The sequence below is a fragment of the Lethenteron reissneri genome, chromosome 41, assembly GCF_015708825.2.
Source record: "Lethenteron reissneri isolate LAM-NWPU_2019-01 chromosome 41, ASM1570882v1, whole genome shotgun sequence".
NCBI classification, from domain to species: domain Eukaryota; kingdom Metazoa; phylum Chordata; class Hyperoartia; order Petromyzontiformes; family Petromyzontidae; genus Lethenteron; species Lethenteron reissneri.
The window spans coordinates 6,501,101-6,553,623 of record NC_083819.1 but is presented as its reverse complement, the minus strand read 5'-3'; the positions used below and the strand labels follow the sequence as shown (position 1 = coordinate 6,553,623).

General features: G+C 52.4%; 2 protein-coding genes across 2 annotated transcripts; both read left to right on the top strand.

The window, feature by feature from the left end:
* The first annotated feature begins 259 nt into the window (after positions 1-259).
* LOC133352643 (NTPase KAP family P-loop domain-containing protein 1-like) lies at positions 260-15,472 on the top strand. Its single transcript, XM_061568412.1, has 5 exons — positions 260-541; positions 4,789-4,873; positions 10,426-10,554; positions 11,131-12,860; positions 14,453-15,472. Exons 2-5 carry the CDS (start codon positions 4,837-4,839, stop codon positions 14,783-14,785), a joined length of 2,229 nt encoding a protein of 742 aa, XP_061424396.1. The 5' UTR covers positions 260-541; positions 4,789-4,836; the 3' UTR covers positions 14,786-15,472.
* A 5,780-nt stretch (positions 15,473-21,252) lies between these two features.
* LOC133352544 (uncharacterized) lies at positions 21,253-29,797 on the top strand. The gene is made up of 5 exons (XM_061568255.1): positions 21,253-22,290; positions 24,264-24,522; positions 27,573-27,606; positions 29,243-29,636; positions 29,739-29,797. Exons 1-5 carry the CDS (start codon positions 22,257-22,259, stop codon positions 29,795-29,797), a joined length of 780 nt encoding a protein of 259 aa, XP_061424239.1. The 5' UTR covers positions 21,253-22,256.
* The last annotated feature ends 22,726 nt before the right edge of the window (positions 29,798-52,523 follow it).

The following is a 52,523-nucleotide window of genomic DNA, read 5'->3' as shown; positions in this document are numbered from 1 at the left end:
CTCTCACCTCTGCTGCTAAGGCCTTTGGGATGCGCGTTCACATCACTTTGGCCGCAACAGCCTGCAACAAGAAGCCTCCCCGCGAATAGGTGGGAGGGGATGGGTGGGGAATAGAGAGGGGCGTGGAAACTTTACCTGTGGTGTTGTATTGTGTGTGTGTGGGGTGGGGAGGAGCCACGTGGGCTGTGTAAGTGTAAATACTAAAGCACCTCGCTTCGCCTGCTCCCCGGACACGCGATTCGGTTCGCTGCCGAAGCGTTTGCGACGGTGGAGTGGAGGAGGAGGAGAGGGGGTAGACTTTGGTTAGCGAAGGCCGTCTTCCTACGTACGGTCGGCCTTCACTATTAAACGCCACGACGCGTTCGCGTGCGGCACGCGCGCGGTGTGTCAATACGTCGCACGGGGTTTGCGTCTCATAAACAAACAAGAAGCTTAAAGTTGTCGACAAAGAAGAAGAAGACGAAGAGACCGAGCGGATCAGTTCGTCGTGCCTCGAGGTGGATTGCCGTGTTCGAGCCGTCACACCGCCGTCTACCCGCGGGTGAGCCTCGCTGCTGCTCACCTCTGCACAGTCACGCGATGCAGGCTCGCGATGCAGATTCGCACGGCATTGCGTGGCCTCTCGCCGCGTGGCCTCTCGCCGCGTGGCCTCTCGCCGCGTGGCCTCTCGCCGCGTGGCCTCTCGCCGCGTGGCCTCTCGCCGCGTGGCCTCTCGCCGCGTGGCCTCTCGCCGCGTGGCCTCTCGCCGCGTGGCCTCTCGCCGCGTGGCCTCTCGCCGCGTGGCCTCTCGCCGCGTGGCCTCTCGCCGCGTGGCCTCTCGCCGCGTGGCCTCTCGCCGCGTGGCCTCTCGCGGGCCTCGCGCGTGGCCGGCCTCTCGCCGCGTGGCCTCTCGCCGCGTGGCCTCTCGCCGCGTGGCCTCTCGCCGCGTGGCCTCTCGCCGCGTGGCCTCTCGCCGCGTGGCCTCTCGCCGCGTGGCCTCTCGCCGCGTGGCCTCTCGCCGCGTGGCCTCTCGCCGCGTGGCCTCTCGCCGCGTGGCCTCTCGCCGCGTGGCCTCTCGCCGCGTGGCCTCTCGCCGCGTGGCCTCTCGCCGCGTGGCCTCTCGCCGCGTGGCCTCTCGCCGCGTGGCCTCTCGCCGCGTGGCCTCTCGCCGCGTGGCCTCTCGCCGCGTGGCCTCTCGCCGCGTGGCCTCTCGCCGCGTGGCCTCTCGCCGCGTGGCCTCTCGCCGCGTGGCCTCTCGCCGCGTGGCCTCTCGCCGCGTGGCCTCTCGCCGCGTGGCCTCTCGCCGCGTGGCCTCTCGCCGCGTGGCCTCTCGCCGCGTGGCCTCTCGTTACGACGAATGATGGTACCCGGGAAATCGCCACCGTTGGGGGAGAACGCGTGGATTGGAGAACGCGCGCGGGGCGATTGACATTTAAGTCAAACTTTTCGATTGAAAGCTTTCGTGACTGCAGGGATTCATCTTCTTGGTTCTTTCGGTAAAGTCACGGAGAAGGAAAATAATAAAAATAAAACATAATAAAATACAATTCTCACGACGACAGCGTCTGTCTGACGTTGTCTTTCCGACAGACTTGTTCTTCACCTGAGGACGGCTGCTTGCGTTGTGGCCGAAACGTCGTGAGAATTGTATTTAATAATGTTTTATTTTTATTATTTTATTATTTCCCTTCTACCTGACTTTACCGAAAGAACAAAGAAGAAGGTTAAGTCAAACTGTGAAGGAAAGCGAGTTGGTTGGGACAGAACGCGTCTCTCTTTAATTACAGAAACGATGATGGTGGTGATGATGATGGTGGTGGTGGTGATGATGATGGTGGTGGTGATGATGATGATGGTGGTGGGGTGATGATGATGGTGATGATGATGGTGGTGGTGATGGTGGTGGCGGTGGTGATGGTGATGATGATGATGGTGGTGATGATGATGATGGTGGTGATGATGGTGGTGGTGATGATGATGGTGGTGGTGATGAAGGTGGTGGTGGTGATGATGATGGTGGTGATGATGATAGTGGTTGTGATCAAGGGCCCGATAGCTCGTCAAGAATAATAACGGAGTAGCAGTCAAGGAATGGAATGCGCATCGCGCAGGAGAGCACATCTGCCGAGGAGACGGAGCGATGGAATCAGCTCGGTGTGCGTGGCGATCGGCTCGGGCAGGCCTTCATCCAGCAGTGGACTGATTATGGCTGATCATGATGATGATGATGTAATCACGTTATGACCACGTCTGCACAGCATGGCCCATGTCGCCCGGACAGCTGATTGAACAGCTGAGACGATGAACACGTGACGAGTTCTATCTCGTGCGACTGGAACGCTCAGAGTCGTCTGTAATCAAATACTTTCCATGTACGATGAGAGATCGACCCGCTTCATCGGTCCTGCTAATTCCACTGCTGGATTAAGATGTCTCCACGCCTTGTCGTTAGAAGGGGCTGTTTAACCATACTTCACCACGCAGGTCGGTACGCGTTGGTTAAGAGCGGCGTTGTTAGCTAGCAACACCGCCTGGTATTGTATTACGGCCTGGTGTTAAATGACATGTACGTTACTGTAGATTCTGTATAATACATACGCTATATTGTAGGCATATTACAAATATTAATCAGGATATGTATACTAGAGGAATCCTATAAAGCTCTCTTTTTTTTCTTACAGATGTCCAGTGCATTAAGTTTCCCCGTTTCGCATCGTGTATTGTCGTGAGTGAGCGCCGATCGAAGGGCTTGCGAGATCTGACGACATCGACGGGCGCGTTCGGGTTGTGTGGCCCCCGTGATCCGATGTGCCATGGGCAGCGTTCAGGGCAATGCTCCTTACTCAGAGCACATCAAGACTGGCTACAGAGAGATGGGGAGTGGGCGATAATAGCACTGGTCAACACACTTTTTCTGGCACAAGGTATTCCAACGGTTTTAAGGTAATTTTGGGGTGCCGATTCCAAATCTGGCATCAGTTTTTGTCTATCACATCAGGTTTTTGAGATATCAAATATTGCATTTTCAATAAAAATTGCAGAAGATAAATATTAAATGAATGTGGATCTCTACATAAAATGATATTATAAACACACTATCCTAAAAATACAGCACCATATTTTAACACTAAAGCAGTCACTGACTCGAAACAACTTGCAATCATAAGTGACAGAGTTAATTTCGGGTAAAATCAATGAAAATGGGGTATGCCGATAGCATAAAAATAATGTGATAGAGCAAATCTGAGATCAGATTTGGAATCAGCACCCTGAAATTAGTCTAAAACAGGTGCGAAAATCCAGGTCAGAAAAAAATGCTTTTTTGTTGACCAGTGTAGTTGGAGGATGCCGAGTTTGTTTACAATGCATCTCGGCTCTTGATTTTTGTTGTTGTTTGTATAGATTTCGAAACTTGTTTGGGTCGTCTTGTTGTTTTGGTTGCTGACCCCTGGGCTGACAATAAACAATTAATTATAATATGATGTACAATAGAGTACTACGTAACAAATGAAACATTGGAATCTCCTATAACCTGTTGTCGAAACGTTTCGACGGACTTAAATACACGTGTGAACTATGAAAAAGGGCCATTGCCCAAAACGTCGCCTATTATTATATTGTTCTTCTATATCCAAAACAAGACAAATATCTCCCGTGTAGCCTGAACAGATTGTTGGGGCAAGTGCTGTTAGCGAGCACCTATAAAGGCCAGCACGGCACACAAGGGGGGTGGGTGGCCAGCGCCACGCCCGGCCGCCTTTGTCTCCCGAGTGGCAATGTTTACACACCACGTACTAATTTGAGGCTGAGGTGACCTAGGGGAGGGCCCAAAAACCGGCTCAAATAATCGCCACCGGTGTTGTGCCGTGAGCGGGAATCGAACCCGGGTTGTCGGATTAGTAGCGCAGCGCGCTAACCGCTACACCACCGCTCCCCACTTGTAAGGCCACGCACCCGCTTGTTATTGGTTGTGCACCATCACTGCTAACACGGGTAGCAACAACAGTGCCACCAAATTCTCTGTTCTTTAGACGCGCGTCTGCACACAAGCGTGCGTACAGTACCTATAAATAACACGGGGTAATTTATTCTTTGATTAAAGAATGTGCGTAAATTACCCACCCAATAACGATCTCGGGGCGGATGACTCGGTCGCTATTAATAGACGCGCGGCGTTTCCAGGTGCGCGCATGCGTGACACAACAGGTTGGTGGAATTCCGTGTGCCGCGTGGAATCAACTTCCCGAGTGTGAGCTGCATTGGTTCCTCTGTTGCTGGCGGCTTCCTGAATGCAAACCTCTCGGCACCACTCACCACATATGACAAAGATCCTCCCACCATAGCCTTAACGGGTTGTTGGGGCAAGTGCTTTTGGCGACCACGTAATGAAGTCAGATGATCGTCCGTGGTCTTGGCCATGAGCGGGAATCGAACTCAGGTCGCCGGGGGTTTGTAGCTCTGTGCGCTAACCACAGCACCACCGCTCCCCCCGTATTCCGCTCGTGATGGACACTCAAGTCACGGCACGTTGGAGTTGGATTCCGCGAGCTGTCAGACCTGGTGCGGTCACAACCACGTGGAATCGGATGGTGATCATGATGATTATGACGACGTACGATTCTCATGATGACTGATGACGATGAAAATGATAAAAATAAACCTAATGACAAGGACATTGATGACGATGACTAGAACGATAACAATGGAGTTGGTGACTGATGATGATGATTACAATGATGATGATAGTGAATAATGATTGCGTCTGACAATGGTGTTCACTGATGCTGGCGATGTTGACGTTGTGGTTAGGGGATCGCGTCTGTCACCGCTCCAATGTTGGAGCGCACGGAGTAGGCAATGTCACGAGCCATGAGCTGCCACGACGCGCACAGCGGTGATTACCCCCCAACCCTTGTCTACCCATACCCTTGCCTACCCCCACCCCTTGCCTACCCCTACCCTTGCCTACCCCCACCCCTTGCCTACCCCTACCCCTTGCCTACCCCCTGCCTACCCCTACCCCTTGCCTACCCCTACCCCCTGCCTACCCCTTGCCTACCCCTTGCCTACCCCTACCCCTTGCCTACCCCTACCCCTTGCCTACCCCTTGCCTACCCCTTGCCTACCCCTACCCCTTGCCTACCCCTTGCCTACCCTACCCCTTGCCTACCCCCTGCCTACCCCTACCCCTTGCCTACCCCTACCCCCTGCCTACCCCTCCCCCTTGCCTACCCCCACTCCTTGCCTACCCCCACCCCTTGCCTACCCCTTGCCTACCCCTTGCCTACCCCTACCCCTTGCCTATCCCTACCCCTTGTCTACCCCTTGCCTACCCCTTGCCTACCCCTACCCCTTGCCTACCCCTACCCCTTGCCTACCCCTACCCCTTGCCTACCCCTACCCCTTGCCTACCCCTACCCCTTGCCTACCCCTACCTCTTGCCTACCCACACCCCTTACCTACCCACACCCCTTGCCTACCCCTTGCCTACCCCTTGCCTACCCCTACCCCTTGCCTACCCCTACCCCTTGCCTACCCCCACCCCTTGCCTACCCCTTGCCTACCCCTACCCCTTGCCTACCCCTACCCCTTGCCTACCCCTACCCCTTGCCTACCCCCACCCCTTGCCTACCCCTTGCCTACCCCTACCCCTTGCCTACCCACACCCCTTACCTACCCCTACCTCTTGCCTACCCCTTGCCTACCCCTACCCCTTGCGTACCCCTGCCCCTTGCCTACCCCTTGCCTACCCCTACCCCTTGCCTACCCCTACCCCTTGCCTACACCTTACCTACCCACACCCCTTGCCTACCCCTTGCCTACCCCTACCCCTTGCCTACCCCTACCCCTTGCCTACCTCTACCCCTTGTCTATCCCTACCCTTTGTCTACCCCTACCCCTTGCCTACCCCTACCCCTTGCCTACCTCTACCCCTTGTCTACCCCTACCCCTTGCCTACCCCTACCCCTTGCCTACCTCTACCCCTTGTCTATCCCTACCCCTTGTCTACCCCTACCCCTTGCGTACCCCTACCCCTTGCCTACCCCTACCCCTTGCCTACCTCTACCCCTTGTCTATCCCTACCCCTTGCCTACCCCTACCCCTTGCCTACCCCTACCTCTTGCCTACCCCTACCCCTTGCCTACCCCTTGCCTACCCCTTGCCTACCCCCACCCCTTGCCTACCCCTTGCCTACCCCTTGCCTACCCCTTGCCTACCCCTTGCCTACCCACACCCATTACCTACCCCCACCTCTTGCCTACCCCTTGCCTACCCCTATCCCTTGCCTACCCCTACCTCTTGCCTACCCCTACCCCTTGCCTACCCACACCCCTTACCTACCCCCACCTCTTGCCTACCCCTACCCCCTGCCTACCCCTACCCCTTGCCTACCCCCACTCCTTGCCTACCCCCACCCCTTGCCTACCCCTTGCCTACCCCTTGCCTACCCCTACCCCTTGCCTATCCCTACCCCTTGTCTACCCTTGCCTACCCCTACCCCTTGCCTACCCCTACCCCTTGCCTACCCCTACCCCTTGCCTACCCCTACCCCTTGCCTACCCCTACCTCTTGCCTACCCACACCCCTTACCTACCCACACCCCTTGCCTACCCCTTGCCTACCCCTTGCCTACCCCTACCCCTTGCCTACCCCTACCCCTTGCCTACCCCCACCCCTTGCCTACCCCTTGCCTACCCCTACCCCTTGCCTACCCCTACCCCTTGCCTACCCCCACCCCTTGCCTACCCCTTGCCTACCCCTACCCCTTGCCTACCCACAACCCTTACCTACCCCTACCTCTTGCCTACCCCTTGCCTACCCCTACCCCTTGCGTACCCCTGCCCCTTGCCTACCCCTTACCTACCCCTACCCCTTGCCTACCCCTGCCCCTTGCCTACCCCTTGCCTACCCCTACCCCTTGCCTACCCCTTACCTACCCACACCCCTTGCCTACCCCTTGCCTACCCCTACCCCTTGCCTACCCCTACCCCTTGCCTACCTCTACCCCTTGTCTATCCCTACCCCTTGTCTACCCCTACCCCTTGCCTACCCCTACCCCTTGCCTACCCCTACCCCTTGTCTACCCCTACCCCTTGCCTACCCCTACCCCTTGCCTACCCCTACCCCTTGCCTACCTCTACCCCTTGTCTATCCCTACCTTTTGTCTACCCCTACCCCTTGCGTACCCCTACCCCTTGCCTACCCCTACCCCTTGCCTACCTCTACCCCTTGTCTATCCCTACCCCTTGTCTACCCCTACCCCTTGCCTACCCTACCCCTTGCGTACCCCTACCCCTTGCCTACCCCTTGCCTACCCCTACCCCTTGCCTACCCCCACCCCTTGCCTACCCCTTGCCTACCCCTTGCCTACCCCTTGCCTACCCACACCCCTTACCTACCCCCACCTCTTGCCTACCCCTTGCCTACCCCTATCCCTTGCCTACCCCTACCTCTTGCCTACCCCTACCCCTTGCCTACCCACACCCCTTACCTACCCCCACCTCTTGCCTACCCCTTGCCTACCCCTACCCCTTGCCTACCCCTACCTCTTGCCTACCCCTACCCCTTGCCTACCCACACCCCTTACCAACTCCCACCTCTTGCCTACCCCTTGCCTACCCCTACCCTTTGCCTACCCCTACCCCTTGCCTACCCCTTGCCTACCCCTACCTCTTGCCTACCCCTACCCCTTGCCTACCCACACCCCTTACCTACCCACACCCCTTGCCTACCCCTTGCCTACCCCTACCCCTTGCCTACCCCTACCCCCTGCCTACCCCTTGCCTACCCCTACCTCTTGCCTACCCCTACCCCTTGCCTACCCACACCCCTTACCTACCCACACCCCTTGCCTACCCCTTGCCTACCCCTATCCCTTGCCTACCCCCTCCCCTTGCCTACCCCTTGCCTACCCCTACCTCTTGCCTACCCCTACCCCTTGCCTACCCACACCCCTTACCTACCCACACCCCTTGCCTACCCCTTGCCTACCCCTATCCCTTGCCTACCCCCACCCCTTGCCTACCCCTTGCCTACCCCTACCCCTGGCCTACCCCTTGCCTACCCCTACCCCTTGCCTACCTCTACCCCTTGTCTACCCCTACCCCTTGCCTACCCCTACCCCTTGCCTACCCCTACCCCTTGCCTACCTCTACCCCTTGTCTATCCCTACCCCTGGCCTACCCCTTGCCTACCCCTACCCCTTGCGTACCCCTACCCCTTGCCTACCCCTACCCCTTGCCTACCTCTACCTCTTGTCTATCCCTACCCCTTGCCTACCCCTACCCCTTGCCTACCCCTACCCCTTGCGTACCCCTACCCCTTGCCTACCCCTACCCCTTGCCTACCCCTTGCCTACCCCTACCCCTTGCCTACCCCCACCCCTTGCCTACCCCTTGCCTACCCCTTGCCTACCCCTTGCCTACCCACACCCCTTACCTACCCCCACCTCTTGCCTACCCCTTGCCTACCCCTATCCCTTGCCTACCCCTACCTCTTGCCTACCTCTACCCCTTGCCTACCCACACCCCTTACCTACCCCCACCTCTTGCCTACCCCTTGCCTACCCCTACCCCTTGCCTACCCCTACCTCTTGCCTACCCCTACCCCTTGCCTACCCACACCCCTTACCTACCCCCACCTCTTGCCTACCCCTTGCCTACCCCTACCCCTTGCCTACCCCTACCCCTTGCCTACCCCTTGCCTACCCCTACCTCTTGCTTACCCCTACCCCTTGTCTACCCACACCCCTTACCTACCCACACCCTTTGCCTACCCCTACCTCTTGCCTACCCCTACCCCTTGCCTACCCACACCCCTTACCTACCCCCACCTCTTGCCTACCCCTTGCCTACCCCTACCCCTTGCCTACCCCTACCCCTTGCCTACCCCTTGCCTACCCCTACCTCTTGCTTACCCCTACCCCTTGCCTACCCACACCCCTTACCTACCCACACCCTTTGCCTACCCCTTGCCTACCCCTACCCCTTGCCTACCCCTTGCCTACCCCTTGCCTACCCCTTGCCTACCCCTACCTCTTGCCTACCCCTACCCCTTGCCTACCCCTTGCCTACCCCCACCCCTTACCTACCCACACCCCTTGCCTACCCCTTGCCTACCCCTATCCCTTGCCTACCCCCACCCCTTGCCTACCCCTTGCCTACCCCTACCCCTTGCCTACCCCTTGCCTACCCCTACCTCTTGCCTACCCCTACCCCTTGCCTACCCACACCCCTTACCTACCCACACCCCTTGCCTACCCCTTGCCTACCCCTATCCCTTGCCTACCCCCACCCCTTGCCTACCCCTTGCCTACCCCTACCCCTGGCCTACCCCTTGCCTACCCCTACCCCTTGCCTACCTCTACCCCTTGTCTACCCCTACCCCTTGCCTACCCCTACCCCTTGCCTACCCCTTGCCTACCCCTACCTCTTGCCTACCCCTACCCCTTGCCTACCCACACCCCTTACCTACCCACACCCCTTGCCTACCCCTATCCCTTGCCTACCCCCACCCCGTGCCTACCCCTTGCCTACCCCTACCCCTGGCCTACCCCTTGCCTACCCCTACCCCTTGCCTACCTCTACCCCTTGTCTATCCCTACCCCTGGCCTACCCCTTGCCTACCCCTACCCCTTGCGTACCCCTACCCCTTGCCTACCCCTACCCCTTGCCTACCTCTACCTCTTGTCTATCCCTACCCCTTGTCTACCCCTACCCCTTGCCTACCCCTACCCCTTGCGTACCCCTACCCCTTGCCTACCCCTACCCCTTGCCTACCCCTTGCCTACCCCTACCCCTTGCCTACCCCCACCCCTTGCCTACCCCTTGCCTACCCCTTGCCTACCCACACCCCTTACCTACCCCCACCTCTTGCCTACCCCTTGCCTACCCCTATCCCTTGCCTACCCCTACCTCTTGCCTACCCCTACCCCTTGCCTACCCCCACCCCTTGCCTACCCCCACCCCTTGCCTACCCCTTGCCTACCCCTACCCCTTGCCTACCCCTACCTCTTGCCTACCCCTACCCCTTGCCTACCCACACCCCTTACCTACCCCCACCTCTTGCCTACCCCTTGCCTACCCCTACCCCTTGCCTACCCCTACCCCTTGCCTACCCCTTGCCTACCCCTACCTCTTGCTTACCCCTACCCCTTGCCTACCCACACCCCTTACCTACCCACACCCTTTGCCTACCCCTTGCCTACCCCTACCCCTTGCCTACCCCTTGCCTACCCCTTGCCTACCCCTACCTCTTGCCTACCCCTACCCCTTGCCTACCCCTTGCCTACCCACACCCCTTACCTACCCACACCCCTTGCCTACCCCTTGCCTACCCCTATCCCTTGCCTACCCCCACCCCTTGCCTACCCCTTGCCTACCCCTACCCCTGGCCTACCCCTTGCCTACCCCTGACCACTGGCCCTCTCACCCCGGATCCCGACAGACCCGGCGGAGTACGACCAGTACACGCAGTGCCTGGCCAAGGCGCTCTGCCATGTGGCCACCCCCATCACCGTGGGGCTGTACGCGCCTTGGGGCAGCGGCATGGATCATCTGCAGTATAAGATCGAGAGTGAGTGAAACCCTCCCAATCCCCAACGCCTCCACACGTTGCCATTCTCCCCGTCTCCAAATCTCTAGAACCTCCAATCCCCACAACTACACATTTCCAGACCTCCCGACCTCTAGATCGACCGACCTCTTGATCTAATATTGCAATACCTCCATCACCTGATCTCCCCATCTGCAGACCTCCCAATAGATGAATCTCACATCTCTCGATCACGAGACCTCCCGACCGTTCAAACTCCTGATCTCCAGTTATCACCATCTCCCAATCTGCAGATCTTCTCGACTCTTACTTTACAGAACCTCCTGATCTTTCAAACTCGAGACCTTTTGACCACCAGATTCTCCAATCCAATCTCAAAGCTTCTGACCTCCCGATCTGTAGATCTCGTCGATCTCTCAATCTATTAATTGCTCGATCTTCAGAACTATCGATCGAAAACATTGACCCTCTGAAAATACACCGAGAGAAAGTAAACTTAGACCCCCCTGCCCAGTAGTGCGGACATAGAATCCGCCATCTCCCCTGCTGACTCTATTCTTGCGCCACGTCCCCCCTCCCCACCCCGTGTCCACCCAGGGTGCCTTGTCGCCAACGCCGCCACCATCGAGGAGAAGGAGTGGACGCGCCTGGCTGAGCGGCCGCGCTCGGCTCAGGGCCCCCTCGGGCTGCTGGCCCTCGTCGCGCGGCTCCTCTTCTTCGACCCCTTGCTGACGCAGCGACAGCGCGACCGTCGCAACGTCCGCTTCGTCTTCGTCCCCTTCAACGCCTGGGAGTTCGCCGGCAGCGACCGCCTCTGGGCCGGCCTGGTCACGACGCTGTGCGAGGCGGTGCGCCTCAACTTCCGCACGCTGCCCACCGCGATCTACCGCGCCGTCCGTAGCCGCGCGGTGCCCACGCGCCAGCGCTGCGGCGGGGACACCGACTGGGAGGTCAAGCGGCTGCTGGGCGTGCCGCTCTGGTTCGCGCCGATCCTCTTCCTCGCGTTGCTCGCGATGCTCCTGGTCACCGTGCTGGCGCTGGGCTTTCCGAACGGGCCGGTGGTGGCCATCGAGGGCGTCTGCGCCGGCCTGCTGGGCGTCTCCTCGACGGTGGCGCTGCGCAACGCGCTGGCGATCGTCAGGAGCGCGGTGGTGACGCAGAAGGCCGAGGTGGAGAAGATCATGAACAGGACGGACTTCAGCGACCAGCTGGGCTTCATGTGCAAGGTGAAGCAGGAGGTGCAGGTCGTCACCAACTTGGTGCGCTACATGGAGGTGTTCGAGCGCCGCCGGATCCGCATCGTGCTCAAGGTGTGCGACCTGGACCGCTGTGCGCCGGACAAGATCGTGAGCGTGCTCGAGGCCATGAGCATCCTCCTCTCCGACAAGCACGCCCGCTTCGTGTCGCTGCTCGGCGTGGACCCGCGCGTGGTGGCCGAGGCGGTGGAGCGGGTCTACTCGAACCTGGGGAAGGCCTCCGACAACGGCTACCTTCTGCTCAACCGCACCGTGGACCTGCCCTTCGCGGTGCCCCAGATGGACAAGCGGGTGAAGCTCGGCTTCTTGAACGCGTTCGCGGAGGGCATGGATTGGGCCGTCACCGACGACGCCGCCACCAACGCCGCTGCCGCCACCTTAAAGTCGGTGACGGTCGGCGAGCGGAATTTCCGCGGCGGCCCTGACGACGCCGCCGTGCCCCTCGTGCCGCACGCTTCGACGTCGACGACGACGGCGTCGACGTTCGTCGTCGCCGCGCTGCAGTTCCTGAAGAGCGGCGACGGCACCGTCCTCGACTACGTGGAGCACAACCTCGTGACGATGCGCAGGATCGTCAACACGCTGCCCGTCATCGTCCGCCTCGCGGTGGCCGCGCATGGCGGCCTCGGGCCGACGCTCACGCCCGAGCGGATGGTGGCCTGGACGGTGCTGAGCACGCAGTGGCCCTGCCGGCTCAGCTGGACGCTGCAGTGCGGCGAGGCGTGGGCGGACGAGCCGGGGGCGGGCCAGGACACGTCCATGTGGGACGTGTACGAGAGGTCCCTGACGGAGTTCCGGGCGCTCATGAAGGACCTGGACGATTTCTTCGTCCTGGACGGGGACTCGGCGCAGTTCGAGAGGTTCTTGAAGCGCGACCACGTGTTCACGGTGAGGGAGGGCGCCGTGCTGCGCCCGCTCAGCGTGAACCTCGACCGCTCCATCCAGAGCCAGATGGAGCTCCTGCGGGGCAAGTACAGCATCAGGAACTTCGACAGGCAGCGCGGCGGCCATGGCAAGGCGTTCGATGCCACCAAACTCCCCGACATGACGCCAGAAGACGTCGGCAGGGAGGTACAGCATGCGCGATAATCATTGTAGGAGTGGTGGGGGGGGGATAAGCCTCAAAGCATTCGTCCATAGCCCTGTGGCCTTAATAAATATTAAATAGACAACGTTTTGACCCATGGATCGTTCGTCATATAGCAAGTAGGTCTGGACATTCGCTATCTCGTACGCTTGCGAGTCCACATGTCGTCCAGTCCGTCATAACGCGTCACGCTGATCACGCACGGGAGTCCGTTCTGCGCTATTTAACGATGCCGCCGTTTTCCAAGTCTCGTCGCGAAACCGCCTCGGACCCGAGGATGGATCCTGAACATTTGCCCGGAAAACCCTTTCCCAGGTATAATAATAGGGTTTTCCCCATTTTTTCTGGCAACAAAACTGAAACCTTCTTACAAAGATTCACGTCTGCATTAACCACAATACTTGCAGTCACAATGCAAAAAAAACACACCCTGATAATATATGCATTGTCCTTGACACCGGAGATGACATTCTCCTGACGCGTCAGGGCGGAGGCGGTACAGCAAAGTGCGGACTAATCCCCACCTGTTCCATCTGCGCGGCAGAGAGTGCGCGCACGTGGGTTTTCTCCGGCCGCTCTTGGTTGTCTTCCGCTGCACGCATACACGCTCGTTCATCTGAATATGCAGAGGACTGCAGAGCTTGGGAAATGATTGGTGGCACCAGCTCGCCGCCTGGCTGCTGCCTTCCAGCTTGTCTGTGCTTCCTCGGCGATTACGGGAAAATAAATAATCGCGAATGATGACGGAGTTATTTTTAGCACGTGCGCATTATTACTTTTAATCTTGTCCGAATATTAATTAAAATTTTACAATAACTTAATGTTCACAGAACACGAAGGCCAGTGCCGAGTGTGGGACCCTCCCATCTATATGTCAGACTTCTAATTACGTGGACGTGTAATAAAAATGTGCACCCACCAACAACGTCAAACTCTACAGCTTGACGTTGCCGTTCGGACACTTTTTTTTCTGCTGATCTTATAAATATGTCCTGTGTACGATTCCCAATGTAGTGAAAATAACAAGGTGAGGATCCCGCGATAAATCTAACCCCCCCCCTCCCCCACAAGCTCTGCAGACCCCTATATATGAAGGTGTTATCGGCCAATTCACTCGGCACTTGTGATGCCTGAGGCTACCCATTCACCTCCAGCGCAATCAAATCGTGAGCACGTTTCCTCTTTGCGCCAACGCTGTAGCGCAAGGCTGTCGTGAAGGAGGAGGAGGGGCGCGGTGGTTGACGGGCGGGCATCATTTACAGTCGTTTCCTGCAGCAAGGGGCGACGATTGTTTGGCATTTCCCCAACGGGGTAATTTTGCGGTGTAAATCCCCGATTTTGGACCACGACGCTGGGCAAACGCGACCCCTGCATGTTTCTTCTTCTTCGCGTTACCTTTCAACGTCCACCGTGAAGCGGACGGTGTCTCTTATTTATCGTGGACACACGAACATACGGCGCCGTGGGTCCGAATCGCGAACTACGAACTCCCGAACGCGCGCCACCCCTCGCCTGGGTCGCCGCTCTCCCCTGCCCCTCGACCCCTGACCCCGCGGAGCGTTGCTCTCGCGTGCAGATGGGGGCGCTGGAGCTGAGCTCGGAGCGGCTGGCCGACTACCGGAGTCGCGCCGTGGAGCACGGCGTGAACGGCCGCGCTCTGCTCCACGGCACGGAGGAGGAGGTCAGGAGGGCGCTGGGGATGGAGGCGCTGGGCGACTGGGCCACCTTCCGGGACCACTTCCTGGGGACATCGCGGATGTCGCGGGCAGCGCGGGACAAGGTGGACGGTGGGGATGATGAGACGGGCGGAGAGTTGGACGAGCAGGAAGACGACGACGACGAGGAGGAGATTCGAGCTTGTGGAAATCATCGCCGGCGTAGGATGGACGCGTCGCGTCGCAGAGTGTGAACGTTTCTGCGGGAGGATGAGTTCTTTGAAGGATTTGTTGCGTGCGGGCTCGGTGGCTCGGGAGGGTCGGAGTGCTGAGCCAGGCGGGAGAGATGGTGTCTTGACCCCGTAGATTTTAAACCCATCGGATCAGTATTTATTTGATACGATTTGAGCACCAGGATACAAATAATATTTCTTAATATGACAACCTCCCCCTGCCATAACCCGGGGTGCGAATACTCGTATAGGGGACTAGGTTGTCGTCTCAAGGTCGTGTTCATATTGGCTGTTGTCCCTATAAAGGTACACGACTGACAGGCAAACTCAAAACATCACCACAGACGCACATACAGACAATGAGACACATGCAAGACACATACACAGTGACACGCACAGATACGCACGCACACAGACACGCGCACGCTTTATTTCCTTGCGTATTGTGGCAGCAATCGTGTTCATGAGCTCGGTGTCAATGTGTAGGTCTGCCGGCCATGACGAGAGGGCTTCCGGAGTGAAGAGTTCATGTGTTTTTTTCCTGTTTCTACTCCGCCTCCTCCGTTGAAGTAGCGCGCAGACCACAGCGGGTTTACTGCGCAGTCCATCGTTTGAGTTGCATGGCCATACTCGCACTGAAAGTGGCTCGTGTCTTGAATGTATCTCAATGTTGGTCTCCGTGTATGTCGATGAGTCTCTGTGTGTTCTCCACGGGTTTACTGCGCCGTCCATAGGTCGAGTTGTATGGACACAATGGCACTGGAAGTGGCTCGTGTCTTGAATGTATCTCAATGTTGGTCTCCGTGTATGTCGATGAGTCTCTGTGTGTTCTCCACGGGTTTACTGCGCCGTCCATAGGTCGAGTTGCATGGACACAATGGCACTGGAAGTGGCTCGTGTCTTGAATGTATCTCAATGTTGGTCTCCGTGTATGTCGATGAGTCTCTGTGTGTTCTCCACGGGTTTACTGCGCCGTCCATAGGTCGAGTTGCATGGACACAATGGCACTGGAAGTGGCTCGTGTCTTGAATGTATCTCAATGTTGGTCTCCGTGTATGTCGATGAGTCTCTGTGTGTTCTCCACGGGTTTACTGCGCAGTCCAGCGTTTGAGTTGCATGGCCATACTCGCACTGCTGTGGCTCGTGTCTTGAATGTATCTCAATGTTGGTCTCTGTGTATGTCGATGAGTCTCTGTGTGTTCTCCACGGGTTTACTGCGCCGTCCATAGGTCGAGTTGTATGGCCACAATCGCACTGGCGTGACTCGTGGCTGTAATTTTGATCGCTATGTACCTCTGGGTGTCCACGTGTCTCAAGGTGTGTCTATGGATATCTACGTATATAGGGGGCTCTATGGATCTCACTGTGTCTCTATGGGTTTACGAATCGGTCCATATTTTGAGTTGCGTGGCCACAATTGCACCGCTGTGGCTCGTGGCTGTAATTTTGATCGCTATGTACCTCTGGGTGTCCACGTGTCTCTACGTGTCTCTATGGATATCTACGTATATAGGTGGCTCTATGGATCTCACTGTGTCTCTATGGGTTTACGAATCGGTCCATATTTTGAGTTGCGTGGCCACAATCGCACCGCTGCGGCTCGTGGCTGTAATTTTGATCACTATGTACCTCTGGGTGTCCACGTGTCTCTACGTGTCTCTGGATATCTACGTATATAGGTGGCTCTATGGATCTCACTGTGTCTCTTTGGGTTCACGAATCGGTCCGTATTTTGAGTTGCGTGGCCACAATCGCACCGCTGCGGCTCGTGTCTTTATTTGCCAATGTGCGAAGGAGGTGGTGTGCATGGGCCTGGTTGACGTTCTGATGCGGTCGATGATGCTTCTACGAGTGTCGACGGGGAGGAATGTGAAAGCCAGGAGGAGGTGCGAAGACGTGTGGGTCTCGAGTGAGCAGGTGCTTGTTCTGGACCTCTGCCGCGTTGCTCCACGCTGCTCTCCTCCGGAGCTGGGCGAGACTCTCGCACGGTGACAGCAGCGTGGTGCCAGGAGAGTGATCGCGAGGATTGAACAACAAGAGGCGGAGTTTGAATGATTTTCCCCGTGTGTAGTTTTGTGACCCCGGAGTCGGTAGTTGAGTGACTACAACTCGAACCGAGGCTGGACACATACCGAGGTCTCAAACGCGTGTAGCTGCCTGTGTTTGAACCCGAGGTGTCCACGTGTAGTAGCGAGTCTATGGTCTCGGGCCGATCGCTTGGTTAAAAGGTTGAGAATGTGCCCCCCCCCCAAAAAAAAAAAAACCCCACACCTTGTTTGCTTTTCTGTGATGTAAAAGTTGTTCAGATCCGTGTTTTGCAACCCCCCCCCCCCAACTTCTTCCGTCTCTTGCTTTGCGTTTAAATAAAAGACGATTGTTCAAGCGGGCAATGTGACGCGATTCATTCCTGCGGTGTGTATTCACCGGGAGCGCTACGCACCGTCTGCTTCGGCGGTGGATGTCGAAAGGTCCCGGGACGCCACTCGCAAAAGCCGTTGCTTGCTCGCAGTCATGGTACGATTTTTGGCGAATTTGGAAGAAGAGGAAGAAATAACAAACCTCAAATTACTCGGTTGGGATCGCAACAAAGACGAAGAAAGAGCCTTTAACAGACTGTTGGGGCAAGTGCTGTTAGCGAGCGCCTATTAAGGCCGGCACGGCACATGAGGCGGTGGGATGTCCAGCAACACGCCCGGCCGTCTTTGTCTCTCCAGTGACTGTGTGTACACACCGCACCAGGTACTCGTTTGAGGCCGAGTCGACCTAGGGGAGGCCCAGAACCGGTTCAGATAATCGTCACTGGTGTTATCCGTGAGCGGGAATCCAACTCGGGTCGCCGGGTTCGCAGCGCAGCGCGCTAACCGCTACCACCACCGCTCACACAAACGCAGAGAGCGGCAATCATTGCCCCTGACTGCGAAATCTTGGCAGGACCCTCCTCAAAAAGAGTCCTGAGATTCGGCGACGCTCTCTCTCTCTCTCGGGTAAGCAAGCGGATTGATGATCACGATACCAACGGTAGTAAAAGGATACAATGTACGAGAGTAGTGAGGAGTGCTTGTGAATGGTTTAGGGCGATGAAGTAAAGTAGCATACCAATCTGCATAGAGTAGCACGTGTGTGTGTGGGGGGGGGGCTGGAAACAACAACCCAAACCTTCTCGGTGGACACAGTCCCATCATCAGTGAGCTCCTCCGGCAGGCGAGGAGGCTGCGTTGGCTGGGTCACTTAGCCACCACATGCCCAGCCACCACATGCCCAGCCACCACATGCCCAGCCACCACATGCCCAGCCACCACATGCCCAAGCAGCTTCTGTTCGGCGGGATAGAGGGGGGCTAAACGGGGAAGGGGGGTAATCTCTTACAAGACGGCTGGCTGACGAGGAAGAGTAGGCCGAACACCCTCTCGAGGGGCTCTCTGGTGGACGCCCTTACGTCAGCAGTGGGGCGATAAAAACTCACGGATATGGTGCACCTCCTCAACATTCATCTTGCTGTGACGTCGTGTGACATGCAAGGCATGCTGGGTGCAACGGGCTTATTGATCACGATATCATAGCTCGCTGGCGAAAAAATCCGGAATGGTCGCGGGATCTTTAACGTCCACTGTGAACCAGACAGCGCGTGGTATGGTGTACTGCCGCTTGATACGCCCGCAGTATTTACCAGGGCGGACGCTGGAAGTAAAACCGTGAGCCTCTGCGTCGAGCGACCAACGGCGCATCTTGTCCTGTCTGTGTGTGGCAAGGTGAAGTTGGCATCACTGTGTGTGTGTGTAGCCTGCGTATTGAGCCAGAGGCGTAGCTAGGATATTTTGCGCCCGGGGACGAACTATAAAATTGGCGCCCCCCCCCCCCGTTTAATCACATTTTCCTAATACATCGAATAAGGAATAACAATAAAAATGTTAATGAAACATTGTATTTAAAGAAGCAAATTTATAGAAATTATGTTACATGGCTCACTCAGTCACTGTCGTAGACTGGTTGACATAGTCTACAAAAGATTATTTTTTCTTGATTTCATTGTCGCCAACTGGTCAATCACGTAATCAAAATCTGTTTTTCCCAATGTTTCTCTTTCAACGCTAAGAAGAGCAAGATCGCTGAGACGATCTTGTCCCATTGAAGCACGCAAATACGATAAAATAAGTTTCAATTTTCTTGGTTCTTTCGGTAAAGTCACGTAGAAGGGAAGTAATAAAATAATAAAAATAAAACATAATAAAACAATTCATTCAGACGCTGTCGCCTCGACAGACCTGGTTTTCACCTGAGGACGGCTGCTTGTGTTGTGGCCGAAACGTCGTGAGAATTGTTTTATTATGTTTTATTTTTATTATTTTATTACTTTCCTTCTACGTTACTTTACCGAAAGAACCAAGAAGATGAATCCCTGCAGTCACGAAAGCTTTAAATCGAAATTTAAGTTTCAATTTGCTGAACGACCGCTCACAGCTTGCAATTGAAACTGCTATTGTTAATACAATGTGCATTGAAATTCGCAAATTCGGAAATATGTCGTCTCCATAAAACACAATAAAACCAAGATGATCCAAAGGAGTTTCTGGTAGAACTTAATTCCGGTTACTGAGCAGCATTTTGCAATCTCCAATTTCTGTGAAAAGTTCGTAGCCATTGATGTCGGTGTCATAGAAATTTCCAAAATCTGTGCAATTTCGACGAATTGCATCGACATCTGTGTCGGATAGAAGAGTTTTGACGTCCAGCAGAAATCCAAATTTTGTGTTCAGGTCATTTAGTCGTAAAAACCGTGTTGATAAAATACGCTCTTCATAACGCGCACAATTTCTTCTTCTCCTGAAAGTCCTGCAACTCTTGCCAGTTCTCCTGGCATCTTCCGACGTCGCCTAATTCTTCTGTCCACATCGATCCCCCAGGCTGTGCATCTTGTTTTGGCGTTTTCTACAGCAAATTGGCTCAAATCATCACGAAGCTTGACAAATTCATGCTCCAAAGATTCAAGATCAGTTGCTGCTTCCTTGAAATTCATAGTAGGATCCTGTAAGCGCTTCTGAACACGATAATTTTTTCCAAGAATGAGATTCCAGAAATGTAATAAAACTATGAAGTTAAAATTTAATACGCATGCAAGTAACTGCATCACTTCTGGTTTCAGGCGTCATAGTTACGTCCTCTGATAATTTGTCTAGCAGCCCTACTAGTTCATCCAGTCCTTCATAGATAGCTTTAACAGCTTCTGATCGTGCACTCCAGCGTGTTTCAGTCCCGCTTTACTGTGATGGGCACAGCTTTTTTAAACTCTTCCCAACGAATTGTTGAACGAGAGAAAAACAAATATATACGTTCAACTGTTACAAAAAATGTGAAGACAAGTGGATCCTGTTTAGCTGAGTGTACTCCTGCTAAGTTTAAGCTGTGGTTGTCACAGTTGACAAACAATGATCTGTGATTTTTGTCACATATTCGTTGTTGAAGGCCTGTTATATGCCCAGTCTTCACAGCAGCATTGTCATAACATTGTGCTGCTAAATGAAGGCCACGCTATGTTGACGTGCGTGGGCTGCTCCGGCTGCTACAGCCGCCTGGAGCGTGGTGGTGTCACTAATAAGAACTAAAAATTGGCCGTCGTAGTTTCCGCCACCAAAAAACAGGCCAGTGACTAAGGCTGAAAGACTGCGCCTGTCTGTTGTTTGGGACGTTTTTCCATGTAAATTCTTAATAGGCGCGCGTACAAAAATGTAATTACATGACATGTAGGCTGTGTGTGGCGGGATATAAACACTCTTAGGTTGAGGTGTAATTTTGTGCAGTAGTTTCAGGCTGCCGCGCCCGCCGCAATAACTTATAATGTAACGTTGTAAGCCTTGGCGCCCGGGGACATATGTACCCCCCTGCCCCCCCCCCCCCCTTAGCTACGCCTCTGTATTGAGCCATCGGAAAGCCTCTGTTCAGGCTTGCTGCATACCGGCGATACTGCCCGGAAATCGGCAGTGTTGGATCCGCTGACCCACGCTCTGTGAATCGGCGGTGCAGGGGGGGGGCAGTGTTGGATCAGCTGATCCACGCTTTGTGAATCGGCGGTGCAGGAGGGGGGCAGTGTTGGATCAGCTGACCCACGCTTTGTGAATCGGCGGTGCGGGGTGGGGGCAGTGTTGGATTAGCTGACCCACGCTCTGTAAATCGGCGGTGCAGGGTGGGCAGTGTTGGATCAGCTGATCCACGCTCTGTAAATCGGCCGTGCAGGGGGGGGCAGTGTTGGATCAGCTCATCTACGCTCTGTGAATCGGCGGTGCAGTGGGGGGGGGGGCAGTGTTGGATCATGCGATCCGTGGGCTGGCTCTGGTGACTGCAGCAGTCACATTTGCGGGGACTGTCCGTTAGTTTCCCATCGCGACGAAGCAGGAGGCGACTGCATCTGCCATTCCCCGGTCCGCAGCGGGCCAGGGGCTCACCCACTCGCCGTGACGGCGCTCTACGGCGAAAGGGGGCCCACGTGAGCGCTCCAGAGGTTGGATTTGGCACCGCGCGCTGGAAGAGACGCGGGCTGGGTACGGGCAGTGCGTGGCGCGTCACTCCCAGGCTGGGGCGTGTGTGCGTGTGCACGCGTGTGACTCACGTATTCATCTGCTGCTCCACGCTCGCACGCACACACAGAGACGCCTGAGTCGTCCTTTATTATCATCTCGCACCCGCGCGTGTTCCTGCAGATGTCGAATTCTTCTTGCGGACGAATTCCAGATTTATCTGCAATGTAATAAATGTGTTCACGTCGATTTCAACCGTAATCATCTTTTTTTGGGGCTTAATTCGCTAACAAATTGACATTCGTAGCCTCTGCAGCTGTGTGCATTATTGCTGCAGCGGGCATAATTTTCTGAGGATTATATATACACGTTAGAATTATGCGTTAGCTCTTTGACCCGCGAGACCGATGTCGGGACATTAATGACCAGTAAGCGTTATTACGAGCTACCGGTCGTAGTGGATGTTCAGCAAACAGGACAGACAGACAGATAGAGACATTGCTGGATTAGAGTTGATCATCCTGCAGAAGTAACCATCCGTCGTGGATGTTCAGCAAAGGAGACAGACAGATAGAGACATTGCTGGATTAGAGTTCATCATCCTACAGAAGCTATCGTCCGTAGTGGATTTACAGCAAAGGGGACAGACATACAGAGACAATGCTGGATTAGAGTTGATCATCCTACAGAAGCTACCGTCCGTAGTGGATTTACAGCAAAGGAGACAGACAGATAGAGACATTGCTGGATTAGAGTTGATCATCCTAGAGAAGCTATAGTCCGTAGTGGATTTACAGCAAAGGGGACAGACATACAGAGACAATGCTGGATTCGAGTTGATCATCCTACAGAAGTAACCATCCGTAGTGGATGTTCAGCAAAGGAGACAGACAGACATACAGAGACATTGCTGGATTCGAGTTGATCATCCTGCAGAAGGCGGCTGTTTCCACGGCTGAGCGGTGGGCTGCGGGTCAGCACAGATGGATGTCCACAACGGATTTCTGCACAAATACGGTAACGGGACGTCTGGACAACACACGCGTGTTAGAAGCGTTATATATATGTTACGACTGTACCATGAAGAAGGGCAATTGCTCGACACGTTTCCTAAATATGTATTTGCCGTTCTATTGCAGTGTTATTGACGGATGTGTTGGGTGTTGTTGTTGTTATTTGTGCTTGTGCACCGGTGCCAACGCGGCATATGTGGGAACAACGCATGCGGATCCATTTGTAGATACCCCACTGATTTCTCATGATTCCACCCCTCATATTTACTTTATTAGCCACGGCTGAGTGGACATTGCGCATGAAGGAATGGGCTAAATAGTGGAAAAAATAAAATCAAGCAGTGCATGTGCTGAGATTGGCGAGGAACGTGCAGAGGCTTTGATTTAGAATCGTGTGTTCTCGATAGACTGCAGTACATTTTCAATACTGTATTATTTTTAATGTGGTATCTATAAATGGATCTCCCTGTGTAACGTTACAGAAAGCATATACGGTATAATAGGATGATGATGTTCCGATTTAAAGCTTTCGTGACTGCAGGGATTCATCGTCTTGGTTCTTTCGGTGAAGTCACGTAGAAGGGAAATAATAAAATAAACAAATAATAAAATAAATCGCACGACGTTTCGGCCACAACGCAAGGACGGCTGCTTGCGTTGTGGCCGAAACGTCGTGAGAATAATTTTATTATGTTTTATTTTTATTATTTTATTATTTCCCTTCTACGTGACTTTACCGAAAGAACCAAGAAGAAGAAGATGATGATGATGTGTATGACGATGCAATATGCGAGTTGGATTACGACGATGATTAATGCAATTGATAAGCACGACTTATCGATTGTTTCCGACGTTAATGGCAATGATGACGTTTAACGATCGTGATGATGACGACGGTAATCACGATACATTTTTATTCCACGAGAATGGTGACGGTGAGTCATGGTGATGACGATGACGGTGGTTGCGATTATAATTTAAAATATGATGATCTACAATCACAATAATAAGGCTGACGATTTACGATCACGATGATTATGGTGATCATCATCATCATCATGATTTGTGAGACGACGATGCAATAATTTTCCCATCAACTCATCGATAATTAAAAAAAAAACCTCAACACAGTCGTCAATAAGTACTGCGTGGCCTTCAAAGTAGAAAACAATATTTCAACGACGTTTCGGGCAACGGCCCTTCTTGATTTATTGAGAGAACATCATACTACCTCATAATATCCTGACAAAAGCTCCATTCTTTTTTTAATATCTAATTTCTTAAAAGAACCGCTCTTTGTGCTTAGTTTCTTGTCCTTCCCCCGCACCTCCAAATGAGTATGGCTGGCCACGTACGGTGCGAAAGAAGTTCAACGTACGTAATAGAGATTTAATCTCGGCACGCCGTGCGTCCCTGCACCATGAACTCATCATGTCGATGATGTTGTGTGCTACAGATGCCTCCGCGCGCTCATGCTTTGGCATTAGTACAGTGTGCGTGGATTAACTGGGGGAGTCATATAATCTGCACAATGTCCCGGACGCTTTCCCGCACAGAGACAGAGAGAGAGAATTCGTTGCGACCCAGATTTAATCTCGCTGGGAATCCAACAACAAAGACAACGATCTCCCCGTGCAGCCTTAACAAGGGCTGTTGGCGAGCACCCATGAAGATCGCCACGGCACGGCCGCCTTTGTCTTCCCAGTGCTGATGTTCATTGCACAGCGCACCAGGTGCTTGTTTAAGGCTGAGTCGTCCTAGGGGAGGCTCTGCACCGGTTCAAAATTGCATCACTGGCCTTAGCTGTGAGCGGGAATTTAGCATGGCTGATGGACATCTGTAAAAAAAAACAAAGAGCTTTATAACTCATCGGGTTTCTCCAGTATAAATACATTTCTCTGAATCTGGCATCCGCACCTCGACGTCCACTCCTCCACAACCCCCTCCTCCTCCCCCCACCACCTCCACCACCACCAGGGGGATTTCTGGTGAAGCGCTGGCGGCAGCGTTACGTGGCGGTGGAAGAGGACGGCTCGTTGTACATCGCCAGGGGTCCCGGGGCGTGCCCGCGGGGCCCCATCGCCCTCCCGAGCGCCTGCAGGGCAGTGGTGCCGGGCCTCGAGGTGGGCTCCCTGCCACCGCTCCCGACAGGGGCCCGGCCCGAGTGCTGCCTGGCCCTGCAATTGCTGGGAGGCAAGCACGTGTTCCTGCTGGCGGGCGACGCGAGCGAGTTCAGGTGTGACTATTTGGTTCTTTCGGTAAAGTCACGTCTAAAGATAAAGTAATAATTCTTTGGTTCTTTCGGTTAAGTCACGTCTAAAGATAAAATAATAAATTAAATAATAGCATATTACGACGTTTCGATTGCAACACAAGCAATCGTCATCAGGCATAAAAGAAATAGCAACCAAAATCTAACTAGAAAACTATAGACAGACATACAAGCAGACAGACATCACAAGGACACACAGAGAGAGGACACACTATAGACAGATATACAAGCAGACAGACATCATAAGGACACACAGAGAGAGGACACACTATAGACAGACATACAAGCAGACAGACATCATAAGGACACACAGAGAGAGGACACGTATCGCTGCCGCCAGCGCTCTCTGTGTGTCCTTATGATGTCTGTTTGCTTGTATATCTGTCTATAGTTTTCTAGTTAGATTTTTGTTGCTATTTCTTTTATGCCTGATGACGATTGCTTGTGTTGCAATCGAAACGTCGTAATATGCTATTATTTAATGTATTATTTTATCTTTAGACGTGACTTAACCGAAAGAACCAAATAATTATTCCTGCAGTCACGAAAGCTCAAAAATTAAGATAAAATAATAAATTAAATAATAGCATACGACGTTTCGATCGCAACATAAGCAATCGTCATCAGGTATAAATGAAAGAAAATGAAATAGCAACAAAAATCTAACCAGAAAACTATAGACAGACATATAAGCAGACAGATATCACCAAGATACAAAGAGAGAGAGAACAACACATAGGCACACAGAGAGAGAACGTCTCTGTGACGAGGTCACGAAAGCTCCAAATTAAGATTAGTTCAGGTGTGGTTTTTATATGCCCCCACTGTAATGCCATCGTGCTTGAGGCCGTATCTGCATTATAATTGCTATGGCTGAGATACAGCGTGGCATTTGGTGATAATAATCTATTTTTAACTGACATTTTATTTTTTAAAAGGGAAAATGGTACATTGCGATTATGATTTGTTAGATATTTTTATTTTATCTTATCTGTTATTGTTTATTATTCATTTATTCTACTGCGACTTGTTGCGTTTGTCGGAGAAGCGGCGGTGTTGTTTATGTTGATGAAACTTGAGTTGTGCGCCTTTTGGCGTCATCTGGTCCAACACCATGTGAGACTAGGCTCTAAGAAAAGCTGTCTCGGGTGTGGGCCAATCAATTTAAAGGACAGTGCATACATTATCAGAGTTGTGTTTTTGTTTGCATTCCGACCGCAGGTATTGTGGTCAATGCAAACATGACTCCTTGTAAAAAAGGTGTCAGTTTTGTTGCCAGATAAAAGGGTAAAATACCAATTGTCATATTTTGCTACTGGCAAAGGAGGTTCCAATGGACTAAAATGTATACAATGAAGAATAAAACAATACTCTTGCGCAAACACAAATACTGTAAATGTTAAATAAAAGCTAAAATAGAAAATTCCCTGCAACGAAAATCTGCTCGGGCAGATTACTTACAGATCGATGACAGCAATCAAAAACGAAGCTGCAGACACATTAAACATTAACACCGATATATCATCATCATCATCATGGCTTGGCTTCGCGAACGAAGATCTAGGAAGGACATCCACGTCTTCTGCAGGCACGCTGGTGGCTGAAGAGGCCTATGCGGGACAAGCAGGTCCTGCCACAACAGCTGCAAGTGAAGGTCTCATCTGGGATGGGTGCTGAGGGATCATGATTCTTCCTCCTTCTCCTTTTGTCCTCCATACGGGCCCTGCGGGTATCTTCGAAGAAGGAGGTGGCCTGGTGGACTGTGTGCCGCCAGGAGTTGCGATCAGCTGCTTGTGTTGCCCACTGACGGTGATCGATGCAGCAAGCAGTGAGGGACTTCTTCAGGGAGTCTTTGTATCGCTTTCGTGGTGCCCCTATGTCGCGATGGCCAGAGGACAGTTCCCCATACAGCACGATCTTAGGCAAGCGGTGGTTCTCCATCCTGGCGATGTGCCCTGCCCAACGAAGCTGTGTCTTGAGGACCATGGCCTCGATGCTGATGACCTTCGCTGACTTGAGGACTTCAGTGTTGGCGACGAAGTCACTCCAGTGAATATTGAAGATTGTGCGGAGGCAGCGCTGATGGAAACGCTCGAGGAGACTCAGGTGACGACGGTACGACGGTACGTGACCCAGGACTCAGCGCCATACAGGAGAGTGGTCAGCACAACAGCTTTGTAGACGTTGACCTTTGTGGCTCTTTTAAGGTTTCTGTTGTTCCAGACACGTTTGTATAGTCTGCCAAATGCACTGTTTGCCTTGGCCAGCCTGTTGTCGACTTCGTTGTCGATCTTGGCGTCAGACGAGATGACGCACCCCAAGTAGCTGAACTGGTGGACAGCTTTCAGTTCTGTTTGTTCAATGAAGATGCTTGGTGGATGGTGCTCCTCATGGGGTGCGGACTGATGAAGAACTTCAGTCTTCCTCAGGCTGACTTCAAGGCCGAAGATCTGAGCTGTTTTCGCGAAACAGGACCGATATATAGCGTGAATATAATACTATATTATGTAAACAAACGCCGATATATGTCAAAGGCAATCACTCACATCACACCCGCAACCTTCCAAGGAGCATAAACCATCACGCGAACTCCGATCATCCTCGCAGCAACGGAGTTTGATTAACCATCGAATAAATACGGTCACCGCATCGCGCGCTTTCAGATGCGTTTCTGCGGCCGTCTGGAACGCTCTCCCGATATTAGGAAGTCACTTTAGCTATGCACTTTTAAATCATCTATAAGATTGAAAACTCATTTATTTAGAACTCCTTTTTGTGTTCAGCTTGTTGTCCTTCACCCCACTCCCCCGCAACTCCGATTACCACGGTTTGCTACGTACGGTACGAAAGAGGTTCAACATACGCACGTACATACAACATTCCCGCAGCCTTCACAGTCCACCCGCACCCCAACAACAACACCCGCACCCACGTGGCCCACGCGTTTCCCCCGTCAGCTCGCTCTGCACGGTTGATTGACGTGCGCTCTGTCACCATTCCTTGTGCCCCCGCAGGCGCTGGTTCGGCATCTTGATGCAAGCCAGGAAGGTGAGTGATGGGTACATCACGGCGCGGTCCAACCTCGCGTATTAAACGTTGTGTGCTTCGGCCCCCCAGCCCCCCCCCTCATCCCCCAGGTCAGCTCACGCTCCCTCAAACAAACTCACCTATGGGACACTTATTTGCTGGTTACATAACAAAATAATAACATCTTCTTGGTTCTTTCGGTAAAGTCACGTAGAAGGGAAGTAATAAAATAATAAAACTAAAACATAATACAATTGTTTTATTTTTATTATTTTAGTAATAAAATAATAAAAATAAAACATAATAAAATAATACAAATAAAACATAATAAAATTGTTTTATTTTTATTATTTTATTACTTCCCTTCTACGTGACTTTACCGAAAGAACCAAGAAGATGAATCCCTGCAGTCACGAAAGCTTTAAATCGAAATTTAAGGCATACATTATCGTCAACGCTTTTTTGTTTACATGTTTTATCATAAGTATGATGCTGGCGAATGCAGACAATGCCTTTCAGTATGCGTCTATTTGGCGTTTGAACATCTTAACACCTCCTGTATTATTGCCGGGAAGAGTAAAGCCTGTTATTGTTTCATCACGTTCCATTTTGTACGCACGAATGTTTCATTTTCGTTGGTACTGATATTCGTTGGTAACTGATTTTCGTTGGTACAGTACTGATATTCGTTAGTATTGATTTTCATTGGTAACTGATTTTCATTGGTACTGATTTTCATTGGTACTGATTTTCGTTGGTACTGATTTTCGTTGGCACTGATTTTCATTGGTACTGATTTTCATTGGCACTGATTTTCGTTGGTACTAATTTTCATTGGCACTGATTTTCGTTGGTACTGATTTTCGTTGGTACTGATTTTCATTGGTACTGATTTTCATTGGCACTGATTTTCATTGGTACTGATTTTCATTGGCACTGATTTTCGTTGGTACTAATTTTCATTGGTACTGATTTTCGTTGGTACTGATTTTCGTTGGCACTGATTTTCGTTAGTACTGATTTTCGTTGGCACTGATTTTCATTGGTACTGATTTTCGTTGGTAACTGATTTTCATTGGTACTGATTTTCATTGGTACTGATTTTCATTGGCACTGATTTTCATTGGTACTGATTTTCGTTAGTACTGATTTTCGTTGGCACTGATTTTCATTGGTACTGATTTTCGTTAGTACTGATTTTCGTTGGTACTGATTTTCATTGGTACTGATTTTCGTTGGCACTGATTTTCATTGGTACTGATTTTCATTGGTACTGATTTTCATTGGCACTGATTTTCATTGGTACTGATTTTCATTGGTACTGATTTTCGTTGGTACTGATATTCGTTGGCACTGATTTTCATTGGTACTGATTTTCATTGGCACTGATTTTCATTGGTACTGATTTTCGTTGGTACTGATTTTCGTTGGCACTGATTTTCATTCGTACTGATTTTCAGTGGCACTGATTTTCGGCGGAGTATTGCTCACCGTTGCTCTGCGCGCTCGACCTCTCGACCTACAATCCCCATGGCAAACAAACGAGAAGAACTCACAAGCAAGCAAGCCAAGCGGGCGCACTGCTGCCAAGCCGTTCGGCCGTTTGCCCATCGGTGGTCAATGTCACTGCGTCGTTGCAACTCCCGTGTCGCCGCAGGGCGTCCTGTGTCCACTGGACGGGCGACTCACGCCGTCTGCCTGGCCAGCCGACCCGGCCACTCGCGACAAACAACAGCGGCGCAGAGTCGCCGCCGCCGCCAGCAGCACCAGCACCGCCGCCTCACCATCCCCAGCGCTCTTCCGTCTCGTCTACGCTCCGCGCTACCCTCGTTCATCGCCGCACGCCGCCGCCGCCGCCGCGCAACCCGCCCTTCCGCCGTGCTACCACAGGCGACACGAGCGGCCCTGCGTGGACCTGGCCTTCCTAGTGACCGTCGAAACGGTGGCCGGGCCCGCGTTGGGCCTCGTGGCCCCGGGGTCGGTTGCCTCCATCGAAGGGGCAGCGCTGCGTGAGTGCATACTGGGGGCGATGGGCGGTGGCGGCGGTGGCGGTGGAGGAGGAGGAGGTGGAGGAGGAGGAGGTGGAGGTGATGCCACACTCTACCACGCTGGGACGGATGTGTTCCACGCGCTCGCTGGGGACGCGTACGGAGGAGATTTTGTGGATTACGACGGCTTCGAGGGCGCGGATTTCGGCGCGTTCTCGTTTTGAGGTGGCGTGGTGATCGCGTGAGGTGTCCCTTGTCCCCCGCAGCGGTCGTGTTAGTATTACTCACATTGATATTCACAGTTCGTGGGTGTTTTATTACTAAAATAGTGTTTAAGTGTATTTATAATGTAGGTAGCAGTATTACTCATGCTAGATTCCTCGTTCCCTGTGCACCCAGACGCTGCTCCGTGCAGCTCATTTCTGCTCACTCCTTTCTACTCTTGCCCCTCCGCTCTCATCGTCACTCATTCACCACCCCCCCCTACTTATCTTCTTTCCCTCCTCCCCTGCCTGCACCGGCTCCACTCTTTCTTTCTCCCATGCTGCTCATCTTGAGCCCCCCCCCTCTGGCGTGTCTCTCCTCTCGGTGGAGACTTTCACCCCGGCCTCCTTTCCCTTTCCCCCGGCGTCACCTCGGCCCCCTGTCTGCTGCACCCTCTGCTTCACCCTCTGCTGCACCCTGGCTGCTGCACCCTCTGCTGCACCCTCTGCTGCACACGCTGCTGCATCCCTCTGCTGCACCCTCTGCTGCACCCGCTGCTGCACCCTCTGCTGCACTCTGGCTGCACCCGCTGCTGCACCCGCTGCTGCACCCTCTGCTGCACTCTGGCTGCACCCTCTGCTGCACCCTCTGCTGCACACGCTGCTGCACACGCTGCTGCACCCTCTGCTGCACCCTCTGCTGCACCCTCTGCTGCACCTTCTGCTGCACATTGTCTGCTGCACCCGCTGCTGCACCCGCTGCTGCACCCTCTGCTGCACCCGCTGCTGCACCCTCTGCTGCACCCTTTGCTGCACCTTGGCTGCTGCACCCTCTGCTACACCCTCTGCTGCACCCTCTGCTGCACCCGCTGCTGTACCCTCTGCTGCACCCTCTGCTGCACCCTCTGCTGCGACCGGCTTGCACTCCCCTCCCCCCGTGGTGCGCTCCCACGGGCGGCAGCGCTGTACCCATCCCAGCGGCGCTCTTGGCCGGCGTAATGGCACGGGACGAAGACTTAACGCGCGCGCGCTTGACCGGGGGAAGCCTCGCTGAGTGTCGAGACTCTGTTCCAGGAGCGATCCTGCCAAGTGTTCACAGTAGCAGGGGCGCGATGTTGTTGTTCTGTGTGTGCAGCGGCATCATGGTGACCACTTCGTCAGCTGCCTCAGGGGGTGCGGCTTTCGGTCAGGTGGGGCCCCAATATTTGATGTTGCCTCGCACGGTCGCACCGAGGCTGTTACCTATACACGAGCTTGTTTGCCCGTCCTAGCACGGAAGCTGTATCATTTACGAGCAGAGTATAATTGATTCGTGTGTAAATTTAATGGCAGTGAATATTGCATGAAAGTATGTCAACGAACACTTTACTTCATGTCACTGTAGCGCCGTATATAACTGACCGTCAATTTGTTCAAATTCACTGCTCTGGTACTTAATTCTCTTCTGCTTTCGGTCGTTGGGGTTGAAATAAATAGGAATTTGATACAATATCTGGAAAAATCACCGACAAATGTCTATTTTACCATAATATAGAAGCGTGAATTAGACTTACCGTGTTTCAAGTGCTGAATAAATAAATAAAGACACCGAAACCAATTTATTGCTGCGTCTAATTATTTATTAGATTCACTTTCAATAAAGAAACGTAAAATTTAAAGCGAATTTGCGAAATAAACTAATTTCCGCTCGACCTTCTTCAGCGTGAGTGTAAAAATTTACAAGCTCATGAATATTCATGACGGGGGGGGGGGGGCTTGTGAAGTGACGTCAAGCGCGTTACACACAGACAGACATTCTTGTCTCATCATCCTCTGGTTCAATCACATCAGTAAATGTAAACCGCGTTTTAAATAAGTGTGTTGTTCTTCCACACTCTTGTTGAAAACTCATTTCATGATAATTGTTTTTTTTACCCTTCTATCTGGCAACAAAACTGACATCTTTTTTTTACAAGGAGTCATGTTTGCATAGACCACAATACCTGCAGTCGTAATGCAAACAAAAAACATAACTCCGATAATGTATGCACTGTCCTTGAAGTTGATTGGTCCACACCCGAGACAGCTTTCCTTAGAGCCTAGTCTCACATGGGTTGGACCAGATGACGCCAAAAGGCGCACAACTCAAAGACAATGCACCATCAGAGTATGAGAGCTCGGGGTAAGCATTTACACCATTGGAACCTCATTTGCCAGTAAAAATATGATAATTGGTTTTTTACCCTTCTATCTGGCAACTAAACTGACATCTTTTTTTTACAAGGAGTCATGTTTGCATAGACCACAATACCTGCAGTCGTAATGCAAACAAAAAACATACCTCCGATAATGTATGCACTGTCCTTGAAGTTTATTGGTCTACACCCGAGACAGCTTTCCTTAGAGCCTAGTCTCACATGGTGTTGGACCAGATGACGCCAAAAGGCGCACACCTCAAAACTAATCTCATGTTGGTTGTCAAGGGGGCCCCGACTCGTAGCTTTGGCCACCAAGGGGGGGGGGGGGGGTGGGGGGGGGCAAGGCACCCCCCCCACCCCCACGTCCGTTATGCTGCTGTCTGTGTGCAAATCCTCATCGAGTAATTTGCAGTGTTGATTTTTAGCATTGCGATATTTTGGCCAATTTGCAGTTGCGTTGTGTGCGTGTTTGTGTGATTTTTTACGCTATTGGAGGGCAACGGAGAACCCGGAGTAACGCCAATGCAGAACAGGGGGGGGGGGGGTAGGAGGGGGGGGGGGGAACCATACAGACTCCACGCAGAAAGGTGCCCGAGTCTGGAATCGAACCCGGGTGGGTCCCAGTTAGTCCAAGCTGCTGAAGCCCCCACGCGTGGGTGCTGGGTGCTGGGATCCTAGCCGCGTGTGCAGTCAACGTCGCCTCCGCGTGCTGTACATTGGCCAGCGTCGTTCAGATGCAGTTGCGTAAATGATTGCTCCTAGCAAATGAAATAAACCTGCACATTTTAAATTATTATTATTATTAATACGTGGGCACTGGTTCCAATTCTTGAGCTTATCATTTCTGGGGCTCTGTGCGCCAAACCATCATCCACTTAGCATAATCTTTTGCTTCTACATTTAGGGGGCTGGATTATTTGTCCGTTGTAAATCTGACCAAATGTGATCTCTCTCTCTCTCTCGAGCGTGTGTGTGTGGGGAGCGGTAGTGTAGCGGTTAGCGTGCTGCGCGCTACGAGCCTGGCGACTCGAGTTCAATTCCCCGTTCACGCCCAATACCAGTGACGAATATCTGAACCTATCCTGGGCTTCCTCTAGGTCGACTCAGCCTCAAATTAGTACCTGATTGTGATGTGTAAACATCGCAACTAGATAGACAAAGGCGGCCGGAAGTGGTGGTGACGGCCACACCACCCCCTCGTGTACCGTGTCGGCCTTCATAGGTGCTCGCTAACAGCACTCTCCCGAAACGTCTGCTAATGCTATACGGGGGATCTTTGTCGTTGTGATTGCTGGGTCATGTGGCCTGCCTGCGCAGCCACCGCATGCCCGGCCACCGCCTGCCCGGCCACCGCATGCCCGGCCACCGCATGCCCGGCCACCGCATGCCCAGTCACCGCATGCCCAGCCACCGCATGCTCGGCCACCGCATGCTCAGCCACCGCATGCCTGGCCACCACGTGCCCAGCCACCGCGTGCCCAGCTACCGCATGCCCGGCCACCGCATGGCCCAGCCACCGCATGCCCGGCCACCGCATGCCCGGCCACCGCGTGCCCGGCCACCGCATGCCCAGCCACCGCATGCCCGGCCACCGCGTGCCCAGCCACCGCATGCCCAGCCACCGCGTGCCCAGCCACCGCATGCCCGGCCACCGCGTGCCCGGCCACCGCATGCCCAGCCACCGCATGCCCGGCCACCGCGTGCCCAGCCACCGCATGCCCAGCCACCGCGTGCCCGGCCACCGCGTGCCCAGCCACCGCATGCCCAGCCACCGCGTGCCCAGCCACCGCATGCCCAGTCACCGCATGCCCAGTCACCGCATGCTCGGCCACCGCATGCCCAACCACCACATGCCCCAGCCACATCATGCCCGGCCACCGCATGCCCGGCCACCGCGTGCCCGGCCACCGCGTGCCCAGCCACCGCATGCCCAAGCAGCTTTGATTTGGTCGGTCAGAGGGGGATAAACGGGCACGACACGGTTCAGTAGGATGTGGAGCTGAGTGGAGTTGTCGATGACTGGTACCAGCGGTGTCAAGACCGGCCTCCATGGAGGAGCTTCGTGAAGGACGCTGCTGGGTAGTTAGATGCAGTCGCCCTCCACCGTCCTGGTTATTCCTGTGGGTGTAATTAAAACAACAATAATACGCGCCGCCTACTTCGCTCACATTTCTTTCAAAGTGCTTTCCCCGCACCTCCAATTAGCGCGGTTGGTTACGTGCGGTGCGAAAGAAGTTTAACATGCTTGGATGTCAAAGATTCGCCGACGTCGTTTGCAAGAGTCGCCCATCGTGTGTGTGCCGCTGGCGTCATGGTCGAATTTTGAAGAGAGAGAGAAAAAACACCCACCCCTATTGGGATTATACAGCAGCAGCAGCAGCATCATACATCGCTTCCGTCTGCGAAAACTTTGCAGGAACCCCGTATAAACAATGGTCTTGAGACTCAGTGAGGCTTTTTCCCTGCGTAAGACAGGGGTAGCGATGAAGGGGAACGTTAGTCGTGGCCATTGAACCAACCCGCGTTGTACAAGCAAGCAAGCAGCCTCTCTCTCCTCCGTCGAAATATTCTGCTAGCGCAGATGCGAAGATAGGCCACAAGAGGCCGCTGTGAGTCCGCGCGACGTTGAGCGGTTCCGATCCCACGAGACGAAGTCTCTCAAACTTAATTTGGAGCTTTCGTGACTGCAGCAATTACTCTTTGGTTCTTTCGGTAAAGTCACGTATAAAGATAAAATAATAAATGAAATACTAGCATACGACGTTTCGATAGCAACACAAGCAATCATCATCAGGTATAAATGAAATAGAAACACAAATTCTAGTATACTTAGAAATGTAATGTAATAAAACAGAGAGTCGGATAACATAACAGTCAATCCTTTTGTCAAGGCGCTCTTCGCCCCTCCAACCCAGCTTAAATAGTCGCTCCAAGCCTGGGGCGTGTCATTCAGACTCTGTCTTCTCGACAGACCTGTTCTCCACCTGAGGACGGCTTCTTGCGTTGTGGCCGAAACGTCGAGAGAATTATTTTATTATTTATTATTTTATTATTACTTTATCATTTCCATTCTACGTGACTTTACCGAAAGAACCAAGAAGAGTCAACACCCTACCTGGTTGATTACGTTCTTCCTGAGAATGCTAAATTCAGCATTCTTTTACATTCTTAGCATTCTCAGGAAGAACGTAATCAACCAGGTAGGGTGTTGACTGTTATGTTATAGAAGTCTCTCCCCGACGTTTTCGCTTCGCCCGCCGCAGCGGCGACCTCTTGCCCATACGAGCACCCCGGGCCTGCTGACGAGAACTCAGTGGTCGAAACCCGTTTCGCGTTAAGCCGCTTGAGCGCAAATTGTTAGAAATCGTCGGTGCAACAAAGAAGGGGCACACGTTCGGCTAGGAATTTCTTGAGATACTTCTTGAAGTGTTTAGTTTGTTGTCCTTCCCCGCTGCCCCTCCGATTAGCACGGTGCGAAAGATGTTCAACACACACACACACACAAACATGCTGATGGACCGTAAGATTGTTTTATTTTGACATTCGCACATCTATTCTATTCCTCCGCATTCACAAATAGGTCGTCGTGACATTATTCTCTCCGTTTGTTATTATTCTAAATCGCCTTTAACGAATACAACAATAATTTACAGACCGCTCCGCGCAAATATTCGAAGATAAACACCCCCCGTATAACCATTAACAGGCTTCATACTCTTTGTTTTTTTCGGTAAAGTCACGTAGGTTTCAAATAAAATAAATGAAAACAACTAAATTAAATCACGACGTTTCGGGCGCAACACAAGCGTCCTCCTTCAGGTGGGGACAACGTAGCGACACACTTAAGCAGTTGTTTTCATTTATTTTATGTTTTACCCACGTGACTTTACCGAAAAAACCAAAGCGTACGAATCCTTGCAGTCACGAAAGCTTCAAATCTAACATTAACAGGCTGCTGGTGCAAGTGCTGTTAGCGTACACCTATGAAGGCTGGCACGGCACATGAGGGAGGGGTTGGTGTGGCCACATCGCCACAAGGCCGAGTCGACCTAGAAGAGGCCCAGCACCGCTTGAGCTCGTCTCCGCTGATGTTGGCTTTGTGAGCGGGAATCGAACTCGGGACGAGGGCAACAAGCGAGGGGGCCCTGTTCAATGTTACCCGACGCCTGGACCCCCACGTAGGCCCCGTCCAGCCCGAGCGAACCCCACCCCCGGCCCTGTGCAGTTGCACCGCCTGCGCACTCAACATGTTAACCACGTCACTGAGAGCACACGGGGTGGGGGTTCGGGGGGGTGACACTCGATTGGGTCCGCGCACGCGTGGTTCGCGAAACTGTTCGTCTGTACTTTGATCGCATTGCGCGCACATCAACTCTCGCTGGACCGCACAAGGAGTTCCCATTCTTACCCCAACCCCACCACCTCCTCCTCCTCCACCAGCCAGCCAGCCCTCCACGATTATTATTTTTCTTCTTCTTCTTTTACCAAAGGACGCGGGGTCCTCTCTAATTTCTACTCTTGAAAGGTTTCCTCCTCCTCTGCCGACTACCCCCCCTCCCCCACTCCGATCACATTTAAGAGCTCAGATCGTAATTTGGTCCACCCCAACCCCCCCCCACGCGCAACAGAGGCAATTGGACACTTGTTGAAAACTACCCCTTGCAAGCCGACGTAATTTATGGGAATATTTACAGAACGCTAGTGTTTTGGATTTTTTCGTTTTTAATTGTTGTTGTGTTTGTGGTTTTTCAGTTTTCATTGCATAGCCTGTGCGAATATAATGAGGATGATGATGATAGGAGCGGAGTGCTGGCGCAGTGGTTAACGCAATGCGCTGTGACCCCAGCCATCTGAGTTCAATTAAAGGCCACGGCTGAGATCAGTGGCGAATGACCTAAACGGGTCCTGTGAATGTCAACCCCCCCACCACCCACCACCCTAGGCCACCCCAAAGTGTGGTGGAGTATGGTCAAGCAATTCTAATCGCAAAACATAATTGTTACGTGGCTTCATATCCATGATTCACTGAAGGTCCAGACACGTCTACAACAACGCACACCCGATTTACAACACTTCGTATGGAAGCAATTTTTCAGAATTCAAATCCCCCGTATTTGTGGAGATTGCATAAGTCCACGCGGCTCAAGAGAGAAGACTCAACAACACCGTGGCCTTAAAAGGATATATACAGTTTATGTAAAATGTGCACGAAACGCCACCTATTAAATATGTTTTGTCCTGGTAAGGCCACACCGTGTTATTGATGAATGTTGTTTTGTTTGTTAACTGTGCTTAACGCAGCAGCAGCATCGCCATATATTGTTTTATATGCTCGCTCACAACGAGGACATCGCTCACCCGTGTCAGTTCAGGGCTGTGCATTTGTCAACTTCAATGCAAATGCTCACTGCATCAGCAAGGAATGCCTCGAGGGTGACGTGGCTAAGCGGCCGCGCTTATTGTTGGAGAGGCTCGCGGTTCAAAGCCAGCGGGCCGCCCTGCTCAATACTGCCCGGGTGTATTCAGCCAGGAATACTCCGCCCCGTGTACTTTCGCGTTGGACGCTAAGAGGTTCCCGTGACGCTATTCCAGGTAGAATAATAAATAGGCCATTGTGTAGCGGCGTCACGGATACAAATGTTGCCACATTTAAACTGACAACGAAATTCAGCTAATTGGGTAAAAACAAACAACACACACAGCAACATCGCCCATCTACGGCAGTCTACCTGTCTATTAGCCACAGCAGCGCCTTGCTTCGTGATGACCTTGCACCGTGAAAACGACGCGGTTAACAATTGTACAAAGTAAATTACTTTGAAAGTCACGTAGGTAAAACATTAAAATTAATAAAAGTAAAATAAAATAAAAATAACGACGTTTCGGAGGCAACACAAGCTTCCGTCTTCAGGTGGAACCGTCACAGCTCCTGCAATCTCTCATTTACTTGATACAGCTGTCGTGGCTGTGACGGTTCCACCTGAAGACGGAAGCTTGTGTTGCCTCCGAAACGTCGTGATTTTTATTTTAATTTTATTTTACTTTATTAATTTTAATGTTTTACCTACGTGACTTTACCGAAAAAACCTAAGAATACTTTGAAAGTGTGTCCGGTTCTAACATTCAGCCAACGTCTCTGTCATATCTCTTGCTCTGAAGTAGGTTCATTACCCGAAACGTCAGCAGCCCATTATATGTATCATGAAAGGCAGTGTTCGTGATGAATGTGCCGAGTTACTTTTTGTTGTATGTGGCTTGTAAATACACGACCGCTAGCGCAGCTATCTTATTGATGATTTATTATCGTGTGTGTGGTGATGGATGTGCGTACGCCGTGGAGCTGCGGTGAGAGCGATTTACTCCGAACCGGAAGGTTACGAGTTCACATTCCAATCGCGTTTCCACTCAGCCCATCATCATCACCATCCCCTTGGGGCCAATAAAATAGGGTACCACGTTGTACAAAGTCAACACTGAGCACGTCCTATGGGTTTCAAACAGTTGGCGAGCAGTGTTGACTGTGCTTGGGAATAGGACACATGATGATGATGATGACCATGGCTAGTGGTTGAGACTAAAGACGAATTTCGATTTAAAGCTTTCGTGACTGCAGGGATTCATCGTCATGATTCTTTCGGTAAAGTCACGTAGAATGGAAATAATAAAAGAATAAAAATAAAACATTATAAAATAATTCGCACGACGTTTCGGCCACAACGCAAGCAGCCGTCCTCAGGTGGAGAGCAGGTCTGCCGAGTAGACAGAGTCTGAATGTCTCTACTCGACAGACCTGCTCTCCACCTGAGAACGGCTGCTTGCGTTATGGCCGAAACGTCGCGAGAAATATTTTATTATTTTATTATGTTTTATTTTATTATTTCCATTCTACGTGACTTTACCGAAAGAACCAAGAAGACTAAAGACGAAGCTGCAGCCAAAGGATGGAACATTCCCCTATTGACGGTTCGTGTGCAGGAGCTTGCTCGATGGATGTTTAACTAATCGCGCGACCATGAGGTGTGACCACTCCCTCGGAGAGGCCCTTCGTCCAGCAGTGGAGAAAGCGCGCTCGCGTTACGTTGCATGCGATGGGCACGAGTGGCCTCTGTAGCCGCTGGAGGCCGCTACATTCACCGCGACTGTTAAACATGATAATGATCGATATTTGAAATCGAATCGCCGTGTGGGTGGAAGATGGGTGGGTGGGAGGTGGAGGGAGAGTGGTGTTGACTCTTGTCAAGGGAGGTCCCGGGGAGTTTAGGGGAGAATATGGGGGAGGTTCCTCTACATATTTTTTGGGAGTTGAGTACATTGCAGCCTGACCCCACCGAACAGGGAGGGGGTGGGGGCTGGATGGGGGAGGGGCTTCGCGGTTGTTTTCCCCAGACGGCCAAAGAATAACTTTGCGCAGTGAAAGTGAACCCGGAGCGAGGTTCGTGTGGCGAGTCAGCAGAATTCTTGCCGACTGAGACCCGCCGTGACCTCCGACCTCTAGTCAACATCGCCCCTCCCCTCACCCATTTGCCCCCCCCCTTACACCCTCCCGCCCGCCACACACAGCCGGGCCAATTTTCCTCGTTTTGCCCACGCCGCTATTGCACCGTGAACGCTCTACGCGAAATATTATCCGAGCGTAAACATGGAATTTAAGTCTTGGGGAGGGGCAGTAGGGGTCAGGGCTTAAGTGTGGCTGCCAGGGGAGTAGTGGTGATTACACCACCAACAACAACACCACCAACAACAACACCACCACCAACAACAAAACCACCAATAACAACACCAACAACAACAACAACACCAACAACAACACCATCAACAACACCAACAACAACACCAATAACAACACCATCACCAACAACACCAACACCAACAACAACACCAACAACACCACCACCAACAACACCAACAACAACACTACCAACAACACCAACAACAACACCACCAACAACACCAACAACAACACCACCAACAACACCACCAACAACAATACCAACAACAACAACGTATGTTTAGTCAGTTGTCCTTCCCCGCACCTCCGATTAGCACGGTGGCCTACGTCGTCATCGGCAGTCCCTGGGAGTTCGAGGATGACGTCCATCAGGTTTCGTGGTGGCTCTTGAGGTGGATGATGAGTCAAATTCTGGATCCGCAGATCTTTAGGCAACATACGGTAAGTCCAACATACATGGCACATCGATGTTTGAAAAGCTGTCGCCGAGTCTCGATGCCATCTCTCAGAATGCTCCATTCCCTTCTCATTGCTACGGTCGGAGCAAGTTCTGCCACGTGGTGGCGGCCATGATCACAGAGGGGATGATGTCAACGAGCACGTGGCACCGTTCTCAAGGTCGCATTGACGTCCCGCGTCGCCTGTACGGCAGGGACACTGGGAGGAGGAGGAGAAGGGGGGTGATGGAGAGCAGGGGGAGGAGGAGGAGATGATGGAGAGGGTGATGCGGAGGCAGGGAAGGTGCGGGAGGAGGGCGGTGGACTTCCAGAGAACAAAACGAAGCACATGACGGCCACTCACTCTCGCTTCTCTCGTCGCTTTGGGTTGTTGTTTTTTTATATTTGGCGAGGAGCGAATTTGAAACGCGACACCGCTGGCGCGTGTTGAGCGTCGGTGGTGTTGGTGTTGGAAGGATTTTCAAGAGAAGCCGCGTGAGACGAGGCCAAGGAAAACTGACGCCGTCCATTAAATTTGCCTCCCGTCTCGGCCAAGGACTCACTCGGCCCGCGGGGTCGTTTCGAAGTTGAGTGAACTACGTTTTTTCTTTTTTTTGGGGGAAGGGGGGTTTGTTCGAACAAGTCAAGGTTTTCCCTTTCACCAACACGCACTCGCCAGCGTGGTGAAGTATGGTCAAATGAAACACACACACACGCCCGTGGAGCCTTAAACCAGTGGTTCTTGACCTGGGAATGCAAGCACCCGCTGGGGGTGCGAGATGCCCTTTCTGGGGGGCATGGGGCCGTCCGTAAATGACGTCACGCGATTTTGGACGATTTTTGACCCCCTCCCCCCTCGTCGTCACACGGCGTCACAAAAGTCAGACCCCCCCCCCTCAAATATGACGTCACAAAGCTCTGCCCCCTCCCCCCCCAAAAATAAAACATGCTTCGAATCGCTTTAAACTATTGTCATTGTAGTGCGTATTTAATGTGCCGCTGCACTCTGATGTTGTAGGAGAAAACGTTTATCAAAAAGTATATTTAATTAAGTAGAACGTGTTGTTTATATTTATTTAAAGTTGCGCATTTTGATGTGACGTCACATTTCTCAACCCTCCCCCCTCGTCACACATCGTCACAAATGTCTGACCCCCCCCTAGGTGCGTGACGTCATTTATGGATGGCCCCTAAAGGTTAAGAACCACTGCTTTAAACAGACTCTTGACGCAAGTTCCGTTCGCGAGCAGCACCTGTGAAAGCCGGCAAGGCACACGAGGAGCTGGGTGGTCAACACCACGCCCGACCGCCTTTGTATCTCCCCCAGTGCTGATGTTGACACACCGCACCGGGTACTCATTTAAGCGTGAGTCTATCTTGGGAGACAAAGGCGGCCGCGCTTGGTGCTGCCCGTCGCACTCCCCTAATCGTGCCAGCCTTCATTGGTGCTACTCGCTAACAGCAATTGTAGTGCAGGATTACCCTCGCAGCAGAAGTAGCTACATGTGTAGTAGCTACGGGCCCCGCACTTTCAAGGGCCCTGCGCTAAATGCTTTCAAGCTATTAATGCCCGTTCAGTGATTCTGCACTTGCTCTATTACTATAGTACGATACCGCCTTCAACTTTTATGAACGACTGGGTGTTTAAGGTTAGCTAATTGTGGTATTATCAGGCCGTATAGCAAATAAAAAAATACAATTACAGTACTTAACTATGCAAGTAAAAATTTTATTTTAATATTTTTTTTATTTTGGGACCGTTATAACATATGCTACAGGCCACGCACTCGCTTTACCCGGCCCTGAGCACTTGCTCCCTAAAGTCGGTGAAGGCTACACGGGCGATCTTTGTCTTTGTGTGGGTGTGTGAAGGGGGAGCGGTGGTGTAGCGGTTAGCGCGCTGCGCTACGAACCCGGCGACCCGGTTTAGATTCCCGCTCGATTATCTGCACCGGTCCTGGGTCTCCCCTAGTTCGACTCAGCCTCAAATGAATACCCGGTGCGGTGTGCAAACATGGCCACTGGGGAGACAAAGGCGTTCGGGCGTGGTGCTGACCACCCACCCCCCTCGTGTACCGTTCCGGCCTTCATAGGTGCACGCTAACAGCACTTGCTCCAACAGTCTGTTAAGGCTATACGGGGGATCTCTTTCTTTGGCTTTGAAGTGGGCGGGATCGTGATTGGGGGCGACATTGTTGTTCCACGCGCAGCGGGGGTGCTCGGAGTCTCCGGTCGAGTCTCCCGTCAGAGCCAATCTCGCTCGCAGCGAGGAGGAATTTAAACGCCGCCGCCGCCACCACCACCACAGCCACACGCGGCTCGGTCGGCGGCACGCAGAGGAGACCCTCGCCGGCGAGTAGGGGGGACGCGTGTGAGTGAGTGCGTGTGCCTGTGTGTGTGTGTGCGCCTGTGTGTGTGTGTCCGTGTGTGTTCGTGTGTGCGTGTGCCTGTGTGTGTGTGTGCGCCTGTGTGTGTGTGTGTGTCCGTGAGTGCGTGTGCCTGTGTGTGTGTGTGTGAGCGCCTGTGTGTGTGTGTCCGTGTGTGTTCGTGTGTGCGTGTGCCTGTGTGTGTGTGTGCGCCTGTGTGTGTGTGTGTGTCCGTGAGTGCGTGTGCCTGTGTGTGTGTGGTGTGTGTGCGTGTGTCTGTGTGGGGAGCGGTAGTGTAGCGGTTAGCGCGCTGCGCTACGAACCAGGCGACCCGCAGTGACGATTATCTAAACCGGTCCTGGGCCTTCCCTAGGTCGACTCAGCCTCAAATGAGTACCTGGTATGGTATGTAAATATCGCTACAGTCTGTTCGTGTGTGTTTGTGGTGTGCGCGTGTCTGTGTGAGTGGTTAGTGTCTCCTGCTCATGGCCAACACCAGCGACGATTATCTGAACCCGTCCTGGGCCTCCCCCTGGTCGACTCAGCCTTAAATGAGTACTGCACATCGCCACTGGGGAGACAAGGGCGGTCGGGCGTGGTGCTGGCCACCCACCCACCCCCTAGCGTGCCTCATGCGCCTTCCTCGGCGCTCGCTAACAGCACTTGCCCCAACAGTCGGTCGAGGCTATGTGGGGCACCTTAGCCTTTGCGTGAATGGGTCTGAGTGAGTGCGCGAACAGCGCCGTCATCAGCCAAACATTCCCCGGCGCGAGGAGTTACTTCTCAAATCCAAAAACGATTCTACGGATGGTGCCGCGCGGATCTGTCGGGGCTCCGACTGGAGGGACGCGATGGACTTTGGGAAACAGACCACGTGCCCGATCGTCACGACGACTATTGTTTTAGCCACACGGGCGCATGGCTTGTCATCCAGCGCCGTAGAGGCAGCGGCGAGCGTTGGTTGAATCACACCGAGATGCCGTGAAAGTCCCTTCCCCGTGCAACACGTGTGTGTATGTATGTACGTTGAACTTCTTTCGCACCGTACGTAGCCAATGCGGATCGTAAGTGCGTGATGCTAATCGGAGTGGATGGACGTGGAGGAGGAGAAGTCCGCACCCTGGCTTTGCCAGGAGAAAGCGGGAAAAGCATATTAAGCGCGGTCCAATGTCATCGGGATAGAGTGTTTCACCCTCGCACGCAGGGGTTTTCTCCGGCTGCTCCGGTTTCCTCCCACACGCAAGCACTCACAAACTGGACGATGACACCGTTCACGTTGAGAGGACCGCAGAGCTTGGAAGCTGCCAGCTCCTCACCGCTCGACTGCGGTTCCTCCTCGCACCCCCCCCCTCCCCGAGTCGTTCTTTCTTTCTCCCCGAAAGCGAGGAAACGAACACTGTGCGGCAGTGGCGCAGTGATACAAGTTGAGATGATGATTATTATCATTGCCATTTCTAATAGAGAACCGAAGCACTGCACGACGTAATACAATACCAGGATAATAAGTATTGTGAGGTCTGTTATATTCTCTAAGACAGTGGTTCTTAATCCGAGGTGCACGAAGCCCCTGAAGGGGGCGAGAAGCCCTTTCTGGGAGTGCGAGGCATGGCCAGATTTGTTTTAGAAAGTAAATCATCGAAACACAAACTTAGCATGTCACGTAAGTACAACTACTTTGTTTCATCAAAACTAAGCATTTATTAACATTATACATGTTTTTACGATTGAGAACCAAAAGGGTGCAAAGCTGCAGTAAAGATTAAGAACCACTGCTCTAGGATGTTTATATGTTAAACTTCTTTCACGCCGTACGTAGCCAACCGTGCGAATCGGAGGCGCGCGGGAAGGACAACAGACTAAACACAAAATCAGTTCTAAAGAAATTATTTTGCCAGAATATAAATAATATTCTGCCAAAATAATTACATTACATAGGGACAACAAATTGAGAAGTTAAAGTAATTCTGAACGATATTTACTTGATACAACAAGCGTGCTGTGACGGTTCCACCTGAAGACGGAAACTTGTATTGCCTCCGAAACGTCGTGATTTTTATTTTATTTTTATTTTACATTTATTAATTTTAATTCAAAAATTTTACTTACGTGACTTTACCGAAAAACCATAAGAATATGAATCCTTGCAGTCACGAAAGCTTCAAATCTAGAATTCTAAACGATCCGCTTCAGTCTTCCGCATCAATCCTCTTCCGAACATCTTCTTCCGTCCGTGTAGCCAGTTACCCAGCTAGTTTCGGCTGCCACAGCCGCAGCAGCAGCAAGGAGCCCAGCCCAGCAGCCAGCCAGTAAACTCGAGGCATAGGGAGAAGCCTTCAACAGTAGATTACGTGAATAGCGTACGCAACGTACGGTAGCGTCGTGCCATGCACGTTTGCCGTTCTGCCGCTTGTGTATAAGGAGCGAGGAGTGATCGCTGGGTTAGCGGGCCGTGACCGCGCCTGTCAAACACCCGGGGCTGGCAGAGGGCACGAGGCGAGGTGAGGGTTCAGCTGTAGGTGCGGCAGGACACGGGGGGGGGCGGTGGCCAGTTTGGGTTCAGAGGTCAGATCGCTTAGCCGGCACGGCACAGAGCCTGGGTTTGAATCCTGGTCTCACAGCCGTTGCCCTTGCAGTTTTAAACGAGGTTCCCTTGAAACGAGTTTGTTATCTTCAATGGACACCTCGCCCCCTCCTCCTCGTAATCTTAAACCGTCCCTACCCGTGCCGTGGTAGCTTTCTAATTGTGTACAAACATTATAATAAATTTCGATTTAAAGCTTTCGTGACTGCAGGGATTCATCTTCTTGGTTCTTTCGGTAAAGTCACGTTGAAGGGAAATAATAAAATATTTATTTTATTGTTGTATTTAATTGTTTTATTTTTATTATTTTTTTATTTCCTTTCTACGTGACTTTACCGAAAGAACCAAGAAGAACATTATAATAATGCAGTGTGGATCTTGATTTGAAGCTTTCGAGAATGTAGTGTGGATTTATAAATAGATTTTTGGGTCAGTTCGCCGTGCGAGTAAAATGCACTCGATGTTTCGTTTACCCTCCTCCACCCGACTCGGGTCAAGGCATGCATTTAGTTGCCACGAGAAACAAACACCGCCACTTTTGCCGGTCATCTCAGTCATCCCATGGCACCTGGCTCTGTCACGTGACCCTCTGCCAGCGAGCCCCGCTACCGCGGGGTCATCTTTCTGCCCCGCCCCTTCCCCCACCCCCCTTCTCTCTCTCCCCTCCCCCCCGCTACTGCCGAGGCCTACTATACACTACACTATACACTACACTATACACTACACTATACACTACACTATACACTACTAGACACTACACTAGACACTACACTAGACACTACACTAGACACTACACTATACACTATACTATACACTACACTATACACTACACTATACACTATACACTACACTATACACTACTATACACTACACTATACACTACACTATACACTACTATACACTACACTATACACTACACTATACACTACACTATACACTACACTATACACTACTATATAATCTCGTGCCACGGCAGATTTCTCTCCTACTTCAGCAGTTTTTCTCGCTGTGGTTGTCCCACCTGATGACGATTGCTTGTGTTGCGATCGAAACATCGTGATCTATTATTGTTCTACCTACGTGACTTTTACCGAAAGAACCACAGAGTAAAGCCTCCTCTGGTGATGGATATTCGATCTCATCATCACGATCTATGGGCAAATAGCCCCTGTAGGTGTCCGCTGCACATTTAGTTATTTATTTCCACGTTTCTCTGTGTTGTAGTGCCAATATGCTCAAGCACTTAAACATATTCCTGGCATCGTCCAGCCATTCTCTGTTTGGGTTTTCCTCTTTTTACACGCTTTTATTTAACTCACTCTGTCTGTTGTTCTTGTTGTTGTCGTTGTTGTATCCTCAAATCTTGTAACTCAATTTGAACCCACTTCCCAATGTGGTATCGACTGCAAACTTGGTATACTTATGTCATATTGATGACAATACTATATTATATAATTTAAAAAAATGTATTTTTAAACTATATTTTTTATATGTTATGTTCCGGCTTGGGTCTAATTGTCCACGGTCAACTGACGTTGGCTGTAGTTGGCCACGGTCCCTTACGTTATGGCAAGCTTCGGGGCCACTTCCTGGAGTCGTGGAGTTCTTGCATTACTAGTACGGTACATTTAATTAAAGCGTGTTAAATAAAAATATTATTCCGGTTTCTTCCATTTCTCCGAATCACACACTTTTAATTTTCCTGTTGTTGTTGTCCATCTTACATGTTTGTCCAAATAGGGGCAGTTTCCTTCTTATCACTGCCTGCATCATCAGGTTGTCTTGTTCTATGTGAAACTCTTTTCTTACTTTTACTTTGGTACCTCTTTGGGTCCAGCTTAGGGGCCGTCCATAAATGACGTCACGCACCTAGGGGGGGGGGTGGGTTAGACATTTGTGACGATGTGTGACGAGGGGGGGGGGGTTGAGAAATGTGACGTCACATAAAAATGCGCAACTTTAAATAAATATAGACAGCACGTTCTACTTAATTAAACATACTTTTTAATAAATGTTTTCTCCTACTACATCAGAGTGCAGCGCCACATTAAATACGCACTACAATGACAATAGTTTAAAGATATTTGAAGCATGTTTTATTTTGGGGGGGGGGGGGGGGCAGAGCTTTGTGATGTCATATTTGAGGGGGGTGGGTCTGACTTTTTGTAACGCCGTGTGACCAGGTGGGGGGGGGGGGGGTAAAAAATCGTCCAAAATCGCGTGACGTCATTTATGGACGTCCCCTTAGACGCAGTATCCTTCTGTATATCGATGAGTCTATTTACTCGATTAATCTCTATTTTTCTTCTTGGTTCTTTCGGTAAAGTCACGTAGAATGGAAATAATAAAATAATAAAAATAAAACTGAATAAAATAATTTTCACGACGTTTTGGCCACAACGCAAGCAGCCGTCCTCAGGATGAGAACAGGTCTGTCGAGAAGATAAATATCGAGATATCTCTTTATGAGTATCTGTGTATTTCTATAATAATTTATATCTATGAGTCTCTATGTATGTCGATGAGTCTATTTGTTAGTTAGTCTATTAGGTTTGTGAGCCAGATTTCTCACAAACTTCATAGCCCAGTTGAACACCCAGGCAATTGGCGAGCAGCACTGACTCAGTGCCAAATTACAACTAACAAAAACATATTAAAGAATCACAATGAAGAGACAGACAACACATCATCTGTGAAAAAGAAGAATCGCGATTAGATTTTTACTTTTTAACAAATGTATAATCTCATCGATGGTAACACACGCACATATGCAAGCACGCACGCATATACAGCAAATGCATGTGCGTGTGTGTGTATGTATACGCGTGCGTACAAATATCATTGTTGTATTCTACCCCCCCCCCCCAATCCACCCTCCACCGCCACAATTACACACGAAGCACGTGGGGTGGGTGGGGGGCACGCGTGTCCTCAACGAGCAATTTCAGCAAAGAATTCGCGTTCACTCCCCCCCAGCCCTCGGTGTGATTGTGGTTTTTGTTGTTTCTGCTGCTGCGCGGCCTCCGCTATCGACTCCCTGGAGGCGCCGGGCACGGGCCCCCGTGGCGGCGAGGGGATGGGTTTAGAGTTCGCACGCACACGGGGGGGGGAGTGGGCTCCCCTCCCTCCCTCTCCCTCCCTCTCCGCCCTCTGATCTTCTCGCTCGCTCGCGTCCGGCGACTCGTGGAGAGCGCACGCCTCCACGTACGACAGGAGGACCTCGAGAATGTAACCGCACTACCACCATCACCACTATCACCACTATCACCACCAACACTACCACCAACACTACCACCATCACCACCACCATCACCACTATCACCACCAACAACAACCGCCATTCGCCACTAAGTGGCGGTGACGTCACCACGACGCTTGTGCCAGGCCATGTGCACCTTGAGGCCACGTGAAGTGTCGAACGCCCGCTGGCAGGAGGTCACGGGGCAGACCCAGGTGCCACGGGTCGACTGACCGAGATGACCGAGATGACTGGCTGATGCACCACCTGTGCCCCCTACTGTACCAACTTGCTGTGCTTTAGCCACCCGGCGCTCCGCTCGTTGTTGTGAGCGTCGCTCCTCCGCCCTCCGTTGTTGTTGGAGGGCGACTGCCTCCAACTGCCCAGTAGCGTCCTTCACGAGCCTCCTCCACTGAGGCCGATCTTGACACCGCTGGTACCAGTCATCGGCAAGTCCACTCAGCTCCACGTCCTCCTGTACCACATCACTCCATCTCTTCTCTAGCCCGTACCGCGCCCGTTTAGCCCCCTCGATCCGGCCGAACAAAAGCTGTTTAGGCATGCGGTGGCTGGGCATGCGGGCTACATGACCCAGCCAACGCAGCCTTGCCTGCCGGAGGAGCTCACTGATGGACTTTGCCCAGATCTTTCAAGGATTTGCGAGCTCCTCACACAATCCAGCCTGATTAAACCCAGGATGGATCGTAGGCAGGCCAGCCTGAATGTTTCTAACCGGCGAAGATGTTCCATTAGGGGGGTTCACAAGCGTAGAGACGGGAGGTAATGACTGTGGTCGAGAAGACCTGAAGCTTCGTGTGGAGTGAGAGACCAGGTAGCTTCCACACAGTGTTGCGCAACCGATAAAGAGATAATGCCGCTCGACTGATTCGGAGTGAGACCTCTGCTGTTAAACCGGAGCCGGTCATGAGCACACTTCATCGGGGTTTAAGTCACGTCGTTGATAGTTTCCTTGTCTCTACAACGCGCCAAACGAAATGGAAAAAAAATCATCTCAAATGATTAAACACTGACTCGCTGTATACATGGGAGCCCGGTTCTAATCACGACCCAGTCAGTGCACAACTATGGGTCTCTGCGTTGTAGTATACGCGAATCTGCGGGTCGCCGTACGAGTCTACGGGTCGCTATGTGGGTCTATGGGGTCGCTGTGTGGGTCTATGGGGTCGCTATGTGGGTCTATGGGGTCGCTGTGTGGGTCTATGGGGTCGCTGTGTGGGTCTATGGGGTCGCTATGTGGGTCTATGGGATTGCTATGTGGGTCTATGGGCTCGCTGTGTGGGTCTATGGGGTCGCTGTGTGGGTCTATGGGGTCGCTGTGTGGGTCTATGGGGTCGCTGTGTGGGTCTATGGGGTCGCTATGTGGGTCTATGGGGTCGCTGTGTGGGTCTATGGGGTCGCTGTGTGGGTCTATGGGGTCGCTATGTGGGTCTATGGGATTGCTATGTGGGTCTATGGGCTCGCTGTGTGGGTCTATGGGGTCGCTGTGTGGGTCTATGGGGTCGCTGTGTGGGTCTATGGGCTCGCTGTGTGGGTCTATGGGGTCGCTGTGTGGGTCTATGGGGTCGCTGTGTGGGTCTATGGGGTCGCTGTGTGGGTCTATGGGGTCGCTGTGTGGGTCTATGGGGTCGCTGTGTGGGTCTATGGGGTCGCTATGTGGGTCTATGGGATTGCTATGTGGGTCTATGGGGTCGCTGTGTGGGTCTATGGTGTCGCTGCGTGGCTCGGTGGGGGTCTCTATGTGAGTCACCGAAGACCGTGCCGAGACCATCACCTCATCGCTGTTCACTCCGCTTGAGAAACCGGTTTAATCACGGGGGGGGGGGGGGGGCATAATAACGGACGAGGGGGGGGGGCAGGACTGAACCCGCAGTTTACACTGCTGGTGTAGTTTATTGCGTCCGACATGGCCATTATGAACCCCCACCTCCACCACCACCACCCCAACTCCACCACCCCCACCACCACCTCCACCACCACCACCACCCCCACGATCACCACCACCTCCACCACCACCACCTCCACTACCACCACCCCCACCACCACCTCCACTACCACCACCCCCACCACCACCTCCACTACCACCACCCCCACCACCACCTCCACTACCACCACCCTCACCACCACCTCCACCACCACCACCCCCATCAGCTCCCGCTGAGTCACCACCGGGCGACCTCGAGAGACACACCGAGAGAGAGACACAGAGACACAGACAGAGAGAAACAGAGAGAGAGACACACACAGAGAGAGACAGAGACACAGAGAGACACAGAGACACAGAGTGAGAGACACAGACAGAGAGACACACACAGAGAGAGAGACACACACAGAGAGCGACACACACACACAGAGACACACACACACAGAGACACACACAGAGAGAGACACACACACGGACACACACACACACACACAGAGAGAGACAGACAGAGACACACACACAGTGAAACACACACACAGAGACACACACAGACACACACACACAGAGACACACACACAGTGAAACACACACACAGAGACACACACAGAGACACACACACAGAGACACACACACAGAGACACACACAGACACACACACACAGAGACACACACACAGTGAAACAAACACACAGAAACACACACAGACACACACAGAGTGAAACACACACACACAGAGACACACACACAGAGAGAAACACACACACAGAGACACACACAGAGACATACACAGAGAGAGAGAGAGAGACCCTCTATAATAGAGTCGCATGCGAGTCCGCGACTCATTAACGCGTCACCCTCGTGCGCTCCGCGGTCTCGACGAGTTGACGGCCACAGTTCTCCAGCCCGCATCTGGTTCGCATTCCCCCCTCCCTCTCCCTCCCTCCCTCTCCCTCCCTCCCTCGCGCGCGCGCCTTTAATTGGAGGGGGGGGGGGTGCCGTTTTTTTGTTGAATGGCGAAGAGGGAAATAAATAAATAAATAATACACAATGTATACGGGGGTTGGCGGGGGGAGAAGCCAACCTGGGGGTCTCTTTCTGTTGTTGTTCTTGCTGCTCTTAGTTGAAAAGACTCCCTGTGCCCAGAGTTGGGGGGGCGAGGAGGGAGGCGAGGGGGGGCGAGGGGGGGGGGAGGCCAGGGGGTGGGCGAGGGGGGGGCGAGAAGGGGGGCGAGGAGGGGGGCAGGGGGGGGCGACTGGTGGTGGGAATTGATTTCATATGCGAACAGCGCCCTTGACGTGAGAGTTTACTCCGCCGGTTTGTGTGTGTGTGTGGTGGTTTCTTTCATTTCATTTTGGGTTTTGGAATATATTTCCCTCCCCCCCTCTCCTCCTCCTCCTTCGCCCTCTCCGCCTCATCCTCCTGCCAATTATAATTGATTCATATCCAGATCCGTTCCCATTGTTAGCCGACCACGTGGCCCCATCGGCAGAGACAGAGACAGCAAGTCATCGCGGGGTTGCGACTTGAAATATCGACTGTAGATTCACTCATCCCATCATTACCCATCGTGGGGAAGGTAGCGACAGCTCAGACGACGAGCCGGCGCCAACGATTGCCCAAGCTCTGCGATCCTCTATATATGACGGTGTTATCGGCCGATCAATGAGCACTTGTATATGTGAGATGCAATCGGAGCACGCGGAAACCACCCACGCGTGCGAGGGGGAAACACTCAATTCCATGCCGATGGAACAGGTGGAGTTCACATTTGTTTTGTTGTTGCTACAGCCTTCTCCCGGCGAGCCAAGGTACGGCAGCTGCTCGACGCCCATGGGAAGGAAGTTTCACGTCATCTGCGTGTGTGTGGTGATCCGCCAACCCTCCTCGCAGCCGCCGTCTGGGTTACGGGCAGCCGCGTGTATAGCCACCACCACCTGGTGTCGTGGCATGACATCTCAAACCGTCCCCAAGGGGACCCACCCTCCTCCCAGTGACAGTCGTCCAGACGCGGCGCAAGGGATGCACGTGGCACCGATCTGCCAATGGGCGCTACGTCTGCCAGGAACCGAAGGTTAATGAAGCAAATTGTCCAAAGCAAGGGGAAGAGAGAGAGAGAGAGAGCGAGGAGGCGGGTGGGTGCAGGCAGGCCCGGCCTGCGTGGGGACATTTCAAATGTGTTCTTGGTTCTTTCGGTAAAGTCACGTAGAAGGGAAGTAATAAAATAATAAAAATAAAACATAAAAAAATTATTCTCACGACGTTTCGGCCACAACGCAAG

Coding starts and splice junctions, on each gene's coding strand:
- LOC133352643 (XM_061568412.1), top strand. CDS start 4,837: ATGTCACGAGCCATGAGCTGCCACGACGCGCACAGCG. Junction 4,874..10,425: donor CTGCCACGACGCGCACAGCG/GTGATTACCCCC, acceptor GGATCCCGACAG/ACCCGGCGGAGTACGACCAG. Junction 10,555..11,130: donor TCTGCAGTATAAGATCGAGA/GTGAGTGAAACC, acceptor GTGTCCACCCAG/GGTGCCTTGTCGCCAACGCC.
- LOC133352544 (XM_061568255.1), top strand. CDS start 22,257: ATGGATGTCCACAACGGATTTCTGCACAAATACG. Junction 27,607..29,242: donor TCTTGATGCAAGCCAGGAAG/GTGAGTGATGGG, acceptor GTGTCGCCGCAG/GGCGTCCTGTGTCCACTGGA. Junction 29,637..29,738: donor GGGCGGTGGCGGCGGTGGCG/GTGGAGGAGGAG, acceptor ACGCGTACGGAG/GAGATTTTGTGGATTACGAC.